A 72,089-nucleotide genomic window follows, 5' to 3' on the forward strand; every position below is an offset into this window, starting at 1 on the left:
AAAAGGTCTCAAAAGAAATCTCTCTCTGTATGTGAAATCTCTCCAAGTATGTCAAATCTCTCCTAAATCTCTCCAAGAATGTGGAATCTCTCCCAAATCTCTTTCTCTATATGTGAAATCTCTCCAAGAATGTAAAATCTCTCCCAAATCTCTCCAAGTATGTCAAATCTCTCCAAGAATGTGGAATCTCTCCCAAATCTCTCTCCGTATGTGAAATCTCTCCCAAATCTCTCCAAGTATGTCAAATCCCTCCCAAATCTCTCCAAGAATGTGGAATCTCTCCCAAATCTCTCTTCGTATGTGAAATCTCTCCAAGAATGTGAAATCTCTCCCAAATCCCTCCAAGAATGTGAAATCTCTCCCAAATCTCTCTCAAAACCTCTTTTGATTTATTTTAATCATTTGGGGAATCCCGACACTTGACTTGGTCATTCAAGAGTACTTTCCCCACCATTTGACCAACCACACTCTTAGTCAAAGGCTGAAAACTCACCCTCTCTCCTCATTCTCACTTATTTATCTTATTTCCACCAAAGATCAAACACATCTTTTCTCTCAAATTCTCTCACACAATTTCGAGATTTCCAAGGCAATTTTCAAGCTTTCCTTCTACATTTGGTAAGTATCATCACCCTTCATATGGTTATTACATTCCTTTTACTCAAATCATTGATTCCTTACACAAATTCCATCACATTAGTGTTAGATTCTCGAATCTTCAAGCAATCCTCCAAGTGTTCTTGAGTTGAACACTTCTCTTCTTCAACATTCACCCACTGAAATCATATAAGGTGAGTTCATACCCCTATCTTTTCATGTTTTCTTAAGTTTTAAGGGGGGGGGGAATACAAGTTAAAACACCAAGAACACAACTAAACTTTTCCAACAGCTTTCATCAAGAAAGTTTAACTCCATTCATGGACTGTTTTGGTCAACTTAAACATTTTATTTTTCAAAACTGTATTAGATGCAAATAGTTCAAGTTTATACCTTTAAAATGACTACTTGCACATCTCCATATGATTTTTATGGTGATTTTTACAAAACAACCTATCATTCCAAGAACAAATCTGGACCAGTCTGTGAATATGGACATTTTAACCCAAGTTAAAGACTTCCAAAAATCATAATAAAAATTATGGATAAACTAGACACATTTTATGAACTCTCAGAATTTACGGATTCAGTTTTCGATTTTGTATGATTTTTCTAAAACAGTGCAGAAATATTTATATAAAAAAAAAAAACTAGTTAACAGCTTATAACTTTCATAACACTTTGTATTATGTTGAGCAAAGTGTATAACAATAAGTACTAAACATTGAATGTATTTACTTGTTAGTTTATCGTTATAAACTGAAATTTAGTCATTCATGATAGAGATTCTTCATTCATTTAAAACACATTAATAAGCTATAGTAAGCATAGTATATGGATTTTTACTACATGAGAAAGGTTTTACTCTCAAAACGAATGAGTTTTTCATATACTACCTAATAGTAATAGTTTATGGACTCATAGCATTAATGTATTTTCATAAAATGAGTTCTTTACATTACAAACGTTTTGGATAAACTATAATATGTATAGTTTATGTATCATTACTTTTTAAACTTATTTACCAAAAGTTTTCAGCTTAGTTCACGTAAATTTGTTAATGAATAAATTTGTGAGACATTCCATTCGTGTTACCTTCATGGTAACAAAGTCAAAATTCATGTAAATTATAACCAGAGTCTCTTGTAGGGAGAGCGTGATAGTTGTGTATAGATCTATATTGGGTCTGACAAACCCGCACCTGAGCTGCTTGCAACAACTAGACCGGCAGGTCTGAGGTGACAAGTGTCATTTAACGTGCGACGCCTGAAGAACGGCGTATTACGAGGCCATCTGAGTCTAACATGGTTATAATAACTCACATGTGGTATTAACAAATCATAAGATTTACGGGTTCTACTTTTATATTAGCGAATTATGTCGATTTAACTCACATGAATTACCTTAAATATGGAAAAATACTTGTACACTTTCATATCAAAAAGGGTTTTATGCCGATTTAAAATCACTTTCATATCTTTAAGTATGGAAAATACTTGTTTACTTTCGGTCCTGGTATTTAGGACTACCTAACTCTTATAAGGAAAATATTGGATTTTCTTTGGAAACATATTTATGTTAAAACTACATTCATCTAGAGTTGTCAGGCTTCGACTATAATTGCTAAGTGTATATGTTAGAGTTATATAAGAATCTATTTATAATCGACTTAGAATTGGTGGGCCCGCCTTTCTTCCTGTTCCTTGTTTGGTTGTGGATCTAGGGCAGACCCATTATATTCGATGATTTATTTAATTTAAATCTTATATAACTTATATACACTGAGTGATTATAGAAGGAATCTACGGGTCTTTCTAGGATGCATTATCGCATAACATAGAAGCATTCATTTCATACATAATGAAGAAAATATTGGATTTTCTGGAAACATACTTTGTTGCTTTTACAAGGAAAACGGTTTCTTTCTCAAACAAAACTCTTATGAACTCACCAACTTAATTGTTGACACTTTTTCAAAACTACTTGTATTCTCAGGAAATCAGTGAAACAGGAAAACTAACAACATTTTGAGGATGGGACGATAAATCGTCAAACAGTTCATTTTGTCATCATAATGTAATGGATTTTGAAACGTGTAAACTTACTATGATGTAACTTTTTCAATTATATTTATGATGGTTGTATTTACTTTGAGCATTATTATACTCGTTGTTGTGATACTATACATGAAGTCCTCCACCCCCGGACGTTTCCGCCATCCTTGGTTTGGGGGTGTGACAATTGATGTCATGGGTCTTGCAATTCATACTAGTTTATATCGACCTACTTCGCTGCTCATAAATTAAGTTTGATTGTATTGGTTGCAAATAAGTTTTAATCCGGTACGAATCCATGTTACACAGGAAGTGAAGTAAGTGAAAGAAAGATATTGTTAAGGTTTCTTGAAAACACACTTATTTTAAAAGAAACAAATTCACAATGCAAGTTAAGTCAAACTCATATATTTCAAAGGTAAACCCAGCAATGAACAAGTAATAGGTAATGGTAGTTCACACGTGACCTCAAAATGCCACATAGACATGACTTGGCTTGAAAACCGGTTAAAACAAGTCACACATGACCTCAAAAAAGAGACCATTTAAAACAAAACCTGATAGTTGGTTGGGTTAAAATGAATTTTATTCTCTTATCATGTGAAAAAAAGGGAAAACCTTGAAAAAAACCCAACGTATTTTCTTTAAATGCTTAGAAAAACCATTATATTATTTTTTAGTAAACTAAAGCCCTTATGTTTTCTAAAATTCTTATTTAAGGTTTTCTGAACACAGAAAAATCTAATTTATTTTCATGAAAGAATTAAAAAACCATTATATTATTTTTTTTAGTGCATTTAGACCCTCATATTTTGTTAAAAAATTTTAATATAATGATTTGTAACAATAGAATCGTTAAGAATCGATTACCTAATATTTTTGGCTATCTAGGACTTACGGAACTTAATGTCTTAAATGATACAATTTAAAAAATATAAGGGTTTCAACCTAAAAAAAATAATATAATGATTTTTTTAAGACTTTCATTAAAATATGTTAGGTTTTTATAAGATAAAAAATAATAATAATAATAATAATAATAATAATAATAATAATAATGTCCCTTGTTTGGCTTGATCAAAATGCGTACGTTACAACCCCGAATGCAAAATCAAAGTGGATGAAGTTAGGGTTCGTTTCTTTATGCGGGAAAATCGGGATGCATATTTGGCTCCAGATTTAGACGACAGTAACGAAATCCATGGAATGATTAAAGAAGACAGGTATAAATTTGAGCCTGTAATTTCCTGTAGGATGGGCGTCCGGTGGTATTTGGGTTGTCCTCAGGTCTATCGCCGGCGGAGGACAAACCACCATGGACGGCGTTGGCGTAGCCTTAACAACGGCTATAGCAATTGATAAAGATAAGAATAGCCAACATGCAGTTAAATGGGCTCTTGAGAACGTCGTCGACAATATTTCATGCGTTGTGCTTCTTCATGTTCTCACCCAAACCACTTTACCTGGTTAGTATCTCGAATCACTTTTTATCATTATTATCATGAATCTTGTCGATCCTTTGTGTCAATGTGTGATCAGGGTTTTCTAATTAGTTGATCGCGAACATCTGATTAGATGCTATACGAATTAATCGAGCTTCCATCTTTTCTAGGGTTAATGTTAAATGTATCTGTTATTGTACAAATCTACAAAATTAGCGTTAGTTGACATCAGATATAATTTTGAATTGTGTTTCAGATGAAGCCGGAATTGGCAAGGATGGTAGGCCCCCAACAGAAGCTGAAATGCAACAGTTTTTCCAACCTTTTTCTTCACTTTGTGCTCTCAAAGGGGTAATTTCCATAATTACTTCACCATTTATTCTGTCTTAGACCATGGTTCTTGGTTTTGTATTCTCTACCATTCAAGCTTTTGAGCAAAAGTTTGTGTAGTTTTAAAGCTGTTCATCAAAAAAGAAGTCTATTTTTTTTCTTCAAAGATCCGATGCTAACTCATGTGATACTCAAAAGTAGGAAGGGGACTCATTTTTCATAGGAATAAATGTGAAAAGTCAACCACACAAACTTGCAGACTTGCAGTGTATGAACTAAATGTAAACTGGTCCTTTTGAGCATAGAGCTAAATATATAATTGATCGACTTATCAGTTGTCATTGATTCTATGATTTCAGGTTAGAACAAAGGAGGTTGTCTTAAAGGATTCAGACGCTTCCAATGCACTTATTCTATACGTCACCAGGAATGCCATAACTCATCTTGTGGTTGGTTATCGATCCCGTTTAACCAGGTCTCCATTTGTGCTGAGGTTATAATTTCTGTTTTTTTCTTTTTGTGTTTTATTGTTCTCATGGATTGTTTTATTCAAATGCACAGGGCATTCAAAAGCAGTTCAGATGTGGCATCCAGCCTACAAAGATCATTACCTGATACTTGTAATCTTTATGCGGTTTCTAAATCAAAAAATCAAAAACTCAAATCTGCCATTCAGAGTCCTGCCCCTAACACCTTGTCTGCATCAACAAATGGAACACAAAGCTCCTCAGAAGAAGTGGATTTGTAAGTCAAGAGTATGTGCATCCCCCTAGACAACATATGGCTAAATTAGATGGAACTGGACAAACTTTCTAAACTATTTTCCATGATGAGGATGAGGGCATTCACGTCGTTTGCATAAACGATACATGAGAGTGCACCCATGTCCCTTTTTGGGTGAGACAAAAAATTGCAATTTTTTGTCCCATCAATCATTATCTCACATGTAGTTTCTTTTTAAGGTCTGACATGTAGTTTCTTTTTAAGGTTATTGTCTGAAAAGTCCGTATATTTTAGGCTCATTTACGATAAAGTTTATATTTTTCTTTAACAAAAAGTAACAAGAAACCGACAAAATATTTACCGATTTGGGATTTTAGCCGGTAAAAGGCAAACAACCCGTTATTTTTTTTAATAAAATATTATGGCTTTCTTAAGAAAATGATCAAAATTTAAGTGTTTTTCTAAATAATTTTTTTAATATATATATTTTTAATTTGATTTAATTATATTCCTATAATGTTATTATATTATATCTGAGAAATAATTTTATTGTAATCTTATGGTATTTTTTGTAATCCAAATCAAGACACAGAGTATTATCTTATTTTATTTTCTCTATCTTACAAATCTATTATTGTATTTTAATCTTGTTGTAGTTTTTGTCTCTCACATAGCATGTTCTCTTCATGTAAGATTAATGTGTGTGTCTATATATATATATATATATATATATATATATATATATATATATATATATATATATATATATATATATATATATATATATAAGTTATTGTGCGAAATAAAAAAAACGTGAGAACTTGCAAGCTATGCATCAATAGCTGAAAACTATACGTCAGCAGTCATATGGACTGCAGACGTAGATATGCATGCATGCATATATTATGAATTAACAGTCATATGGACTGTGGACGCAAATATGCATGCATCAACAATGCATATATATGAACATTTTTAAAAAAAAAATCGTCAAATCTTTTTTTTAGCATAGATATGGCTTAGACACTATACATTTCGTTAATATTTTTGGTTTTGATTTTGGAAAATGATGTTTGGATCAGTAGTTCTCAAGTTCGCACAAATATTTAGGTTCTCAGAAGAACTTGCGTTTATATATATATATATATATATATATATATATATATATATATATATATATATGATCTAGTGAAACCGATCGACAATCATCTCCGTTGTTATGTTCATAATTGGACAAATATTTTCACTACATTTTCTATCACCCGCTCTAGCATCTACACATAACATAGATAATCGATGAAGATTATTGAGTGTTATCAGATCAAAGGAGAGGTTCGATTGCAGATATCGAAGACCTTGATTTACTCGAACATCATAAAGGTAAAATCTCGTTCTTCAATGCCATCTGCACATTTTTTTGCTCATCGGAAATGTTAATCATAAGTTGTAGAACATCCTTGAGGCTTATTAAGTGCTATGAGATCAAATAGAGTTCGATTGGAACGCTAGAGCACTTGATTTACTCGAATATTAGAAAGGTAAAAACCTGATTCCTAGTTTTCTAAATGATTATCCACACACCATAATAGAGATTAATATCAGTGAATATTGTTTATGATTTATTCCATATTCATAAATGAACATATGTTCATTTATGAACATACATTCATGAACATTTTGGTATCCACATCTCATTTTGTGTTTTGTTCCTCGATTACTTGTTCCTTGATTATTTGCACTTACTAGTTTGTTATGGAAATGTGCAAATATGAGAAAATTAGGATTAGTGCTTGTGATTATGATTAGATTAGCATAGTTACATAAACAATATTTAGTTAGTTTCGTTTATGATCGTTCATGATATGATGAAACAGTATTCATAGTTACTAATTAGACAATTTATGACATGATTAACATACTTACATAACATATTGTAAGCCTTGAATATGGAATTAATTTATGATATGTTTCCTCCTCTAACTTACAAATATATACATTTAGTATAAGTATATTGTGGTTTTATTTAGAAATTGAAATAAAAATGTTGTATCAATGAGTAAATAGATCTAATGTGTAAAAAATCAAAAGTAGTAGTGGCCACCTTCTTTCTTTTTCGTGCATATAGTATTTAGTGTCCTGCAGTTAGAGTAAGTTACAATAAAATACCGTTAAACCTTGTGTCTTAGTTTCTGTGAATGCACATTTACAGATTATATATGTGAAATTAGTGAATCTAATCAAACCAAAAGTTGTTAAAAAAAATCTTACTAGAGCAAAACAATATCAAATAAGTTGAAGGTCCATAAAGACATTATTGAATATTGATTATATAAAAGTTAGGGCCAACCCAAAACAACTTTTTTTTGTTATTCAAAGTTTGAAATGTTGAACAAAAAGTTGTGAGGGGTATGTGTTTTGTTTCATTACTTGTAAAGTTAGAGGATAAAAAATTATCATAAATTGATTCCATATTCAAGGGTTACTTTAAGTTATGTAACAATGCTAATTAGATCATAAATGGTCAAATTAGTAATTATAAATGTTGTTTAATCAGATCATAAACGATACCAATTGAATATTCTTTATGTAACTATATATTAATCTAATTTAAATCAGTGGATAGTTGAATTAATATAAAAAACACTAATCATAGTTTTCTCATATATATATATATATATATATATATATATATATATATATATATATATATATATATATATATATATATATATATATATATATATATATATATATATATATATGAATGAAAGACCGGTAACTACAAATAATCAAGAAACAAGTAGTCAAAGAACAAAATACAAAATGAGAAGTGAATATCAAAATGTTCATGTATGAACGTATGTTCATAAATGAACATATGCTAATTTGTGAATATATAATCAATTATAAACGATATCTACCGATACTAATCTCTATTACGGTGTGGATAATCATTTAGAAAACTAGGTTAGGGTTTTCACCATTATGATATTCGAGTAAATCAAGTGCTCTGACCTCCGTAATCGAACTCTTCATTTGGATCTAATAATAACAGTTAATAAGCTTCGTGGATGTTCTGCAACTTCTGATTAGCATTTTCGATGAGCGATATGGTGTGTAGATGCAATTGCAGAACAAGTTTTTACCTTTATGATGTTCGAGTATATCAAGGTATGCGTCGATTATCTAGAACTTATCTCCGATGAGCGACATAGTTTACCATATGTGTACGGGTGATAGAATAGTGGAATGAAAATATTGGTATAATTATCAACATAACGAGGGATATGATTGTTGATCGATTTTACTAGATCAAATACCAATAATACTCTTACTCACTTGCGTATGTGTTTAAATTTATTAAAAAAAACAAATATATTAGGTTATATCAACTATCGGATGGATTGATCTAATGGCCGAAGCTATATTATGTTTCTTGGTTTTGTGGATATTACTTAGGGAAATCTTCAGAAAAGTCATAATATTTTACCATAATTTACGACAAAGCATGAATTACCGGTAAATGACGATTACCGGTTTCATTACTTATCTGGTTTCATTAAAGTTCCGTTATTTTACCCTAATTTACGAATAAGTCCCAAACTAATGATGATTTGACGATTTTCTCCATTTAAAATACATTTTACCGGTTTTCATTACCGACTTGAACACCTAGTCATTATATTAGCTGATAAGATAGATAAAATAAGTTATATAATGCTACATTTACTGTAAAATTTGATATCCTTCTCATAAACTCATCTATGATTGTATTTATGTCAACAATGAAACCAGTAAAATATATGCTTTTAGGAAAAAAAAAAGGCAGGAAATAAGTTGATGTATGATGAGATGGATATATTGGGTTAAATAAGATTAGATAGATAATTTGAAATTTTTTATAAACATCAAAAATGATAGTTGTTGCTAGTTTATGTAATTATCTTAGTCTTCATTGGATGCATTTTATATTCCAAAAAATATACAATTCATCAAGATATCAAGTTTATGATAAACATAACATTATATATATATCAACTTATTTAATATTTAATGACTAGCCGTCCAGGTCAACAATGAAACCGGCAAAATATATATTACAGGGAGAAAATGATCAAATGATCACTAAGTATTAGTTTGAGACTTATTAATAAGTTAGGGTAAAATAATGAGACTTTAATGGAACCAATATAAATTATGAAATCGGAAAAAAAAAAGGTCAAATTGTCATTTTTACCGGTAATTCATGTTTTTTTGTAAATAAATTTTAGTTTAGACTTTTTTGTAACATATGGTAAAATATTATGACTTTTCTGAAGATTTCCTTATTAATTAAAGAGAAACATTTATATTTAAGATTAAGATATTACCATGAGATAGGGCGATCATGGTAATATAATACGGGGTTGTTTGGCAAAAAAATTTATTGTTTATTAGCTTATAAGCTAATAAGTATGAGGTAACTTATGAAAAAATGACTTATTGGAGGTTTGCCACCGGAATAAGTTATTTTTTATCCAAACATTTTTTTAACTTATAGCTGTGTGGAAACTCTAATAAGCTAATAAGTTGTTTTAAGAACTTAGCCACATATTATCATACTAGAGAATACAATAATATTATGAGTAAGAGAATAAATAAGCTTTGGTTATAAGATAATATCCTCGTAGACATTGAAAATAGTTACAATTAGATAATACCTATGGAGAAATTACAATATGATAATTGCTTATGGAGAAAGTACAACAAGATCATACCTATCGAGAAAGTACACTATAATAAGTCCCTCTGAGAAAATATAGAAAATAAAGTAAGATTAGTAAGATGATATAAAATTAAAATAAAATTATAGAAATTGTATTTTGATCATATTTTAGAAAGAGCCATCGTATTTTGTTTTTACTGTTAGATGACTTTTTTACCTGTTAAAATCTCAAATATGTGAACATTTGTCGGTTTCTTGTCCTATTTTGTTTAAAAAAAAGTGTGCATGAACCCAATATACAAGGACTTTTTTGTTTACCAACAACCTTCTCTTAGTGACAACAATTTATGCGGACAGTATGTAAGGAAATTTATTCTTAATGCAAACACAAAGTCTTAATAAATGAACCGCAAAGGAGGCAACTCTATACATTCACATGGTCGCTTTTATTTAAGTATTTCACTTCTTTTTCATTTTCATCGGTTACAATTTCAATCTATAATAGTTTTCAAATAGTGTCATTTTGTACTTGGCATCATTTTTAGACACAAGGGTAAAACCTCATTAAGTAAAAACCGGTCTTTGTTGATACAACGCGTTCTCCAAACATAAATCATTTATCTATACAACACTAAATTGAAAATAAAAAGAAGAGGAACAACAATGTCTGAGTCTAAGTGGATTTTGTCAGATGGAGCAAATCCAAATCCAATTCTATAAATGGAACCATTGGCTTTGGGAGAACACCATTTGCAAGAAGCATTGCAAGACGAGTGGGTCATGATGATTTTACAGCCATGGCTCCTAGAGACAGTTTGTTAGCAAGTAGGACTACTGTGCCAACAGACCTCCATGATTTCATTGCCAAATCGTCTTGCAAGATTTTAGACAAATCGTGCACATCAAATGTCTACATCTCTTCTCAAAATACAGTGAGTTCACTTGTTAAACAATTATATCAGTGAATCAAATGCAATGTTTTATATTTATTTATTTATACACATTACAAAATAGTTGGTAAATGCAGGATGCTCTAGACGATGAAACCTTGAGGGTAAAACTTGAACTGAAGAAATCGATGGATATGTATCACTCGCTTTGCAAAGAAGCAACAAATGCTAAACAAAAGGTAGGTTTAATTAGAGGTTTGAATGCAAAAAAGAATAACCTACTTTCATTTATTGGTTTATACATTGCAGGTTTTTGTTAACTTCTTCATGTTTCCTTTCAGGAAACCGAGATTTATCAACAGATGCCACCCGAGGCAGCAGAAGCTGCAAGAGCTATGTTGGAGGTGGAGAAACAGAAGAGCAAATCCGCCATTGACGCAGCACAAAAAGCTCAACTTCTAGCAGAACTCGAAGCCCATAAAAGAAGAAAGGCAGAACTCAAAGCCGAACACGAAGCATCAGAAAGAAAAAAACTCATTATCACTTCAACCAAATCCAACACTCAGTACAGAAAATACACAATTGAAGACATAGAAATCGCCACAGACTACTTCTCAAATACCCTAAAAATCGGTGAAGGAGGATATGGACCTGTTTTCAGAGGCAATGTCGATCACATCTTCGTCGCCATTAAAGTCTTACGTCCAGACATCTCACAAGGAGAAACTCAATTCCAAAAAGAAGTCGAGGTCTTAACCTGTATACGACACCCTCACATGGTTCTCCTCATGGGCGCATGCCCTGAATACGGCTGTCTCATCTACGAATACATGGAAAACGGAAGCTTAGAAGACCGACTCTTCAGAAAAAACAACACCCCAGTCCTCCCATGGACTCTCCGTTTCAAAATCTGCTTCGAAATCGCCGCCGCCCTTCACTTCCTCCACCAAACCCGACCCCAGCCGCTAGTCCACCGTGACCTAAAACCCGGAAACATTCTATTAGATCGGAACTTTGTGAGTAAAATCAGCGATGTAGGGTTAGCGAGACTGGTTCCGCCGGAAGTGGCGGACGATGGTGCCCAGTACCACCACATGACGGCGGCGGCGGGGACGTTTTGTTATATTGATCCGGAGTATCAACAGACGGGGATATTGGGGACGAAGTCGGATATTTATTCGTTTGGGGTGATTTTGTTACAGGTGATTACTGCGAAGAGTCCGATGGGGTTGACTCACCAGGTTTCGAAGGCGATTAAAGAAGGGAAGTTTGTAGATGTTGTTGATCCGGCGGTGGCTGATTGGCCGGTTGAGGAGACGATGTGTTTAGCGAAACTTGGTTTGCAGTGTTGTGATATGAGGAAGAAGGGTAGGCCGGATCTCGGGTCGGTTATTTTGCCTCAACTTAAACGGCTTGGGGACTTTGGTAATTCTTCATAAAAAAGAGGACATTGTTTGTATATAGTTAGCTAAACTATAAAATAATAAAATGAAAAAATCTGTAAAATTAAATAAAAAAAACTAGCGCTTTCCTATAAAATTACTTTGTAGATGTATCCGAGAGAGCATTTTCCTATAAAATTACATAGTCAAAACTATTTGTTACTAATTGCAATTCCAACACTTTCTATAAAGTATTCTAAATTTTTTACCAAACATTCTTCTATTTGCTCTCACAAATGTACTACGACTTTGAGATGCATCTCTTGGGCTAGTGTTACTTGAGTTAATAATCTGCATTTTTACTTTTTTAGGCTCTCATCAAGGATTGTAGATGAATAATCTGTAACACAAGACTTTGATGAAACCAATTTGCCATTTAACAAAAAAAAACTTGCATCTGGGTATACGGATTGGAAGAGAGGGCATAGATCCTTAACTGTCGTCTGGATTAAACATTTGAGAGAAGACCTACAACCAAAAAATCAAAATTAAAACAGTCAAAACTTAATGGGATTTTTCAGTTCTAAAACTTAACTATTTCTTGGTCAAAATCATTGATGCCAAGCCACAAAATCCTTAAAAAAACCCATGGGATTGCCTAGAAAAAAATCTAAACAAAATTAATGACTTTTAAGAACATTGTAAAAATTGATCAAGTTAATCAAACGTATTAGGTATTGTTTGTTTTTTCTGAGGCAAAATGTCTGCAGTCTGCGGACAACATCTGTAGACCTCTGTAGTAGAAGAGGTGGATCAACCGTCTGCAGTCAGAAATTTTTATTTAGATTTTTATTATTATTATTATTATTATTATTATTATTATTATTATTATTATTATTATTATTATATAAACAACTCCAAAGACCATTATTGTAATAAATTTTTATTTATAAATTTGTCAAAAATATCATGTTTGTGTCGTCGAACTTTTTTTTGTAAGTACTGTAATTTTTTTTTTCAAATTGTGTTATCACTTATAAAGTTGGAATAAGTATAAATTCAAAAAAACAAAAATATAAAAAATAAAGATATATGTGCTTTTTTAGGCTAGAAGATGCCTGAAGATATTAGAAGACTCTGGTCTATATCTACGCCAAGAAGAAGGCGCACTGACATTTTTAGGTCTGCAGTCTTAGAAAAAACAAACAGTTTGCGGAGGCTAATGTCTGCACGTGGCCTGCGTCGCACAGACAAAATATGCTAAGAAGATCTGCGGAAAAAAACAAACACCACCTTAAAAAATATGGAACATAATCAAAGAACATGACATAAAGCGATCAAACTTAAAACCAAAAACATTTGTAAGGAGGAAGTCTAATCCATATTAAGTCCATATAGCAAAAAAAAAAAAAATCCATTTTGACACAACATTGATATTAAGAATGAAATGAACTTATATAAAACGCCACCAAACATAGATACATACATTAAAAAGAAACATTAAGACCTTGGATGCAAGAAAATAACTATGTAAATTAATTTCTATTAAGTAAATAGAAACAATAAAAAATATTCACATCTATCTTTGTTTCAAAATGTATACCTGACTTTTCAAGCTTAATGACTTACCTATAGTTGCAAATTTTGTTATTTCTTAGTTATTTATCCAACTTTTTGCCATCCTTGAGAGTCTTCTTTCGCTTGCCCAAGATATCTAAATCATATTTTAAAATAGCTCTATGCTTAAAATATGGAAAAAAAACTTTAGTCTTCACATCATCTTTAACAAAAAGAAAAATAAAATTAAGAGTTTGTTTCCGCAAAATTTTTTGTTGGACTGAGATTTTCTGCAAACAAAGATATTATGATTTTAAAATGTAAAGAAGAGTTTTTTTTTTTTCCCTAAAAAATAGGGGATGTCACAATTTCTCAACTAAACACTCTATAACCTAAAGTCTACACGGTGCATGCTTACAAATAACCACAAACCTCCACTTTATATATCAGTGAAATGAATATGCTTTTCATACAAGAAAATATTTTAACCTAATAAATCACTTACCATTATAGATCATTACTTGCTCGAACAAATTTTCGAGAATTAAGAGCACCACCGATTCTTCTAAGGGTTTTCATTGTTTCATCAGCTCTCAAATTCAGTTCTATGTGTCTATATTTATAGGGGAATGATTTAAACCCTAATAGATAATTACTTGGTAACTAAGTAATCATCCTTATCTTTGGTAATTATCTGAATATCCGATTTTTACACTTAGGTCCGTCTAGATCTACAAGTTTCATTTTATTAATTAACTACTTAGGTCCCGTTTGATAGTTACTGACTGAGAAAGTACTGACTCGGAAAGATCTGTCTGAGTAAGGAATTCTGATTGAGTAAGAAATCATGTTGTTTGATTCTACATCTGACTGAATGATGAAAATGACCATTTTACCCTGTTACTTGATTGTACATCTCTTTAATATATAACAACAATATTCTTCTTCTTATTCACAAGATAATTAGTGCATCTCATTAATATAAGGTAATGAAGAAGAGCAGAAGAATTCTATGTCAAGTGAGAATATAAGCATAAAAAAACTAGTAAAACCAAATGCAAATATATATCAAGAAACAAACACCTTTATTATCTATGTCAAGTATCAAATTACAGTGAGAAATTTACAGTAGGGAAAAGAAAAGACGATATACAAAGAAGAATTATGCTATACCTGTATAGAACAAAATGAAAGGTTGCACCATTATCCTTGCTATACATGTATAGAACAAAATGAAAGGTTGCACCATTATCCTTCAACTATCGCTCCATGAGATGATCTGGTTTAATCATGGGTCATCCACCATATCATTGGTTTTTGACAAAAATGACAGAATTGGTGTTCCTAATAGACAATTATCTATCAATCACAAATGCCTCAACATATAGCATACAGGAGGATCTTGTATACCTATTAATAAAATCTAAATATTGGTTCACACATTTTATCAAACATATAACATGCATCAGGAGCTCCAAAAGCTTAAAAGTTTTTCAACAATAAAAACATGTTTTCTTTGATATTTAATACAAATTGCAGCAAATATCGCAGGTTTCTCTCCCTCCTTGAAATTGAGCACAAGTCTAAAACAAAAGAAATATGATGAAATCGAGCACAGGGCCTAAATTCTTGGAGAATTTTTCAGAATTCAATGAAGAACCATACATGTTCAACAGAAAAATCATAAATCAAAACCTATATATTATCAAAAAATCGGACCTGATGAGAAGAGGAAAAAAGGAAGAAGCTTACCTGATGAGAAGGGGAAGGAGACTTCAAAAAATCGGAACAGATGAGAAAAGGATCGTCGACGATTGCTTGTTACGGGAGAAGAAAATTGGCGCTGAAGTAGGAGAAGAAACGATGGAGTCGCTGATTTCTTCCTTCGGTAGCGCAAGGGTACAATTGGAAACCCTTCTCCCTTTCTTCCTCCTTTCTCAGTCAGTTGGTTTTTTCCATCTTACCCGATCAGATTAAGCTTTCCGAGTCAGATGCCCCAAATTTAGTTTATCAAACATCTTTATCTGACCGAGTCAGCAAAAAATGTCTGACCTGACTCGGTCAGATGCGTATCAAACAGGCCCTTAATTAATCAACAAGCTAGATCCATTTAATTATTCTTTAACCAATGTTACTTATATTTGTTATTGTGTGTAACCCCAAAAGACACCGATATTAATAGTAATATTACCAATTAGTTGTAACTGTAGACATTATCTTCCAACAAGTATTTGTCCTTATCAATTTCTCCTAGTCGCAATTCTCTTATTGTTCATGAACTTGGAACTTCTTATCGTCGAATGAACACAAACCAAATATAATGGTTAATTCATAAAATAAAATTTTAAAATGGATAAACCGACAAATTTCAGCCTATGAGGTCTTTATAGAATTCAAATCTTTATTTGTTACTTTACAAAAATAATTCATAAAACAAATATCTCAAATGTTAAATGAAAAAATCTATACTAAATTTTAAAGTACAATGATCTTTTATGAAATTTAACTTTTTATAGTAAACAAATATAGATATAACCGAAGATGTGCATAAAGAGAATATTTTGGGAAGGTTCTGGGTCACGGGTTTGATACCTTTGTTAATAAACCGGTCTAACGTCTAAACCCATAGACTAAAAACGCAAACACGACTCCGGTTTTTGAAGAGCCTCTGTTCCTCCTCCTACAAACAAACCCTCGGAGGCTCAGATTCTCACAATTATCGAAACCCTAAACCTAATTCCGCCATGTCTTACCAGCCAAGTCCTTCAAATCACGATGGAAACGACGACCACCGTAACCGGCGACTATACAACCCTTACCAAGACCTTAAAGTTCCTGCACAAACCCTATACAAACTCCCAACGTCCCCCGAATACCTCTTCCAAGAAGAATCCATCGCTCAACGCCGTAGTTGGAGTGAAAATCTCACATACTACACCGGTATCGGTTACCTCGGCGGCGCCGTACTCGGTGCCGGAAAAGGTTTAGTCGAGGGAGTCAAGGCTTCTGAAGCCGGAGATACCATGAAGCTTAGAGTTAATCGGATCCTTAACGCCTCGGGTCACTCTGGTCGACAGATCGGGAATAGGGCGGGTGTGATCGGGTTGTTGTATGCCGGTTTGGAGAGCGGTATGGTTCATATTCGGGATACAGATGATATTATCAACAGCGTGGTGGCGGGGTTGGGTACCGGAGCGCTTTATAAGGCGGCGGCAGGTCCTAGATCCGCCGCAGTTGCTGGCGCTATTGGTGGAATAACGGTAGGGCTGGCAGTGACAGGGAAGCAGGTTTTGAAGCGATACGTACCCATCTAAACCCTAAATGGGATCCATTTCTATTACAGTTTTGATCTCGAGGTCAGACGCTTAAAAGCTGATTGACGATTTTTCGCATGTAAGCAAATGCATAATTCATTTTGTGTACTTAATCTTCGTTATATGGTGTTCTTTCAATTAATGATTTTTAGTGACAAATAATACATGCCGTTGATGATATGGAAAATTGGCAAATTGCATTACAGGTTTCTGCCATCATCCTCATGTGTGAATGTTTGTGTGTTTTTCATTAGACCTGTAATTACATACTAGTTTTAGGATAAACATGGTTATGATTATTCATTTTCTTATAAACTGTTATCATGTCTCTCTCATACTACAGCCAATATACATGTGAAGAAACTAAGATCATTATTTTTCCCTGTTTTAGATGAAAGTTAGGAGATTTTCTGCATTAATTGATTAATAGTCCACTGTATTAGTTGATGTTTCATCAGGGATGGGTGGCTTGCTGGTTGAATGAGTTCATTTTGTATCTGTTATATGTTTGGTGTTCATATTCAGATTTCAGGTTATAAAATTTGTGATGTCTTGATATCAACTGCTATGTGTTATTATTATTATCACGATGAAAGATTATGTAGATAGTTTTGTTATGTAAGAGACCTTTTTCTCCCTCTTTTCTTTTTCCTAATTTTCTTTTTCTATGTTTTATAATCACTCCTGCCCCTCTAACATTCACTTTCAGGGTTCAAGCATAACCCCTTCCACCTTCATAGATTTTTTGCAGGTTTTTCTTTGACTTATTTTCCAAGAAATAGTCCTTTCAGTATTCTTTACCTATATCTTCAGCAAAGAATTCCTCTTCTTCATATTTTGATCTTTAGACTAATAAAACAAGATTTCGGGCAAGAAGTCTGGATCTATTTATCTACACTAATATAACTCCATTGATAAAGCTTATGCTTTTGAGGAGCTTTGCCTGAAAACTACTTGATATATTTTTTGTTGGATCCCCGTTGCAATATATTTATGTTTTTCGTTTTACATTCTTGCGTGGTTTGTTCCTTGCCACATATGAAATGACATTTCTATCCTTTATTTATTTATTTTAATTACTTTTAATTCTAAAATTCAAATAACCCCCTCCCGGGGTGTTGCAATTAAGACACCTTATAGATATCTTTATCAAAAGTCAGCCAATAGGTAACTATTTTTAATCATCTTTTTCAAAGAACAATGTAATTTTAACCAATAAAAATACCTTAAAAATTATAAAGGGTCTTTAAATGGTAAAATGAGGTGTCTTTTAGCAACCTTTTAAAAAAAATTCCTTCCATCATTCATCCCTCCTTCAATCTGTTCTATGGCATTGAGTTTGAACTAGACCCACCTCCGTTACACCCTTGGCTATCACCTCCAGCGTTGAACCAAACTCTTTGTCAAATCACAATACGAAAAGAACCGACTATCAAAATAAAAATTGAACTTTAATCATCTTTTTTTTTTTTTTCCTTCTCTTAACAATATAATAAAGGAGTTAGTATGTTTTCGGAAGCTGTAACTAATAAAAAAAGATTGTCATTTGGCCTCCATGGTCGGTCTGGATTTTTTTTAGCAAAACAGGTGCAATTGAAACCAACGAACGAATAAACCTTGAAGCTGAATTTGGGAACCGCCTTGTGTAGTGAACGATTGGTTCAGTGTCGGTTCGTTGCGACCGGTTTGCTCATTCCTAGTTGCAAAGACTAACCGCATAGAAAATTATGGAAAATGACTTACAAGGGTAATTACCTTTTCGTTTTGTTTATGTTTAGACTACTTCATTTTTTTTGAAGCCGTAGTTAACAAAAAAAATTGCCACATGCTATAATAGGTTATAATGTTAATATGTGAATACATTTAACGAGTTAAATTGTCAAATGTATATAAAAAAAGTTGTTTAAATGTGAATATATATATATATATATATATATATATATATATATATATATATATATATATATATATATATATATATATATATATATATATATATATATATATATATATATACTAGGTGTAAGACCCAAGTTTTATATGAGTTCATTTTAAAGAAAAAAAAATATGAAATTCTATACATTTGAGAAGTTTGAATTTATAAGAAAAAAATAGAAAAATATTAAATTATTAAAATTAAATTGTTTGTTTTTATTTTAAATCAAACAAATAATTAAGATAAATATCAAGAAAACTAATGAAACTTTAATTTAGAAAATTTAAAACTAGAAGGAAGTTAAATAATGAAATTTATATGTATTTATTATTATACTTATTGCAATTATTACATTTAAATATTATGTGAAAATTAATAAAATGAGAAAAACCACAAAATGCCATGCGGAAAAAAATTAATTGAAAATAACCAGAAAATAACATGTGGCCAAATCAATGAGAGTGTGACATGTAGCAAAAGTTCTTTATTTATTAGGGATAATATATATATATATATATATATATATATATATATATATATATATATATATATATATATATATATATATATATATATATATATATATATATTTCTTAAGATTTTTAAAAACTTTTTACAACATTTTTATGATATTTTTTCTATAGGTTTTTCAAATACAATGTTTTAAATTTTGTTTATAATTTTTCTAAAACTTATTTTCATATAATTTAAATACAAGTGCTTTTAAACTAAATATTTTAAAAATGTTTTAAAATTTTCTTACATTTTCATACAAATTTTTTAATAACTTTTATATAGTTATTTATAAACTTTCTTTTATAATATTTTTAAAGTGTCTCACAGATTTTGTATGATAATTAAATAATTTTCTATAACATTTTAAAATACTTTTGTTAAATAGTAGTTTAAAACGTTGTATTAAAAAAATTAAAAGTTTATAAACTTATAATTTAAAAGTATTAAAAGGTTGTAATAATTTTAGAAACATTTACATTATATAGATTTTTTTTCTAATTTTCTAACTAATATTTTTTTTTCGTTTTTTGATAGACTCTCCATATTATTGTTACATATTTAATTTATTTAATTTTATTGTTACATAGTATTTACTTTAAAAATGTTGTATATGTTTAAAAATAAATGAAAAAAATTATAAAAGGCTATATAAAATATTTCAAAAACAAAAATATATTTATTAATTAAAAAACAAAGTTTAGACTTCATCAATATTTAATTAATATTTAAAAAATTACGAAGATTTTTAAAACAACGTTTGAAAAAAAAATCACTATTAAAAATAAAGAAAATGATTTATTAGGGCAATTAATTTTAGTTTTGTTCACATAGACAATTTACTTTTTTTTTATACATATTTAACTATTTGCCTTGTAATAACATAAGCCTTTAATGTTTCTGATAGCCGGCCTTAAATTTGCAAACTATAACTTGCAAATTATAAAGACCAATCATGAAATTTTACCTTTTAGTTGAAAAACAAAATTATATTGGTAATTAAATTTAAAAGTGCCATGTTTTGATAAATTTGTTTTCCGAATAGAATGGTTTGTTTTCAAATACGATTTTGTATTATAGTTTTTAATTTTATTTGGATTTTATAAAGTGATATACAATATATATATATATATATATATATATATATATATATATATATATATATATATATATATATATATATATATATATATATATATATATATATATATATATATATATATATATATATATAGAGAGAGAGAGAGAGAGAGAGAGAGAGAGAGAGAGAGAGAGAGAGAGAGAGATGTTTATTTGGGACCATGCTAATTTTATGAGACATGAATACGCGATTCTAGCATGTAATCTTGGAGATCAAAAAAATAATTTTTTTTTATAAAATGCATAATAAAAGGAAAATCCAAAAATTCTTTTTTTATTATTATTTTCGTTATTTAATATATCCACAAAAAATCACCGTTTTTTTCTTTTGAAATATAAGTGAAATATTCTAATAGAATATTACAATATAAATAATCAAATCAAAATTTTAAAATGTTAGAATATTCTAATATTCTATTTGAATTGTTAGATTTGTTGGATTTTCTAATATTCTATTAGAAATTTTTGAATATTTATAGTTTAATATTATAGTAGAATATTCTAATATTCTAAAAATTTGATTTGAATATTTTCAGTATAATATTCTATTAGAATATTTAACGTATATTTTGAAAAAAAAACAATATTTTTTTGGATAAAATAAATGACGAAAATAATATTAAAATTTTTTTTTGAAAATTTTCATTTATTTTGCATTTTAAAAATTTTTTTATCTTCAAAATGAATGGCTAGGATTGTGTCATGTGTCTCACAAAATATGATGGTTCAAATATTTCCAACAAGTATTGTGTGCCTCTAACAAACAATCCGAATTAAAAAAAAATGAATAATAAATCATAAAAAGGTATAATAATAATCTTAATTATGATAAATATTGTAAATAATTAAAATCATTAATAATCTTTAAATATGGAAATTAAAACCACATACCATACATAAACAAACACATAACAGGCCCCACCCACACTCGTATAACGGGCCCTGCCCACTGAGTATAACGGGCCCCCCACCCAAACTCACATATAGGGCCCCGCCCAAACTCGCATAACAGGCCCCACCTAACATATCAATCATATAAGCATATACACATACAAGAGTCACACATACATCTAGTATCCTAGCATAACTGATCATGGGCTGACATTGGTGCCTTTGACCCGCTAAACATGGTGAGGAAACTCACCTCGCGCTGCTGAATCTCACAGAAAGTACTATGGCTGTTGTCCTGCTAAAAAACCGCACGCTATCACAAAATAACATCCAATTAATAATTGGATCTCGACTCACACTAAGAGTCTAAACTAGGGTAAAAGACCTTTTTACCCTGCCCTAACTTGGCCCAAGGCCAAGGCCCAATCTAAATGTCCAAAAAAACCCAAATTCCAAAATAATCATCCAAGGCCCAAATATGGCCCAATTTTCCAAATTTGGCCAAAACCCTATATGGTCCTTTAACTAAGATCCAATTAAATATCCATAGCCCAAAATAACATTTTGGATGGCCCAATAATGTAATGACCGCAGATTCGGGCTAGTCAATTTAGAGATAATAAACGTCAAAAATGACATTTTGATAGAAGATTATTTATATTAAATAATATTAACCAAGTTATAGTATATATCACAAGGTTTCCGTACATATAAAGAATGCCAAAATCTAAGTTATAACGAAGAAGTTATGACCCATCAAAGTTTTACGGCAAAACCGGCAAGCCACCGCGTAACGTAAAAAGTGAACTATGATAAATTAATATTTAGCCTTAGCGAATCAAACGAAAGTCGTAGTATACATTAAAACGAGAACATGCATAAAAAGAACATCCAAATCAGACTGCGTATGAGGAACTTATGATTTTTCTAAGATTTAGCATAGCAATGCACAGCCTGAAATTCGCATTTTAGATCGAGTAGTTTTTAGCCAAAACAATCTAAATGAGAATTGAAGATATCATTAATAGGAGTTCAATGATAACAAGACAGTCGAAAACGGAGTCCGTATGTAAAAGTTATGAATTTTACACGATCGTTAACAGTGTAATCTTCTCATATTGTTAAATTTAAAATCGGTCGAGAAATAGCTGATGGAGTCAAAAGGAGAGTTGTAGATCTTGTCAATACCTACACATGGATATAGATAACTTCAAAAACGATGCTCGTATGCGAAAGTTATGGAGTTTAGAAGTCGGAAGGGTGCTGCTGAAAAGTGGGTGACGTGGTGCGATCTGAGCCATTGCTTTCTCCCCACGCATTGCCACCAGATGGTGACATGTGGCACCAACTCGACGAGTTGGAGGCCAAAACTCGACGAGTTTGACCCAATTCCAGCCTATAAATACCATGCGAGAGCGCCTTCATTTTTCACACCAAAACCCCTTCACTTCTTTCTCTAAGCCTCCCAAAACCCTCCCAAAGCCCTAGTAACCTCAAGGTGCTAGAGGAAAGCCCCAGAGCGCCCAAAGGCTCCGAGAAAAAGAGTTTTTTGGCTCAGAAGTTTTGCCCTGCAGTGCCGGGTTCCTCGCTAAACCCCTTGTAAGTTGAGTTATGCTTACCGTATTTTAAGTATAACTTATGTTTAAGTTCATTATCGTTATTATGAACCTATAAACAAGATTTATCAGTGATTCCAAGTCGTTATACTAATTGATCTACTTACAAGGATTATGTCTAGGCTGTAATTTAGTGAGGTGTTTAAAGTGGGATTTCCAAATAGTATACTTCGTATACTAAACGGACCTGACCTCCGATATGATCCTACTTGGTTGTTCCTTACTTCATAGATCATGAAAGTAGACTTTGATTTAATGATGAATCTAGACTAATATTAGTTGTAATAAATATTAGACTAAGACTTAGCGATAATAATGCTAGATTACGTCAAAGGAAAAGACAATTGCTAGAAGCAAAGCGCTGCTCGAATTTCGAATCGTCACCTTAACAAGTGAGTGCATAGTTACTTTCATCTTACACATAGATGTGAAGTATTTAATATAAATTACGTGCTATGTATGCATATTATTTGTGTTCTTGATATCTATGCGGGATGAACGATTTATACATGTTTTAAATGATTTAAATTGTATATGTATATTATATCTGCAAATATGTTGGGTAAAAATGGGTAGATGAATGATGAGAGATGAAGGATGATATAGATGAACATCGGCAAATATGGACTTAGTGCCTGATAGATAAACCCTGGTAGCTATAGACTTAGTGTCAAACAGATAAACCCCGACAACTATGAACTTGGTGCCTTACGAATGAACATTGACAGCTATTGACTTAGTGCCTTACAAATGAACGTTGGTAGCTATGGATTTAGTACCCTATAGATGAACATTGGAAGCTATGGACTTAGTGCGTAATAGATAATATCGACAACTATGGACTTAGTGCCTATTAGATGAACCTTGGTAGCGATGGACTTCGTGCCTATTCCTTAGGACAATCTTAGGAGTGAATGAATGAAAGAATATATGATTTTTAGGATAGATCCTTAAGAATAAAGAAGACAATGGGGATGGGTAACTAGGTTGATTGTTGGATGATTAAACATAATAATTTTATTATTGTGGGTTGAAAACCCTATGTACTCACCAGGTTTCCCAACCTGACCCACTCAGTTTATTTGTATCATAGGTGTCGATAAGAAGCTACATTACATAGAGAGATTGAAGGAGATGTAGATCACTAGTGTAAATGAATATAAGGTCTGTTTATGCTTATGTTTATGTATTGACGATGACATCCCCAAGTTTTAATATAAACAAAAATACATTTGTTCGGAAATGCTTTGATAATATATTTACCATGTTTTCTAGGAACAAATTCCGCAATATTATTCTTTAAAAAGAGATACTCTGATTTTCAAATAAGCATAAATAAAATTTTTAAAATGACCGTGAATTGTGGATGTCACAAATAATGCCCTAATCATCTATATTCCAATCATGGCCCTACACCGTGAGCCCAAACCTTCCGATGCCCAACTGCTGAGTACGCAGGTTGTACTCAGCTCGTACGTTAAGCGTACTCTCATGGAGGCTTGTACGCGCGACATACCAACTTGTACGCCCAGTGTACTCCTCAGCTTTGCCAACCTTCCTTATTAAGAACTTATTCGGTTAAGACTTCGACCCAAAACCTAGATTTGACTTCCCTAAGGTGGTTTATCATGTAAAGTTACTAACTCTATGTTCGATTAGGTGTCTAAGTTCATAACTATAATTGGTATGTAGTTGACCCGATAGTATCATGGTCCTTTTGGGTTGCCTTCACCATAACAATATGATATGATGAGTTTTTGGAGAAAGAGGTTAATTAATGATTAATTAATATATTATAAGAATAATATATTAATTTAGAAATCATATTATTTAATTAGTATTGATCAGAAATTAATTTAGTGATCAAAAGAGAACGATTAAAAGAATGGGGACTGATTATGTAAATCAGTAATAGTTGTAGTTTGGGCTAATGGATCCTATTGGTATAGCATGGATGAAAATCTATGGGGAGCCCATAGGGTTTTCGTCCAAATCTTGCCATATGGGGGTGCATATGTTGCTTAGGGCCTAAGCAAGGAAAATTAGGGTTTCCAGTTGTAAAACCCTAGTAGCTCAGCTATATAAGGAACCCCTAGGTTATAGTTTCCGACGATGCATTCTTAGAGAACCCTTTGGCTGAAAATTGTGAAGCTCCACAACCTTTATCATTCTTCCTCATTGCTAGTGGTGTTTGCGACTCCATTAGAGGTGCAATAGTTGAGGCACTAAGCTCTTGAAGGTTAAGATCAAGCAATCAACAAGAAAGGTATTCTTTTAAATCTTGTCTATTCATTGGATATGAAAATATATATGCTAGATTAGGGTTTTTCTTTGGAAAATTATTATGCATGTATAACTTGAGAAAAACCTAGATCCAAAGCAATTAGGGTTGCATATGCACCATAAGAATGATGTAATGCTCAAAAACCATCGGTGGTATCAGAGCTTAGGGTGTTTTTATGTTATATTTGATGTTATTGTGTTTTTCAAAGCTAGATCAAAAATCGATTTTTGGCTTCTGACTGTAGAACTCGACTAGTCCTAAGATTGACTCGACGAGTTGGACCTACTCGACGAGTCCATGCCCTGACTCGACAAGTTGGTTCGTCAGATGGCAGATTTTTCGGATTTCAAGCCTAAATTAGATAAGGATTATTACCTTAAATTGTTTTAACAATTAAAATTAGAATTTTCTGTCATGGTAATGAAGATCCTCGTCTAATCGGAAGATAATGGTGAAATTTTAAGATAATGTTTAAATTATGTGATTAGTTTAATTATTTAAAATTTGATCTAGAAATTTTGAAAAGTTTCAATACTTTCCCTCAAGTTTTGAAATTTAAAATTAGATTAAAAGTTTTAATTTTTGAAATATTAAATTCTAAAACAATAATGTTTTAAAAGTTTAAAATACAACCCTTAGCGGTATGCAACCCAAAGTTTGAATATGAGATCGAGTGATTTCTAGCCAAAACAATCTAAACGAGAATCGAAGATCTCGTCGATAATAATGCAACGGTAAAAAGACAGACGAAAAAGGACGTCAGATGAAGAAGTTATGAATTTCTAACGTAGTTTTCCTGTCCCAGCATACTAAAAATAATATAATAAAAGTTAAATTCAAAAATAGTCGGCGGAGTCTAAACGAGAGTTATAGAGCATAATCTCACCTACGCGTGCATATAAAGAACGTCGAAAACGGAGTTCGTATGCGAAAGATATGAATTTCTAAAGTTCGGGGAACGAACTTCCACCTATGTCAGAGCTCATGACGTGAACACAGTGTTCACAACGTGAGCAGGTGATGGACGCCTTCCACGGCAAGTGGCCTGATGATGAACACAATGACATATCGAGCTCATGGCGTGAGCCCTTGTGGCTCACAACGTGAGCATATGATTTTAGCCTCCTATAAATAGAAAGTGAGGCCAACCGAGTTTTGTTGCTCAATTTCTTTCCTCTCACCCATATTACCTCGTTTTACGTGCAAGTTATACCCCTGAAGCCCCGGTAGCAATCTGACCCCCGAACCAAGTCCTGAAGGTCCGAAGATCCCGAGAAGAAAAGAGTTTCCGAGCCGAAGCTCTGCCTGCGAGAAGCCCTGTGTGTGAAGATATCATGGATGCACCGAAGAATACTGCTTTTAGAGTCGTAGTGCTGTCCGATAATCTTCTTATCAAGTGAGTGCATAGTCCCTTTTATATACATGATTTTAATACAAGTATTGTTGTAGGTATTAAGTATATGTTTTGAGTGAGGGTATATTCCTTTTTCTTATAACACATAAGTATGAAGTATCTCATATGGAATGTGTGCTATGTATATATATATATATATATATATATATATATATATATATATATATATGATCTGTTTATCTGGAATGAGTATTGAATGTATATCTTATCAAGTTTATAAGTTGAATCTGAATGAATATGTATGTTTCTATCTACAAAAATGTTGGGTAGAATTGGGTAGATAGTTGACGTGTGATAAACTGATGAGAGGCCTCGATGTTATTGTGATCCAGTTATCTAGCGGAGTTTAGATGACGACCACAGACTTTTCTAGACAGTCTAGTGGAACGCTGGCAGGCTCGCCACCTGTAGGTGTTAATGAACTTGGGTGTTCATTTGATGTACTCCGTCCCCCACATGGTTGCCTTGTTTGACATATATTGCTGAGGAAACCCCAAAGCATGTGATGTCGCCCCGATGAAAATCCTTAGACTAGGTCCCTTGTGATAGTTGTTTTAGGGACGTAAAGTGAGGATAAAGGGAATGAGTAATTGGGTTATTTTTGGTTGATGAAATTAATATAAATATTTATTGTGGGTTGAAATCCCTATATGCTCACCAGGCTCCCAAGCCTAACCCACTCAGTTTTCTTTGTATTACAGGTAGTGGCGCAAGAGCATAAGTTGGATGACTTATCAAGACATTTTGATTATAGGCCTGTAGTGTATATAACTGTTGTAAGGCTTATAATGTGCCGTTTATGCTTTTGTCTGTATCGGAACATGACATCCTGAGTTTTGTTATAATGAAAATACATTTCTTTAAGAAATTCTTTGGTAAATCTTATTTTATCATATTTCGTTTTGGGAACAAATTTCACAGCTCTTTTAATCAAAGGATTACTCTGAAACTATTTTAAAAGCATAAATTAAACCGATCTTTTCTGGCCGTGAATTTGGGGATGTCATACTATAAGGGGTGTTTAAGGAAGCGGCTTGTATAATGACCGCCATTCGGTATTCACTCTTACCCACCGTACTCTTTACTAGTGGAGGGTCGTTAGACGAACAGGTAGGATAGGACATTAATTCCTCATTAATAAGTATAATGAAAGTTATAAAGTAACTAAATGTTTTTATAAATTCCCAATATTAGTTACTTTAGGAAAATATGAAAAGGATGCTAGCCCATGAAATTGCACTTTGCACCTTGCCAAGTAGTTAATGGAGCGTGTGTGGTTAAGCGGCACACTGACTTGGACTAACAAGGGTGACAAATGGTAGCTCGAGAATTATAATAGATCAATGGAGCGTGTGTGGTTAACCGACACACTGATTAGATGGCAAATGACTCAAGAGTGCCAAGCTAATTTGCATGGTTATTCACACCTTTTTTGTGATCCTCGGTATCCCAGTCACAAACTTGAAGGGCATAATCGAGATTAAACATGCCATTGAAAAGTTCAATGAATCTCAAAAGAATCTAGGAATTTCATTTCATTTAAAACCTAATTTTTCATTTCGTTTTTCGTGGTGGAATTGGTAAATCGTCATTTACCTACCTTCAAATAATTTGTAATTGGATTACGACATCCCTCTTCTGAATTGTAAATTATTGTGTTGGGTCCTAGCCTTAATATTGCATTTGGGTGTTATATTAAGGATTCTTTATCTAATCAAAACTTTGTCTCTTTTCTTTTTCATATGTATGGCTCAAACAATGCTTATGGCTCAAACTCCAACTCCACTAGCTCCTTTTCTCTTTTGAACATTTGTGTTAGGGTCACCTTCGATGGATCCATTTTCAATGATTGGATTCACAACATCCATATGGCCTTGCGATACGAGCAAAAAGAATACGTCCTCGACAAAGAGCTCAAAGAGATAGATGAAACCAATGAATCTGCTGAAGAAATAGCTGAGTATAGGGCTCATGAAAAAGACGCGACAAAGGTGTCGTGCATAATGGTAGCCACTATGACTCCTGAGCTACACCGGTTCTACGAGGACTACTGGCCTTATGACATGTGCCAACATTTGATGGAAAAGTACCATCAAAGCGCGCATTAGGAAAGGTATGAGATTGTTGCCTCACTAATAACTACCAAGATGAATGATGGAGAATCCATCACGAGCCACTTGCAAAGGATGCACAGGTATGTGGATCGGTTGCTCAAGTTGAATGTCAAATTTGACGAAGAGTTGGAGATTAATATCATTATCCACTCTTTACCTCCTTGTTATGATCAGTTCATGATGAATTATCATATGAACAAGGAGGAAGTCACCTTGAGCAAACTTCAAGGTTTTTTGAGAACTGCTGAAAGTGGACTCAAAGGCAAAGCTGTCGAGTCCGCCCTACTGCTGCTGCCCCCGTCCTCGCTATAGGACATGGAAAAGGGAAGAAGAGGAAAGCTCCCTATAGGAGCCACAAGGGAAAGTCCCATGATGGGTCCTCCGGATCCAAAGGTAAAACCAGCTTTGCTACTCCCTCATCCGATCCTAAAGAAACAACATGCTTCCACTGTAATGGCAAGGGGTATTGTAAACGAAGTTGCCTGAAATACTTGCACGACATCAAGGATGGGAAGATAAAGCCTTGCTTCGTAGGTATTTATACTATTCAATCTAATAACTCATCACATGCTAGTTCTTGGGTCCTTGATACAGGATGTAGTTTTCACATTTGTTCTGATTTGCAGGGGCTAAAAAGAAGTAGGGACGTGGAGCATGGGAAGATGAACCTGATAACGGGGAATAGGAAATCATCGTCTGTCACCAAGATCGGGATTTACTCTTTAGTGCTTAGTAGCGGGTTAGGATTAGAGTTGAATGATTGTTCCTACTCGTCATAAATGACGAGGAATATTATTCCTTTTTATGGTTTGTACATACAAGGTTTTAGATTTTCATTTAATAATGAAATTGGTTCTATTAATGCTTTCTATAATGGCACTTTATATTTTAAAGCATTGCCTTGTAATGATGTATATGAAACTGTGATGGTTGTAGACAACTGAGGAAATAATGTGTTGCACATCGATTCGTCTAATGGTTTAGACAAGGCATGCTTGTGGCATTGTCGTCTTGGACATGTCAACAAGAAGCGCATAGCCCAACTCCAAAAGGATGGAGTCTTGGAGTCGTTTGAACTAAAGTCGAATGACACGTTCGAATCTTGTTTGCTTGGAAAGATGACTAAATCACGTTTCCCTGGTACCTGTGAAAGAGTTTAGGGATTGTTGGATCTCAAACACACAAATGTGTGTAGGCCCTTCAGATCCACCACAAGGGATGCTAATCGCTTCTATGTGACTTTCACCGACGATTATAACAAATATGGATATATCTACTTAATCAAGCATAAGTTGGAAACCTTTGAAAAGTTCAAAGAGTATAAGCAAGAAGTGGAGAATCAATTGGGCAGGAAGATAGAATTGCCCAAATTCAATAGGGGTAGTGAGTATCTTAGTATCGAGTTCCACGACTATCTTAAGGAATGTGGAATTGTTTCACAATTGACACCACCTAAGACACCGCAACTCAATGGTGTGGCTGAGAGGCGCAATCAAACCTTGTTGGACATGGTTCGTTCCATGATGAGTCGAACTTCATTACCTATCTCATTTTGGGGGTATGCCTTAGAGACTGCTGCCCATATCCTTAATCTAGTCCCAACTAAGAAGTTTGCCAAACCACCTCACGAGATGTGGACATGGAAGGCTCCCTCGTTAGCACATATCAAAGTTTGGGGTTGCGAGGCTTTCGTAAGATGAAAGACTCATGAAAAGCTTGAACCTCGTAGTGAGCGATGTATTTTCATCGGCTACCCACAAAAATCTTTTGGATATCTTTTCTACAGACCTAGTGACATCGTGGTCTTTGTAGCAAGGATAGGGGTTTTCCGCAAGAGAGAACTCTTATGCCAAGAGGACAGTGGGAGGCAAATTGATCTTGAAGAGCTTCAAGAAGCAAGCGGTGAAGGAACCTCTAACACTAGCGGTCAACCTAAGGAAGAGATTCTTATTGAACCAATTGACGAGTCATTACCTGTAAGTCGTTCCTCTCGATTTAGGATGGTACCGGAGATTTATGGTTTTCATATTACTACGGAAGGTGATAGGTTTATTAGTGATAGTACACTGGTAAATTTGGATGAGCCTACTAACTACAAGGAAGCCATGGCGGGACCAAAGTCTGCAAAGTGGAAAGAGGAAATGGACAGCGAGATTCAGTCCATGTATGGCAATCAAGTTTGGAACTTGGTTGACAACGTACCGGGTCGTAAGACGGTCGGGTGCAAGTGGATCTTCAAGATGAAGACCGACATGGATGGTAAAGTGCATACGTTCAAGGCACAACTGGTTGCTAAGGGCTTCACTCAAACCCCGGGGGTTGACTGTGTTGAGACCTTCTCACCAGTGGCCAAGATCAAGTATATTAGGGTTATGTTAGCTATCGCTGCATTTCATGATTATGAAATTTAGCAGATGGATGTCAAACCGCTTTCCTTAATGGGAAGGTGGCTGAAGATGTTTACATGTGTCAGCCAGAGGGTTTTGTGGATGCTAAATACCCCAATAGAGTATGCAAGCTTGAGAAATCCATTTATGGATTGAACCAAGCGTCTCGTAGATAGAATCTTTGTTTCGATGAGAAAGTCAAAGAGTTTGGATTTTCGAGAAGCGAGGATGAATCATGTATGTATGTCAAGGAAAATGGGAGCATAATTAGCTTTCTAGTTTTTTATGTTGATGACATACTGCTCATAGAAAACGACATCCCGACCTTACAGGAGGTTAATTCTTGGCTTGGGAAGTGTTTTGCTATGAAGGATCTAGGAGAAGTTGCTTACATTATGGGAATAAGGATATTGAGAAACATAAGTAGGACACTAAAAGGACTTAGTCAAAGTACTTACTTGGACAAGGTGCTGAAACGTTTTAGCATGGAGAATTCCATGAAGGGGGAATTACCAATCCAAAGCAATACCAAGCTAAGTAAGACTCAGAGTCCGAGTACCGATGTTGAGATAACGGAAATGAGTCGAGTGCCATATGCTTCCGCCGTTGGATCAATCATGTACGCTATGACATGTACTCCCCTTGATGTGGCTTTTGTGTTGAGCATTGTTAGCCGATATCAAGGGAACCTGGGTAGAGCTCATTGGACTGCAGTAAAGAACATTATTAAGTACTTGCGAAGGACTAAGGACTGGGTTCTTACACTTGGTGGGAGTGATGAACTGAGAGTGACAAGGTATAGTGACGCCAGGTTTTAGACCGACAAAGATAAATTCTGCTCTCAGTCGGGCTGGGTATTTACCCTAAATGGAAGACAATGGCGGATCCACAAGGTAGATACCCCTAAAAAAAAATTTAATAGTGTTAATTTTTTCGGAAAAATTCGTTTTATGTTGCGGTTTTATATCTGAAAAAAATTGGGCTACCCTAAAAAATTTTAGGTTATTTCTAAATGGACCAAAATATAAACTAGCCCAAATAGTCCAAAAATTTTAAGCCCACAACAATTAATTTATTGAAACAGATAGGTATTAAGCCCAATAATCTAATGAAAACAAAAAAAGGAAAAAAACGTAATAACGTGATTTGGTAATTGGATTTGGATTGCCACTCCTTGTGTCGACAACTTCTAAAATTCTACTCAATTGCCGACTTCAAAAACCAAATTGTTTTCTACCCTTGCGCTTGCGGCCTTGCTATGCGATCGTGGAGTTGGAGATCAAGACATCAAGTGATTCAGTAATTGGAGTCGGACATCAGTCATCACAAAATCACAATGAAACAGGTTAGTTTAACCAAAATACTCATCCTTATTTAGGTTTATTCAAATTCTAATTTTTTGTTGTTATGTTTGAAAAGTTAGAAATTAACAATTAACTTTGTTAAATTATGACCTTAGGGTTAATATTTAATGATTATTTATTGTTTAAACTTGAAATCAAGTTATAATTGATATATTTTTATTGTAGATTGCTATTTGTTCATTTATTGTTGAAACTTGGAATCAAGATTATAGTTGATATATCTTGATAATTGATGATTTGACTGTAGGTTGCTAGGTTGTTATTTGTTGACTATTGTTGAAACATGTAATCAAGTTTGTAGTTCATATATTTTGATTGTAGGTTGCTATTAAAAGTTTTTTCAAAAGACATTTAGATGTTGGAGACAACAATGGTGAAGGAACTTCCAAAAAAAATAAGCCTAATGAAAGTAATGAAGCTCCACAAACTAATCAACCAATGCCAAAACCACAAGAAACACAATCTAATGAACCTACTCAAGTTCCACAAACTAATCAACCAATACCAAAACCAAAAGTGATACAACCTTTTGATTTGAATGACCTTCCTTCGGACCCGGGAGATAGGCCAAAAATTACATCTTATAATCCTAATCAAAGAGATGAAATAAGGAGGGCATTTTGTAAGTTTGGTGAATTTGTTTGTAGAAGTTGTTGCGGTACTTAAATATGTCAAAGTGGATGGGTCTACTTTATCTAACCGTAATCAAGCAAAGGGTATTTTGTCATATTTCAAGACACTTGACTTCGTGTTTCTTTTAAAATTGATGTTGAAAATTCTATGCCTCACGGATAGCTTGTCAAAGCATCTTCAAAAAAAAGATCCAAATATTTTGGAAGCGGCTTCGTTAGTAAAAGGGACAAAGAAAGCATTGCTAGTTTTTAGAAAAGATGGGTTTCCACAAATTTGGAAGAAGGTATGTGCTTTTTGTGAAAAACACAGTATTGGAGTTGTGGACATGTCGGAATATTATGTTACCCCACGCAAGCGTAGGACCAATAAGACTAATCAACATCATTTTGAAGTTGTGATTTTTAACACAATTTTAGATATGCAAATTCAAGAATTTGGGGATAGATTTAGTGAAGTTGGCACAGAGTTGATGGATAACATGGCGGCATTGAGTCCTTGTGACTCATTTTCTAGTTTTGATAAAGCAAAGTTGTTAAAGTTAAGCGAGATATACAAAAACGATTTTGACAATTCAGAAAGGACGCAACTTAATGGACAACTTGATATCTATTATCACTCTTTGGTCCATGATGAGAGATTTTTCAACTTGAAGGGAATTGCCAACCTCTCTTGTTTGTTGGTGGAAAGCGGGAAGCACCTCTCTTTTCCTTTGGTTTATAGATTATTAAAACTAGCATTGGTTTTGCCCGTCGCAACTGCAATCGTTGAACGGTGTTTTTCTGCAATGAAGTTCTTGAAGACCGAATTGCGTAATAGAATAGGTGACGATTTTTTGAATGGTGCTTTGATTTGTAGTGTAGAAAAAGAAGCACTAGAGAATGTTAAGACTGAAAATGTAATTACTCGTTTTCGTAAAATGAAAGATCGAAGAGGTGAACTTTAAAATGTAATTTTGTTATGGAAGTTGAACTTTATATTTAATAAAATTGCGTTTTTTTTCTTATTGTATATTAAACAAAAAAAAATTGGGGATACGCCTTTAGTTTGACCCTGGCTCCGCCACTAATAAAAGAGCAGTTACTTGGAAAAGTTCCAAGCAAGAGACCGTGATTGATTCAACGTGCGAATCAGAGTACATAGTAGCGAGCGAAGCTTCGAATGAGGCAATATGGTTGAATAACTTTATTGGAGACCATGGAACCAAGGGATCATGGTAGATCCAGACACATCGACAGAAAATACCACTTCATGAGACACTGGGTAGAAGAGGGACTCCTCGTAGTCAAGAGGGTATCGTCAGAGGAGAACCCAACAGATCCATTCATAAAGGGTCTGAGCAGGGTTAAGCATTTACAACATGCGATGAGCATTAGTCTGAAGGAAGATATTAGTTTTAGTGATTAGATAGATGTTTAGAAACACGTAATAGATAAATGTAATTGACATTTGATGATTAAGTAATGGAGATTTATTTATGAGTAAAATTTACTATCTTGTGTGTGACAACCCGAAGTTTATTTTATTGCTATAACCCGTTCCGTCAATAAAACTCATCTTTATCGAATTGTTTCGCTTATATTTTGAATTAAGTCATTAAATTTGAGACGTTTATTATGACTTAATAGGTGTCCAAACACATTATAAGCTCATGAAAACGCTGAAATGTTGTACAAAAATCATAACAACCACTGTTTGGAGCTACATAACTCAGCCAAAACCAAACCAAATAACATGTTTCTTGTTTGTAAAACGTATAAAATACAGAGGACTACAATCTGGGAAAAAAATCGCCTCACTCCGAGCTTGTATGAGGATTTTATGACGGTTCAAAGTTGGACAAAAAATCAAAAAAATGCTGAAATGTTGTACAAAAATCATTACAGCCACTGTTTGGAGCTACATAACTCACCCAAAACCAAACCAAATAACCTGTTTCTTGATTGTAAAACGTATAAAAGACAGAGGACTACAATCTGGGGAAAAAATCGCCTCCTTCCGAGCTCGTATGAAGATTTTATGACGGTTCAAAGTTGGACAAAAAATCAAAAAAATGTTGTAATACATCGTAACAGCCACTGTTTAGGGCTGTGTAACTCAACTATATCTTAATCTATTAAGCTATTTTTGAGCCTAAAACATTACCAATACAAAGAACTACAATCTAGAAAAACTATCTACTCATTCCGAGATCATATGAAGATTTTATGGTTGTTCAAATAACAAAAACAATCTAAAAAAAACTAAAATTAAAGAAAACTAATTGCTTTTGTACATGAAACTCAAGCACAAACTAGAAACATATGCAAATCGCATGTAGTAGTCAAAATTGACATTCAAAGAACACAAAAATTGCATTCAAACATCAAGAATTGATTTTATCAAAGCAAGATTAATTGCCATACCTTTAATTGGAGGAGGTTGGTGATAAAATCGACAAAGAAGTGAAGTCGTCTTTCTTCCAATCGAGCAACAATGAAAATCGACAACAAATTGAAGTCGTGAATTATGATCCGCTCGATGTACGACTATTTGTAGGGCAAACGATACGAGGACGTGGTGCGAATGAGCGATTGCATGAGAAATCAAGTAAAAAAATTGGATCAATGTTCTCAATGGGGTTTGAATTGGGGTAAACTGAAATCTCCGCTTTTATTTTCTCCAATTCTCGATTGATGCCAATTTTTTATTTTCTCCCCCTTTCCTTCTTAAAAATAGAGAATTATTTTGATGGAAAAGGAATTGATTTATTTCTCAATTTCCTATTTTTTGTACTAACCAAACAAGGGAAAAGGAATCAATTCCTTTTCCCTAGGTTTATTTCTCTGTACCAAACACCACCTAAGAGAATTTGGTGAAATTTGAGCTTGAAAGTGAGTTTATTAGTGTTTTGTGGTGAAGAAGTAAAAGAGGAACACTTGAAGGTGTAGCTTGAGCTTGTAGATCCATAGTTACCTTCACATTTGCAAGAATTTTGAGGTATGGTCTTTTGTGCTAGATCTAGTTCATCGTGTTATTTATGCATTTTTTTAGAATTTTGAGTTAAATTTGAGCTTTTGATCTACTTTAGAAGCAATGGATGTTAGATCTTAGCTCCATGGAGGTTCTTTGTTCATAAAAATGCAAACTTTGTGTAAGATATTGGTCCATGCAAGTGTTAAGAGCCTTATTAAGCTTCTTTTTGTGTGTTGAGTCCCATTAAGGCATGTATGAGAGGAAATTTGGCAACTTTATTATTTAAGACCTTGTCTAGGGATTAGATTTGTGTTTCGACAAATTGACTTAACCCAATAAGAGTTTAATGTTGATTTTTGGCCTCTGATGAGTACGTTGGGCGTACGTGGGAGCACGCTCAACGTAATGTTGGATTCTTGCATAAACAGCTTGTACATTATGCTTTATGTGTCACACCCAAAAACCAAGAACGACGGAAACGTTCTGGGGCGGAGGACGTCATGTAAAGTATCATAACAATGCAAAGTAGTAAACAAGCAACAACATCATCCATTGCATTAATAGAATAATTTTAATTACAAGTGTGCTCTTTCATTGTATAAAACAACATAATGAATATTCAAAATAAAAGACGAGTCTTGACTGCTCTGTCTTCACAAAACCTGGTCGTTGTACCTGTCTATTTGTGACCTGAGAATACAAGTTATTTTGAAAGTGAGTATCAACAATAAAGCTGGTGAATTCATAAGTATTAATGTGTCTTTGATTTGTAAAACAGTAAAGAAAGACTTGTAAATGTTTGAAGAAAAGTTTGTATAAGTATGAAAGTGTTTGTAAGTAATTGTAAACGTTTGAAAACCCTAGAAAATCTCATATTTCCTACTAGTATAAAAAGTAGTCTTCTACCAAGACCCGACTGTTTTGAAAGAAACCTTCTACCAAGACCTGACTGTTTTGTAAGTAGCTATCTACCAAGACCCGGCTGTTTTGAAAGAAGCCTTCTACCAGGACCTGACTATTTTGTATGTAGCCTTCTACCAAGACCTGACTCTTGTGTGATTCCTTGTACTTAGGATAGTAAGTAGTATCTCCTAACTATACCTATTATAGTTACTAGTAATGTACGTGTATAAACAAAGTATGCCTTTGCTACCCAAAGGTATTGAACTGACTAATGGAACTTTTAAGTCTATATATGTATACATGATATATAACTAGTATTTAGACGACATTTGGACGAATAACCAATACCCTAAGGCCACATCCAAATGAGGAAAAGGAAATAAAGTGAGCTAGCCGTCCTAAGTCCTTTAAACATTACTTATATAACCATACATATATGGGCATGCATTTGACAATATAAAAGTATAAAAGAAGTTTTGTAAAACCTTTGAAAGATTTAATAACTAAGAAATGATGACTTGATGTCAGTTTATAAAACAATTTGAAAACAGTTTGTTTGATAAGAACAGTTTTAAGCATAAGAAAACCTTTGTTTGAAACACAATTGTAACAGAGTTTGAAAGGAAACATACAGTATGTAAGACAGTTTGATAAATAGTTTTAAACATGTAAAAACATTTGAGAAAGCCATTTGAAGAAATCTGTTTGGTAAAACAACTAAAAGTGTAGTAAATCCATTTGTATGCTGGTTATTAATCACATGTGATTGATGTACTAACTAGCATGATTCAACTTGTATTCCCCCCATAAAAGCATTTAGAAACATTGGTATGAACTCACCTGCAGTGAGTGGATCAAATGGAAGTGTCGGACAAGTGTTTGGTGTCAAGTGAAGACTTAAACACACACAATGATCCTAATAACATATAAAGACATATGTATGTATATATATATATATATATATATATAATCAATGATTATAACACTAATTAGACAAGTATAAACATTCTAAGTCATGGAAAACACTTTGGTCAAAGTGTTAGGAGGCCATTGGGTTACAACCAAGGATTATAAGGCTTTGTAAGTGAGTTTATGGTCCATAGACCATACTTGTTGGAGTTTACGGCCCAGGGGAGTTTACTCCTGGCCGTAAACTCTCAAATGGGTCACCGAATGAGGCTTAAAGGTAAGGTGTCTTATGTGGTTAAGTGTTCCAAGGCTTAAACAAGAGGCTAGGTGAGTTTAAGGTCCAAGAATGGCCCTTATATGTGTTTACGGCCTGGGGACCACTTCCCCATGAGTTTACGGCCGTAAACTCATGGTATGAAGTACCATTTTGTTTCTTGAAGTCCCTAGATCAATGGTGTATGGTTCTATACTAAGTTCCAAGGCTTGGTAAGGTGTTAGGGTGCATTTTGCCCCACTAAAAGGGGTTTACGGCCCAAGAACATGCCTTGGCCGTAAACTCCTTGGATCATGTGTTTCTTGATGATTTATAGGCTCTAAACATGTTAAACCTAGTGTACAACGAGTTAGAACAAGAGTACTTACGATCTAGGAGCTTGAATGGTCGTTTTTGGCCACGAACACTAGTGTGTGTTCTTGGTGAAACATGAAGATCTACACAAATGGAATGATTTCACGGATGAAATCATGTAAGATCACTAGTTTATGTAAGATATCAACTAGTTAGGACAAGGAACTTATGAGATTTGAAGATCGGGGACGAAGATCGGGATGATACTTGAGAGGATTTCAGCCAAGGGAAGTAAAGGAATGAACTAATGACCACCTTTTCATCATATAAGATGGAGTTTACGGCCCACATGGAGTTTACGGCCGTAAACTCCCATGTGGTGGCCGTGAACTCCTTGTAAAGGTGTTTTAGGTCGTTTCTTTGAGCTATAACTTCAACAGATAAACCTCGACACTTATCCCTTAAGTGTACAAGGCTCAGGACGCTCAAATAAACTCTTAATTGTGCTAAAAGATAATAGCAATGAGTTTGACTTTTAATGAAGTGTTTGACTGTACGGGATAGAAATTTTCGGGTTGTAACATCATGGCTGAGTATGCGGGGCATATGTGTCTGGGCGTACTCCCTAGGATGGCTATTTTGGGCCTTTTAGAATTTGGGCCTTGTTGGGCCATTGGACTTCTGACTTTGGGCCATGGATAAACTGTGGGAATTCTTGGTTTTGGTCCCGTGACAGTTTTTGGTCCCAATTAGGAAGTTAGGCCATATTGGGCATTGGGTTGCCATTTAGGAAATTGGGGTTTTTGAGAAAATTGGTTGGTCCAAGGTTTTGGGCCAAGTAAGGAAAGGGGAAAAATGGTCTTTTACCCTAGTTATAGGTTAAGTGGCTTTGATTCTTGTTTATGGGTCGAGATCCAATTATTAACTGGATAATGATTTGATGGTGCTAGCGCGCAGGGATTTCTAGATCAGCAGATTAAGAATTTATTGAGAGATTCAACGACTTGAGGTGAGTCTCCTCACTATACTCGTGGGTCAAAGGCACCAATGCCAGCCCACTAGGTTCTGTTATGTTAGATGTCTTTGTGACTCTTGCATGGTATGTTGGGCTAGGCTCATTTGTATGATGGGCTATGCCCATTGTATGATCGGGTTAGGCCCATTTATATGTTGGGCTAGGTCCATGGATCAAGAAGGCTAGTCCCATCGTATCTTATGTAGGGTGCTAACTGTCTTTGTGACTTTTTTTTTATTTGTATGATTGGGCTAGGCCTATTAGTTTGGTAGGGCTAGGCCTATTATGGTGGGTTTGGCCCAATATGCGGGCTTGACCCAATGTAAGGACTAGGCCCAATGGTATGTATGGTATGTGGTATTTTGGGGAAATCACTAAGTTTTGTGCTTACGATTTTTATGGTTATGGTTTTAGGTACTTCTGGTTCGAAAAGGAAGGGTCTGACATGATCAGAGTGCATTCCCCCATGTTTTCCGCATTGTGATGATTTTGGGATTGTACTCTGATGACTATTTATTATGAAATACTCTTGGATGTTTGAATAAAAGATAATAGTGTTTTTGATTGAATTGAAAATGAAAATTTTATTCTGGAATTTTGGGACATTACAATACTCAAGGACTAAAATGCTATATTTATTCATACATAAGGCTAAAATTGAAATTACCTCAACATCGGGATGTTAAAGTTACCATCATTGTGTTTTGAAACCAAAATTTTGAATCAAACCCAACATCTCTCTCTCTCTCTCTCTCACCCTCTCTCTTTGTCTCCCTATACACACCTTGGTTTTGACATACTCTCATTTTAACATCCACCCCTTCTCTAAACCTACGTCTCCCATTATCTATAGAAACCTAATATTAGCCACCACCACCATCACCACTTTCAACATTACTCCTAAACCTATCTCTGTATTCTTCATGTGCTTCTCTTAAAAAAACCTAGATCTAAACGCCAATGTACCCCATCATCACTGTTGATTCCCTCAAACATAGTTCCGCACATTGATCTAAATATCATCATCGCCACCACCACCACACCATGCACTGATGATGCTTCCCTCACCACCGCAATTATCATCACTTCCATTACTAACATAACCATCACCACTTCATCCCTTACCAAAACAGTTGTCACCAATACCTCTTTCATCATCATAGCGACCATCATTGCTTGATTCATTCAAGATATGTCACCATTACATCCTTCACTAGAACAATTGTCACCATTTTGGTTTGATTTGTTCCAAATATGTTCTATACCTCTTATTTTGGTTTAATTTATTTATTTAAGTAGATTTTTATTTCTATCAAGCAGCTTTAATATCAATCCACATATTATAACCTAACTCATCTTCTCCACTGTTAGTCCTAGGCTATAATATTAGTTTTAAGACTTGGAATGAAATATAAGTCTTTAAGGAGTCGTTGGTTTCTAATTTTGTAATCTAATACAATCGACCATTTTCCTAAAATATCGACGGTTGAAACATCCCCATATATTATGTGGCCATAAACATTTTTGTCTAACTTGTGGAACTTTATGGTTGCTAGCACAATTGTCAAGACACCATACCTTGGAACTTTGAGTGATCTACGATTATGTGATTTCTAACACCTTATCCCCAGCCTCGACCTCCATTATCCATCTTCTTCTTGAAGTGTTTTACAAGTCTCCCTTGTTGGTCCGCTTTGATTGAGATGCTCACTCGATATGTGTGGGAAATAAAGAAGGTCCTCAATGTTATTGCACCATAACCTTGAAGTTTTTCTTTATGATTCTTGAAACGATCCACAACCTCATCGACCATCATGTTTTCAAGTCCCCAAATTGCTCGATTGATATCATGATTTGCAATAATCTCATTTAGACAACTGAAAGGAACTTCTTCACCACCATAATGTCCTCAATCTTCTCACCTAAAGATCAAATGTTGGTCACAATAGTATTCAACATCATGGAAAACCCTCCACCGATTCACCATATTTCATTCGAATCACCTTGAAAGTCCTTTATGAAGGATTCTAATTCAGTATCCTTTTCTGAATTTGATTTATGTGTATCATTTGAGGCATTTCATGTGATTCCTTAGTCCTATCCTTCTTGGCTAACACAAGAAGCATGTCCCTCGAAATTTCTTAGTAAATGGTCGTAAGAGGTATCCGACTTTTCCCTTCCCTCACTTCTACATTTTTAGTTGCATCACACACTCATTATGCTTACAAACTCACCATTATATTTAGAGCACACACTAATATCTTTGGGAGCATTAGATAGGGTAGAGTAACTGTGACATCCCCAAAATCACGGCCAGAAAAGACCGATTTAATTTATGCTTTTAAAATAATTTTCAAAGTAATCCTTTGATTTAAAAGAGTTGCGGAATTTGTTCCCAAAACAAAATATGATATATAAAATTTATCAAAGCATTCCTTAAAGAAATGTATTTTCATTATGCTTACAAATTCACCATTATATTTAGAGCACACACCAATATCTTTGAGAGCATTAGATAGGGTAGAGTAACTGTGACATCCTCAAAATCATGGCCAGAAAAGACCGATATAATTTATGCTTTTAAAATAATTTTCAGAGTAATCCTTTGATTTAAAAGAGTTGCGGAATTCATTCCCAAAATAAAATATGATAAATAAAATTTATCAAAGCATTCCTTAAAGAAATGTATTTTCATTGTATATCAAAACTCGGGATGTCATGTTCCGATACAGACACAAAAGCATAAACGGCATATTATAAGCCTTACACCAGTTATACACAACTACTGGCCTATAAACAAAATATCTTCACAAGTTGTCTAACTTATGCTCTCGCGCCACTACCTGTAATACAAATAAAACTGGGTGGGTCAGGCTTGGGAGCCTGGTGAGCATATAGGGTTTTCAACCCATAATAAATAATTATATTTAATTTCACCAACCAACAATAACCCGATTACCCATTCCCGTTATCCTCACTTTACGTCCCTATGACAACAACTATTACAAGGGACCTAATCTAGGATTTTCATCGGGACGGACATTACTGCAAAGGGGTTTCCTCGACAATAGATGTCCTAAAGGCAAACATGAGGGGGATAGAGTACATCGATGAACACATCGTTTACAACACCTACAGGTTATGAACCTGCCAGCGTTCCATTGGACAGTCTAGAAAGAGTCTGTGGTCGTCATCCATACTCCGCTAGATGACTAGATTAACAACATCAACAACGAGGCCTCTCATCATTTTATTTCATCACACATCCACTATCTACCCATGTTCTACCCAACATATTTGTAGATATATATATATATATATATATATATATATATATATATATATATATATATATATATATATATAACACATGTATAAAACATCAAATCAATACTCATTTCAAATAACACATAACATATATGCACACAACACATATTTTATATAGAATACTTCGTATTTATGTGTTAGAAGAAAGTAACTACACACTCACTTGATAAGACGATTATCAGACAACACCTCGTCTCTTAAAATAATCTTTTCCGATAAAACCGGGTCGTTTTCTCCAAAACCGGGCTTTACGCGGGCAGAGTTTTGGCTCGGAAACTTTACTTCTCGGGATCCTCGGGGCTTCGGGACTTGCTTCGGGTCTCGGGAATGATACCAGGGCTTCGGGGGTAAAGCTTGCACGTAAAACGAGGTAAAACGAGTGAGAGAGAAAGAAGTGAGCAACCAAATTCGGCTGGGGGTCGAGTTCTATTTATAGGGCTGAACCCTCGCGTTACACTAGGCGTAACTTGCAAGTACACAGGGCGTAATGCCTCTTTCATGCGTACGCTGGGCGTATCAAGCCTTACGCTGGTCGTAGTTCGGATAAGACTGCTACGTGGCGAGCTTCGCGTGGTGCTACGCGGCTCTCTCTCAGACCACACAAGGCTGAAGTACGCTGGGCGTACTCAAAGGTTACGCGGGGCGTACCCTTCGGATTAGATGGGTGAGTCACGGATTCAGATATTATCCAAATAAATAATTTTATTTATATATTTTAATTATTTAACAACTTCAAAAATTCATATCTTCCTCATACGAGCTCCGTTTTTGACGTTATTTATATCCACGCGTAGGTGAGACTATGCTCTACAACTTTCGTTTAGACTCCATCGGCTAATTTTGATTTTATTTGTATAATATTATTTTTAGTAGGCCGGGACAGAAAAATTCCGTTATAAAATCATAACTTCTTCATCCGACGTCCGTTTTCGTTTGTCTTTTTACCGTTGGACTACTAACAATAAGATCTTCGATTCTTGTTTAGATTGTTTCGGACAAATATCACTCAATCTCAATTTTGAGATTTGAGCTATATACCGCTAAGTCGAAACTTAGAAAAAATCATAACTTCCTCATACGAAGTTAGATTTGGACGTTCTTTTTATGCACGCTCTCGGTTTAATGTATTCTACGAATTTCGTTTATATCAATAAGGCTAGATATCGCTCTATCTTAAATTCATATTTTACGTCATACAGTGGCGTGCCAGTTCTGTCGCGAAACTTCGACAGGTCATAACTTCTTCGTTATAACTTAGATTTCGGCATTCTTTATATATATCTGGAACCCTTGTCACGACCACAACAACTTCCTTCATAGATATTGGGCTTTTCTAATATTTTATTATTACACTTATTTTTATTCTTAATTCATTTAAATCACACAATTAAGCAATAAACACATAATACTCAAATAATACACCTTTATTATTTCAAGACGGGTTACAAATGTTAACCTAGACTATTACATCAAAATTAATGCCCAACCCAGAAACACGGGCGTTACAGTAACACAACCATTCTTTTCGGTCCTTTAGACTCCTATATCTTCGAGTTGAGAATATAACGAGGCTAGTGTGGTCATTCTTGACATATACTCATGCATGCTCTACACTTGACTCTCATACCACTCATTGGAAATAAAAGGATTGATCAAGTAAGTGTGTATGCATGCTGCTATGATTTTGGTTAATTTGGGCAAAACTAACTTGTGAGAAACATAGGCAAAAAATAAGGGCAATAACAACTATCCAAAAAACTGACTTTTTAGTTAATATAACTGATATGAAAAATGCAAAACGATAGAGAGGAAAAAGCTAACTTTCATTGCTTCTATTATGCTGAAGATGGCATATTACACATTATATTTTATTGGCAAAGTAATCATATAAAATATGGTTAACTGTATCATTAGTACAAAATTGGTTCGTTGATTTTTAAGAATGTTGAAAAAAATGAACTTTTACCAAGGAGTTGGAAAATTGTCCCTCCGGATGAAGGATCACTCCCGTTGTAAAAAAAATAGAGCATTTTAGGGAAAATGACTTAGGAGGGTAACTATCTCTTATCCGTTTTCACATATTGGCAACTTTTTTTTTGTACATAACAAAGCAACTAACTTGTTTTAACGGTTTAAATTATAACAATATTGCTGGCTAACCTCCATTTTAACCGGTAACTCAAATTAACTCATTTAAAAGAAGCGGAAAAGAAATTACGTGGCATATTATGTGTCTATTACACCCTTTTTCTGGATTCGACTTCATTTAATCAGATGAATCGACCTCATTTAATTAGGGTTCTTAACACAAGAACTCCTAAATCCTTGCCCAAATCATTCCCGATTACTTAATTTTTCTCAAAGTTCACTCGATCGAAGCAGTAGGAACTGAAGTTGGGACTTGAAATCGTCGACTGTAGACACTACAATGGAATCACTTAACGATACGTATCTCATTGTAGATTTTCAATACAACGGAATGTTTGCAACAAACCCGTTAGTGTACTTAGACCCTATGAGAATGTCAGTTCGTGATGTGGATTTTGGTGGCATGAACTATAGAGAATTTGTGTTATGGGTTTCAAAGCTGGCAAGACGAAGCTATGATAACTTGCATTATTGTAGTACTCATGAAATATTGGCAGAGGGTATTAGAAGAATCGACAATGATGTTGATTATTTTGAGTTTATTGAAGATGGTTACATGGATAAGAACAAGCTAAGGACGAATGTGTACATTGACCACCAAAATGAACCTATTCTTGACCGGGCCGATAAGGAGATGTTAACAGGTGATGAGGTGTCTGAGGTGATAGAAGATGATGATACAGAGTCACAATTTTCAGATATAATGGAATGTGATCATGAACATGATGAAGAGGTGCATACGTTTGACAAAACAGTTGATGATGAATTTTTGAACAAGTTGTGTGGTAAACTCATTCGTAATAGTAATCAAGAAAAAGTAAATAATGATGATGATAATGGAGTCAATGATGAAGATGATGAGGTTGTGTTCCCTGTCTTTGATGAGAAGCAAGAATGGGATAAAATGGTCCCAGTTTTAGGTATGAAGTTTTGTTACCCTCTTGAATTGAAGCTATGACTAACCAACTATGCCGTCAGGAATGGGTATGATTTATGGTTTGAATAAAAATGATCATCAAAAGCTTTTGGAAAAATGTTGTAAACATAAGAAGAATAAGAAGAATAAGAGTTGTCCCTTTAGGTTGTGGGCAACCTAGATGAAGAATGAGAGGTCTTTTTCAGATTAAGTCCTTAATTAATAGGAATAATTGTGCAAGAGTATTCAAATTTGGGTCCATTGTAAGCTACAAATGGATTGGAACTCATTTCATGAATGAGATATTACATAAACCAAAGATGAGCATTAGGAAATTGAAAACTAAGGTCAGTAAAAGGTTTAACCTAATAGCAAGTGTTGGACAATGCAGAAATGCTAGGAAATATGCATTTCAGTAGATAGAAGGTACTTTAATAGAGCATTATGCCAAGACATGGAGTTATGGAGAGAAGAGCTAAAAAGGAAAAATCTTGGATCAATAATTAAGATGGAGGTGGATGTGATGCCTGATGGAGAAACATACTTCTCAAAGTTTTATGTGTGTTTAAAGGGTTTGAAGGATGGATGGATAGAGGGTTGTAGGAGGGTAGTTGGAGTAGATGGTTGTTTCTTAAAGGGAATATGCAGAGGTCAGTTGCTTGAAGCCATTGGGAGGGATGCAAACAACCACATATATCCTGTTGCATGGGCTATGGTTGCAGTAGAAAATAAAGAAACATGGAAGTGGTTTCTTGATCTTCTAATTGATGACATTGGAATGGGAGTTGGGCATGGACTAACCATAATATCAGACCAACACAAAGTAATGTTCAAACTTCAATTTATTGTTATTTTCCAACTTAATATGTTTTAGCTTATGCTTTGTATGTATTTATTATAGGGATTAGTTGAAGCTGTGAAGGAAAGGGTTCCAGCTGCAGAGCATAGGCAATGTGCTAGGCACAAATGTGCTAATTTCCTAAAAAGATTTAAGGGGAAAATATTTAGGAAGCTGTTTTGGAAAGCAGCTGGATCTACAATTCCACAAAAATTTGAGTACCATAAGAATGAAATCAATAAGCTGGAACCACTAGCTTATGAACATTTGATGGAAAGGGACCCTAAAACATGGTGTAAAGCATTTTTCCAGGTTGATAGGAGTTGTGATGCATACGAAAATGGTGTTTCTGAAAGTTTTAACTCAGTAATTGAAGTTGCTAGGAAGAAACCACTCATTACCATGTTAGAAGAAATCCGGATTTATGTAATGGAAAGGTTGTGTATATACAAGGCCAAGGGTCAATCTTGGGATTTAAACATATGCCCTTCCATAAGGTTGAAGTTGAACAAGCTCAAGGAACAACAAAGGAAAATTCTTATTGCTTATATGTTTGACATTTTTAATATTTTCTAATTTCTATATGATTATGGATAGGTTTTGGCAAGTGGTACCTTCTGGGTATATTCAATTTCAGGTGAGGGTGGGGACTGATAGGTATGTTGTAGACCTTCATACCAGGCAATGTGGATGCAGGGAATGGCAGTTAGCAGGGTATCCTTGTGTGCATGTATATGTTGCCATTTCAAGACTCAATAGGGACCCTGAGGACTATGTGTTAGAATGGTTTACTACATCAATGTATGCAAGTTGTTATAGGTATAACAAGGGCCACTGAACTGTAGTGTTATGTGGCCTGAAGTGGATTACACCAAACCATTGCCCCCTAAAAAAAGAAGGCTACCAGGAAGACCAACAATGAAAAGGAAAAGGGATCAGGTTGAGAGAGAAGCTAAGGAAACAAGGCATATAATCTCAAAAAAGGGAATGATCATGAGAAGTCCATTTGTAGGGAAACATGACATAACAGATCAACATGTCCTCAAAGACCAAATGATGTACCATCTACTTCAGGTCCTAAAAAAAAGAAACCTAAGAAACAAGGTATGATGCTAACTTATCTAATATATTACACTTGTGTGCCATTTCTGAATTTTTTCCCTCTTACAAGTAATGTTGATGTTTAAGTAGACCTTGAAGCTGAATTGGAAGTGGAACATGCAGTTATGTTTGAAAGTGAAAGTGATAGTGACTTTGAAAGTGAAAGTGATGTGGAAGCTAACATTGAAGTTCCTGAAGTTGATGTTCCTGAAGGTGATGTGGTACCTGAAATGGAGGTTAACATTGTAGTTTCGGATGTTGATGTGGAGGCTAACATTGAAGTTCATGAAGTTGATGTGGAAGCTAACATTGAAGTACCCGAAATGGATGCTAACATGGAAGTTCCTTTGTAACAACGTAAATTTTCAAACAAAAATTTCCTTTTTAATTATAATAATAACACATATCACATTTCTTAAAACACCAATTATCCATAAACAATATAGTTTTCAAAAGTATTTATCACAATCCAGGATCCATAAAACATATAACTCCGGCTCGGTGGGTGTGTGTACAATCACGCCGGTGCCTTCCCACGATCCTCCGAAGTACCTGAAACACATAAACACATAACACGGTAAGCACGAATGCTTAGTGAGTTCCTCAAAATACCATGTAAAAATATTTAGCCACTCGAGGCTATAGCTCTGGAAGACCCTCTTGGTCAATGTGTCTCAGTGGGACCCTCCAGTCCCACAGCTCGTTGGACCCTCTGGTTCGGTCTGATTAAGAACCCTCTAGACTCATAGTTCGTTGGACCCTCTGGTCCGGTCTAAGCAACAAATAATGTAGCATACAATACATATCACACAAACATGCATAACTCAAGCAAGCACATAAGACCCTCTGGTCACACATAACTACCACTCTAGGTAAAGTATAATGAGAAGACTCACCTCGAAGTAAGCAAGCTAGTACTCCTCGTACACAAATCACCGAATCAGCCTCCGCCTAATACATATGGTGAGTATCTCTAATTAGACTAATTATTCTAATAAACTTCTATTAACCCCTCTCTAACTCTTGGTAAGGGTAAAAGACTATTCTACCCCTTCATGGTCTCCATTACTCATAATTGGTCTAAGCTCTAAAAGTCAACGAAAGTCAACTTGAGTCAACAACCCATGTTGACTCAACTCGTCGAGTGCACCAGGAGGACTCGTCGAGTTCCCTCGATCCCTCAGAGGCCTTATGAAAACCAACTCTACTCGCCGAGTAGTCCCGCCTACTCGTCCAAAATGCCCAAGAATGCTCAAAAAGGACTCTCTCTCTCTACACAACGAAAGGAAGGTTAGGGTTTCTCTCTGGGGAAGGTAGCCACAAAGGGAGGCCATAAGGGCCATTAAATAGGCCACAAGCCCAAGAAATTAGGGTTTCCTTCAACAGCGCTGGCTCGACAAGTCGGCTCACAAAGTCGTCGAGTCCATTCATTAATCCACGTCACCAGTTGCGAATCTACTCGACAAGTTGAGGCACCAACTCGTTGAGTCACTCCACATGTCTCAAAATAAAATACATAAAATATTATACCTTCAAATTCGGATGTTACATCCTTTAGTTCAATATCACTTTGAAGAAGAGATTTAAGATGAAGTGGAACATGAAATTAAAGTTAACATTCAAGAACAAGTTCAAGATAATGTGGAATAGGAAATTCAAGACAATGTAGAAATTCAAGTTAGGAAGAGGACAAGAAAAAGTTCAGAAAGAATTACAAAGATTATGCTAGGGAAGAACATAGGGAGGAAAGAGGGAAGCAGTAATGAACACCCACTGCAGATTTGAATTAAATGTCTTGTTTGTATTTTTGCACAACTTTTGGTATGCATGTTTTGGCACATTAGGACAAACTTGACACATGTTTTGGAATATTTTGGTAGTTTAACATCTTGGGTCTTGTATGTTTGGGAATCTTTTGTATTGTAAGGTACTTTAACATCTAATTTAAGTACATGTTTATTTAGATGTTTTATTCATTACATGTTTACTATCTTTAATGGTAATGTGATTTGGTGATGTTTATAATGCCATTTGTGTTCCATGTCTTTAACATCTTTTCCCCAAGTTCATTTACATGTTTGTATACAATTTGATCATAATACATCAAGTATTAAACATCAAAGTTTAGTTATGATACATCAAAATTATGCTACATTAACTCAAACACATGCTTTAGTCATAACTTTCATTGCATACAAAACTTCATGAAGTACATGATTTAGTCAGAATGCATCAAACAGGATACAAAGAACACATCAAACTAAAAAAACTACATCTTTAACATACAAGAAAAATAACACAAACAATGCAATTTTATGAGTAAACAACTTCCACTTGACTTTGTCGAGTTCTTGTCTAAAAACCAAATCACAGTTCTTCTATTCTTCCAACTTCTTCCTGCATCTACTAATTTCGTTTTCCAAATTTCCAAGCTTCAATGTTAGGTTGTAGATTTGTCCCAAATCACTCTTCTTCTCTACTTCGTACGCATCCTCTTCCAGCCATTCCCAGAAATTACATTTTGGAGTTCTCGCACTCTTAAGGAAAGGATAAAAAAAGTTAAATTGAAGAGAAAATGAAGAAGATTCAGTTAGGGATGATTAAGAAAAACATATTTATCAGAGAATTTTGACAAACTAGAAATTTTTTTCCTGGATTGTCGGGTGTTCTTGAAATCTTCACATGCGATGGCATATCGCATTTACATGGATGGTCAGCTTGCAATTCGACATTGCGCTTGGAAGAGGCAGATGAAGCAGAAGAAGAAGCCATTGTCGATCTAGGGTTTTAACCATATAACACCCTTCATATAATGAGGTGATGTGTAATATGTCACATAGATGCCACGTATAATCTTCTATATGCCACGTAATTTATTTTCCCCTTCTTTTAAATGAGTTAATTTGAGTTACCGGTTAAAATGGAGGTTAGCCGGTAATATTGGTATAATTTAAATAGTTAAAACAAATTAGTTGCTTTATTATGTAAAAAAATGTTGCAAATATGTAAACACAGATAAAAATAGTTATCTCCTAAGTCATTTTCCCAACTCTTGAAAAGAGGAGGGTTGGTGTTTAAAAAAAATGTGCTGCCATACTTGAAAAAAGGGTTTGATAGAAATAAAAGGTCATCGCATTACTGAGGGGGTGTTTGGCTTAACTTTTCAAACCCCAAAAGTCCTTTTTGGAAAAGTTACAAAAAGTCAGGATTTCCTGACTTTTCCAAAAATTTCCTTTTCCTTATGTAAAAAAAAAACAGCTTCTAAAACTAGTTTGCCAAACATCTTTTGCTTTTTTTTCTTTTCCAAAAAAGAAACACCCTGATTACACATACTGTTCGCCATTTCCATAGCGAGCCCCAAGGAACAAACTCTTTCTTTGCTGTCGTGATCGTTAAAGATCCCCAAGGGTTCCAAACACCTACAGCTTCTGCCTTCTTAAAGTAGTACATCGGCCCACTCGACATCGTTTTTTCTTTATCCATCTATTTCTTTAATTGTTTCCACTGGTTCATGAATCCGAGTTTAGAAGTTTCTAAACAAGATCATTATATCCTGTTCTAAGAGCATTAATTATTCACGTATACTGCAATCAAATATGCCGATTGCCAGATTGGTAAATGGTAACCGCTACAGGGTCAATGAGGCTGTGCCAAATAATCATAAGAGGATGCACCCAAAATACGGATATACTGATAGATGCAGCACTACTTATAAGTTCCTTGTGGGCTTGTGGCAGAAACTTTGTCACAGGATGCCGATGAAGCTTGTGAAGAGGTAAAAGAGAGTATGGCATCGGTGTGGATTCCTTTTGGTCGATAAAAGGTAATGTTGTGTTCTCTGGTTAATTAATCAAACCAGTTCTTGCATATATATTATGGAAATTAATTATGTCTTTTACTAAAGATTAGGGGCAAATGTTCATTGGATTCCCTTTAGTCAATAAATGTTAATATTGTTTTGTTGTATCTTGGGTATTACCTCTTATATTATGGAGATTTTGTCTTTGAGTCAAGATTAGGGGAAAATGTGTCTTGGATTCCCTTTCATCATAAATGGTAGTATTGTATTTTTGGTGGGTCAAACCGCTTCTTGCTCTTATATTATTCTAGTTATGTCTTTGAGTCAAGATTAGAGGCAAATGTTTCTGGGATTCCCTTTAGTAGATAAATGCTAATGTTGTTGTGCTATCTTGTCTGTGTGTCAAACTGGTTGTTGCTCTTATCTTATGAAAATTATATATATTCAGGTCAAGATTAGTGGCAACTGTGCCTTGTATTCCTTTAACTGATAAATGCTTTAATTCTTATTCTATTCATATTGTAAACATTCTAACAAAGTATAAGTAGCTCACATTTTAACCCTATGTATAACATGTATGAGATGTTTGATGTATGTGCTCAAACTTGAGGAGTGCCAAATATATCCGACAATTGTTATATTTTAAGTTGTTGTGTTTGCTATTTATCTCATAATTAGAGTTATGGTTATCGCTTGTAAAATATACTAGGAGAATCTAATTGTTCAATAGCTTATACCTTTGAGAATATCTACATAATTTGATTAACATGTAAACTTGTGCTCTAGGAGTAAGACATAAATAACTCAAGTTCCTACTAGGCGCCTTGTTTGGCTACTTTTTCATCTTTCACCATGATTAAACATGAGAACAAATCTTAATAGTGAAATAAAATAGATATTCTTATTAGTGAAGTGGAAATTATACTTCACAATTAATATGAACGAAGTAAAACCGTTACACTAATATGATGTTATAAAGTATCTTCATACATTACAATTAGTTTCATGCCATATCCATTTTCAGTTAATATATTTGTGTATTTGGAAACCATTAATTGATAATAATTTGAGTTTCACACACACCATTTTTGAATGGTTAGACCAAAAACATTAAAATCGTCAAACACAAGAGCAACCTGACATGGTTGTTGGTGAAAAATTGGTTAAAAGTAGTCATAGAATTTGAGGATATGATTATATGAAGAAAAATCTTCAACTTGCGATGTATTGAACATATATTGTGATTGGTGTACTTATTTATATTCATGGGGGGATTATTAGTAGTAGGAAAAAAGGAAATGTAGCATCTTGTTTTTCACTCGATCCAACGGCTGAAATGGTTCGGAACCTTCTAGATACACAATCAATAGCTACCGTGGATTTGATTACTAATCCAACGGCTGGAAACAACTCTCATAACCTAGGGTTGGATCTGTGAACCTAATTGGTTGCTATATATAAGGCACTTTACCCTTTTCAGTCTATTCACAGATGATCTATCAAGCAAATGGCGAAAGAAAGGCAGAAGTGGACCCTGGAGGAAGAAGAAGCGTTGTATTATGGAGTTAGAAAACATGGGCAAGGGAAATGGAAAGTTATTCTTACAGATCCCCAATTTGCTTCTGCTTTGGCAAATCGATCAAACATAGATCTGAAGGTATTTTCCTTTTTCCTCTTTCATCATTTTTTTTTGTATATTGTTCTAGATTTTTCACTAGCTTTGTGTTTATCTTTCATCATAATTATAATTTTGTTGAAATTTCATGCTTAGTTTTCCACTTGATGTGAATCGATAATCGATTCTATTACCATTTACATCTGCAGGATAAATGGCGCAACGTTAGTGTTAACAGAGACAAAGTTAGAACTCCAATGTTAGAAGGAGTTACTACTACTACTACTAATAATCCACCCTTGAATCCTCCCGAAGTTAGAACTCCTTTGTTAGAAGGAGTTACTACTACTACTACTACTACTAATCAACCCTTGAATCCTCTCAAAGTTAGAACTCCTTTGTTAGAAGGAGTTACAACTACTACTAATAATAATCCACCCTTGAATCCTCTCAAAGTTAGAACTCCTTTGTTAGAAGGAGTTACTAATAATAATAATAATAATAACCCACCTTTGAATCCTCTCAAAGTTAGAACTCCTTTGTTAGAAGGAGTTACTACTACTACTACTAATCAACCCTTGAATCCTCTCAAAATTAGAACTCCTTTGTTAGAAGGAGTTACTACTACTACTACTACTAATCAACCCTTGAATCCTCCGAAAGTTAGAACTCCTTTGTTAGAAGGAGTTACTACTACTACTACTACTAATCAACCCTTGAATCCTCTGAAAGTTAGAACTCCTTTGTTAGAAGGAGTTACAACTACTATTACTACTAATCCACCCATGAATTATCCCAAACCTTTATCTGTTGTTCATCTAGTTGACTATGGTGGCATGTCTGTGCCTTCCAGCAGCACCATGCATGAAACAACACCCCAAATGTATGTTTTCTTCATGCTTCTTTCTTTTTTGTTTCTCTCTTTTCCAAATTCAAAATCAATTATAGATGAAAACCTTATAATAATGAACTTTATTGTGCTACTTTTTTATTTAGTTATGAAAAGTTGATTCTCGAGGCTCTGTCATCCATTGGAGATCCGAATGGGTCTGACACCAATGCAATTCTTAGCTTCATTGAGGTTAGATTATGTATATATTTTTAGTTTGTATTAGATATTTAGATTAAACTTTATGTAGAATCTCATGATTTCCAATAAACTTTATGCAGAAAAATTTTCCAGTGCCTGAAAATTTCGAAAGATCAGTGACTTCAATGCTCAGAAGGCTTGTATTGACAGGAAAACTTGAGATGGTGAGAAACTCTTGTACAAGTTTAGTCTTATTAGTTATTTCATCTCACAATCACTATAAAACTGAAGTATAAAGTTTAAATAAACACAGGTGGATAACAACTTCAAGTATAAGGGTGCATCTTATGGTGCTAAAACATTCAAAAGAGATGATAGTAAGAACGATAAAGTTGATGATGAGAAACAAGAGGCACCAGATGCTCCTGATTCACCTATTGCTACTGAGACATTAGAAGATGCTGCATTTTATGCTGCACGTCTTGTTTCTCGTGCTGAAAACGTGGAGCAACAGGCAATTGAAGCGGTTCAAAAGTCAGATAGGATTGAAAAGATGGTTGAAGAAAGCATGGCAATGCTACAGCTGGCTGAAGATCTTCATGAAATGTGTAAGTTATCTTACATTACCTTTATTGTTAACTCAAGAATTTTTTTTTGAAACATGACATGTTGATAGTTATTTGATGGATCACACAGGCTTGAAAGATGGATTTGTTCTGCTGGCTCTTTGAATGTCGACAATTCAATGCTAGAGAAGGTTTTAGTTGTTAGGTTCAGAGGGTGTGTTTGTGTATGGGATATTTGGTTTTTATGTTTGTGGTTATGCTGTGTAGTGTTGTTTTATTTTTCATAGGTGGATGTGTTATGCTTATTAGCTCTGTTATGCATGATGTAATCTTTTGCTGGATTTTCTCTAGTTGAATGGTGTGAAAATTGGTGTTTATGTGTGCAAATGTCTAGTTTGACTAACCAAACATACAAATAATACCAATAACTGTTGAGTTTTGGACTTCATTATCTGCCCTTTGTGCCCACCTTACAAGGATGATGTGACAAGGTAGCTTTATCAATTTAAATAACTTTGCAAATTGGGCATGTAGTTGAGCTTTATTTAATTTGGAAAACATTCATTGGTAATTGTTTGAGTGAGTTCAAGTATTAACATGAAAGATGCATCTCTAAGTTTGGGACACACTATCTTTTGAATTTTTAGACCAAAAACAATCGAAATTGTCAACACAATTGGAGCTATTCACATGGTTGTGAAATTGGTAAAACTAGTCTCTGAATTTGAGGATATGATGGTGATCAATAGCCATATTAGGAAGTTGTGATTTTTATCTTATGAGTTTCATGTTTTTTGGGGTACTGATATGGTTTAAGTTTATTGCCATTTGCATCTTCAAACCTCAGTGAAAGTGGTAATGTGTGTAGAAGCAGAGAGAAGTAATACTCTGAAACTTTATTTGATGTTCCTCTCCTTGAATATGGTGGTAGGGCTAAGCCTTCCAGAGGCTCGGTTATTTAGAATAACAATCCTAAAGTATGTTTCTTTCTTTGTGTTTCCATTAGTTGCAACAGCTAGTTGAGATAAGTAAATATACTCTAGATGCTTGCTCTGTCTCTATCATGTTACTGGTAATGGTTAAACAAGTCATATGACTTCAAATTGTTTTACTTAATGTTGATGGGCTGTTTCTGTTGAGAGGTTAGTAGTTTGAGAAAATGAGAGCTAATGGAAGGTTAGTAGGCTACAAAAAAAACTAAACAAAGTAGTTTGAACAATTAGGGTGGAGGCTTCCCTCCTAGCTCATTCAACGCAATGTCACATTAGCTCAACATCAACTTTTCTCTCTTATTTTTCTTCCATCTTTTGACTCAAAATACATGGAAACCCATATTTCTCAACCCATTCAAATTTTAATTTTAAAATAAACACAAACTAATAAAAATCATACAAAATTAATTTACAAAAATATATAAAATTAATTTACAAACGAATTTAAAAATATACAGAATTACTTTAGTACAAGTCTTAAAGCAACAGATACAAATGGTCATTGCATGAGAGAGTAAATGGTTAAGTGGGTTAGATAAACCGCAAACCAGGCATTTTGGCCAACCCACTGCAGCCCGTTCTTGAAGGGATCAAATGATGGAGGTACCGGCAGTACCTCCTTCCCCAAAAACAACGATACCCCCCTCCCTTAGTGATTCTAATTGGAAAAATCTTTATACTCGTTTTCATATGTTGGCGGTTATAACAATGTTGTAACAGCCCGGAATTTCAGGTATTGTTATAATTATGTTTTTGGGTGTTTTAAGAGGGGACTCGGCGAGTTGGAGCCTAGACTCGCCGAGTAGGATCGCGGATCTGGTCGCGGGTTCGCGACTGGACTCGACGAGTCCGGATATGGACTCGACAAGTCTGCGCTGTTTAGCGAAAACCCTAACCGTTCAGGTTTGGGACGTATATGAGGGACCTTATGGCCGTCATTGTTCACCCTAGCCTTCTGAGAGAAACCCTATTTCGATTGTGAGCATCTGGAGCAAGGTTGAAGACCATTGTTGATTTTGGAAGTGTTGTTTTGCAAGGAAGAAGAGGCTTGGTTAAGGGAACAACAAGAGAAGCCACGTTCTGAGGATTTGGGGACACAGAGAGCACGTTATTCAGGTAATATTTCGAGTGCATTCTCTTATGTTGATGTGTATATGGATTTAGGGTTTATGGAACCCTTTTGTGGCTAGATTGAATGTTACCTTAGTCCCCCAAACGATTGGAACCCTGTATTGGGACCTTTGGAGGTCCAGAATGTCCCATGCCTGAGCATTTTGGGAATCAATGGAGGTTTTGGATTGGAATCCTTATGCCTTAGGTCAAAATGTAAATTATGAGTCATGGGGTGTATTATGAGCACCGAAATGAGGACATTACGTGATGAATCAGTCTAGGAAGGCCAGACCTATGAATGGTCGGAGCAGTTCTGACCTTAGAAAGCAGTTTGAGCGGTTGCATGGCATGGACTCGTTGAGTCCGATGAACAGACTCGGCGAGTAGCTTGAAGATTAACTGGGACTCGTCGAGTTGTTCTTCAGACTCGGCGAGTTGAGTCGGGGTGGCCCCGTGATTCTTCCAGGAGGAACTCGTCAAGTCAAGGAGGATACTCGACGAGTAGAAAGGGAATCTTAGAGAATTGGTGAGGACGTCTAGACTCGCCGAGTCGCCCTAGCACTCGCCGAGTCCGGTCAAGTTGACCGTTGACCGTTGACCGTTGACCAGAGTTGACCTATGTCTGACTTCTTAGGGATAGTCAAACTTAGAAGATAAAAGTGTTAATAAGAGATATATGATGTTATAGGGAGATTGTAGCTCGGCGGATCGAGCACGAGTGATTTCGGGATTTGCTAGCTTTCGATATTCACGAGGTGAGTCTTCTCACTATACTGTACCCGGAAGGGTTTGACTGTATGACCGGAAGGTCAGATATGATCTGTGATATATATGCTATATGTGGTAAGTTATTTGTTATACGTGCTATGTATGTTATGGGCCGGAAGGCGATTATGTTACGGGCCGGAAGGCATTATGTTATGGGCCGGAAGGCGATTATGTTATGGGCCGGAAGGCGTTGTGTTATGGACCGGAAGGTCGGCGTGGGTAGGACCGGAAGGTTTACCCAGCAGGGACGGAAGCCCCCTGAGACACATGGACCGGAAGGTCAGGGCCTGGAAAGGCGTATGTGCGTAAGTTGTATATTGGGGAACTCACTAAGCATTTATGCTTACAGTTGTTATGTATGTGTTTCAGGTACTAGCGAGGACCGTGGGAAGGCGCCGGCGTTATCTGTACACACTGAAGGATGTTTTGTGATCTTGGGATTTAGATGATTTGTATTTTGACATGACACTTGAAATGTTTATGCCTTGTTTTGAATGAAAATATTATATTTTGAAATGAAAATTTTGTTTGAAAATTTACGGTGTTACAAATGTAAAGTTTTCTATAACCATATTTATATGAATTGATGAAATTTGGTGTTTATAAAAATAGTCATTCACTAAAATGACCAAAAATGAAAGATATGTATTATAACATGACCATGTTTCACATTTCTAGCAAAAAAGTTAAAAACACCACCAATTCCCGATAAAAGCATCGTGAATTAGCGAAGTATTATTCCTTGAGAATTATGATCTCGTGATTTATTCACAAAATACATTTAATTCATGAAATACTTTAAGTCAAATCATATGTTGCCTTATCTTTATGGTTTGTGAATTTCAGTGTATGGATATTCACCAAATGTATTAAAGTGACAGACTCTTTATATTCTGACTTTGGAGCCTGCACATCCGCTCCACTCATCGGTTATCTATACTCCTCTTTTTTTCTCTCTCTTATCTCTCTATACTCACTCTCTTTCTCTTTTTTTTTCTCTCTCTGTATATATACTCATTTTCTTTCTTTCTACTTTTCCATCTCTATACTCCTCATTCTCTCTTTGGGTTGTACTCATTCTCGTTCTTTTACTGTCTCTATACTCACTCTCTTTCTCTATTTATACTTGTTCTCCTTTTCTATCTCTTTGTACCCATTCTCTATCTCTCTCGATACTCGTTCTCCTTCTCTATCCACTCTCTATATCTCAGTTATACTCACTCATCATTTCATATATCAATACTCCACTATGTATCTCATTTACATTGTCTCGTTTACTCATATAGAAATAAATTTTTATAATTCTCAATTACTATACTCAATAATTCATATAATGTTACATAACTATATTTCTCAATTACAAAAATTGTTCTACTCATAAAATATCAATTAACAATAGTTCAGATACTATAGCTACTTTTCACATACATAATAATTATCGCATATCTAGATATCAATCATCTAGAGAAGGATAATGTTACTCACCTGGAATATACTAGATGTATGAGGTTCTAGCTCTTAAGGTCTCGTGACAACCCTCGTCCCATGTGTTGTCAAAATAATACATAATTCTTGAATATCATAGCTCATGATATATCTCTTTTATGTGTTTACAATAATATTCCCATCTAATACATAATACTTAATTATGTAGTTATACTCAGTAAGCTTACAATTGTGTTCATAATAAGCACCGTAATTGTAACATCCAAAAATTCAAGCCAATTTAAACTTTAAAAAAAATTTCAAGTTCATTAACTATTACAAACTTGTTTTCAAAATGTGTCATATCAGAGTATCCCATAAACAAAATCATAAAAAGTGAGGAGCTGTACGATCACGCCTTTGCCTTGCCACGATCCACTGGTGTATCTGAAACAATAAACTGAAACTGTAATCCCGAAAGCTTAGTGAGTTACCCTTAAAATACCGATACACATACAGTCCACATAACGATATCAGCAATATCATAACATAACAAACTGAATAGAACAACACGTTATGGGTCCATAACTTTACAGACTAGAATAGCCCTGGGCCCACAATGTGAGTTTGGAATGCCTACCGAGCCCTCAGCTAACATCTGGATTGCCACCGAGCCATCAGTACGAGTCTGGAATGCCTACCGGGCCCTCAGCTCGTATCTGGACTGCTCCCGAGTCCTCAGTATGAGTCTGGATTGCCTATCGGGCCCTCAGCTCATATCTGGAATACTCTGGGGTTTGTTGGCTACCGTACGGAGCAGTACAACCTCAACCCATCCCACATAACATGTTGACACGTAATAGATAAATGCACATACATGTAATCAAGCAGTATCACAGGTATTCCTACCGACCTACCAAACTAGCATAACAACTAGCATACATTACTAACTCAAACTCAACGTATTAGTAACTACTAAGATATTGAATCCAATGGGCCGGCCTTGGTGCCTTAGACCCTTTAGTATAGTGAGGATAACTCACCTGACACTGCTAAAGTCCCGCGGATGAAACTCCAGTGCTGGTTGACATATTCCCGAACTGCCAACATCAAAAAATACCCAATTAATAATTGGGTTCCAAGCCCAAGGTCCAACTCACACTCCAAAGGCCCAAAAGTCCAATTATGGCTCAAAGTCCCAACATATGGCCCAATTTTCCGAATTGGGCCCAATCCTTTACATGGTCATAATCAAGGCGCAACTACTTAGTCCAGTCCAAACATTTGGCATTTCCAATGGCCCAATATCATATAATCATCGAGGCCCAAACTATGGTCCATCCACGACCCAATTTTATAATTTGGGCCCACACCCTCATACGGGCCTTACCGTAAGCCCATTAACATATTCTAGTCCATAAGATTATTCTTGGATGGCCCATCAATAGTCTAATCGACAAAACCCAATATGAAGGCCCAACTCAAGGCCCAAGTGAAATTAGGGTTTCACATAAAATGACAATTAGGGTTAAGTGTTTCTCACTTAACACATTAAGGAATTAATCCATTAAGTTCCTCACTTTACTAAATAAGTCTTATGATATGATTGGGCTTAATACCTAATTCCATTCCATTGGCCTAAATGTGGGTCTTGATAAGTCCAAGCCCATAATCCCTAAATTAGGGTTTTTCACATGAAATGATGATTAGGGTTAAGTGTTCCTACTTAACCCATTAAGGACTTAATCTACTAAGGACTTAATCCATTAAGTCCAATATTACTTTTAGGTTAATTTTGCCAATGATTATTATTTAATATTTCAAGTTATTAAATAATCTCATGTGTGTCCCGATAAATTCTCAAAATTAGGGTTTTATGCCATTAGGGTTTTCCAAACCCTAATTAAGGTTTCCTACCCAATCTTGGCCCATTAATCAATTGGTTTGGCTTTTAGGTCACTTTGGGCCTCATTGGGACCACTAGGGTTTCTTTGGGCCCATTAGGGTTTCATTGATCCCACATTGTCCAAACATCCCCCAAACGAGGACCAAACGCAATCAAAGCACACCGCCACCCGACACGGTGGCCGGTGGTGGCAACCACCACCCTATGGTGGTGGTTTGAGATTTTTATTATTATTTTGGCACCATTACAATGTACAACTCGATAATACACACACACACACACACTAATAATAACACACATGCACACACACAACCACCCTTGTGGTGGCCGGTGGTGGTGGTGGCGGTTCTTGGTTTTTCCAGCCAAATAAACTACACACACTACATCATAAACAAACACCCATACATTTCTTGCTTGCAATTGGATTCAGCCACCCTCCTGGTGGCGTTTGGCGGCGACAGCAGCTGACTCACGATGGCAGCCACCACCGTAAGGTGGTGGCAATGGTCTCTTTTGGTTTCCAAACATGTAGCTACACACACCAGCCACCAAAATGCACACATGAACTCTTCTTGACCGAAGACGAGCCCAACAACCCCATCTGGTGGTGCAAAATGGCGATGGCGGCGTGAAATGATAACTACAGCGGCGGCCATGGGGGTTCTTCGCGGTTTCGGCCTTTATTCCTTCGACTGAACTCGATAGGTGGTGGCAGAAGTCATAGAAGAAAACCGTTGTAGTGGGAAAGGGAGGCTACGCCTCCACCGAAGTACTACTCGACAGCTGCAGCGTCACATGGTGGTGACTGATCTCGACAAGGCGGCTAGAGAAAGAGAAGGAGAAGGAGAACGACAAAGGTGGCAGTGGCGCAATTGAGCGGGGCCCGTTCACAGTGTCTTGACCGCAACAATGGTCCCGACGGTCTAGGTTGATTGGAACAGGAAGAAGTTGATGGGAGGGGAGGCTAGACGAAGGAGGTGGCAGTTGAATGGTTAGAGCCATTAGGGTTAGGGTTCGGAACTCTTTATACCCGATACATCCAAACTTGAGTCCATAATGACACTCTTAGTCCCTCCTTATCCCATTTCTTTCAATCAAATCCAGAATTTACCATTTAAACCCCTCCTTTTTGAAAATCCTTTCATATTAGATCCATAATTTACTTTTTAACCCTGATCTCATAATTTCTTTCATGTTCAGTCCAAAAGATGCCAAATAGCCATCCTCTTACAAAACCTTTCCAAAATAAGTCCCTTTCTTACACTTCAATCCCCGAAACCAACATCCCGGTAATTATTATTTGTTTTTGGGCTATAATAATCTAAAATAATAATAAAATTACCTCTCGAGGTTTCGGGTTTATTCTTTAATTATTCTATTTTAAACGGGATGTTACAGTAATATGAACTCGAATAACTGACTCGGGTTCTAATAATCCTTCACAATTACGCTACATGAGCACATTAACGTAATAATGAGGAAAGATGATAGCTTAAGTCGTTAATAACTTAACTCCTGTTATCCTTGTATCCCAACATTAACTTCCACGTGCTCTCTTTATAATTCATCATGAGAATTATAAAGAGACAACTTGGGAAGCTGGCGGGGCAGCAACTAAGGAATTCATGCGGGAAGCTTCTACAGTGTGAGGTGAGTTTTCTCACCATACCAATGGGTTTAAGGCACCAAGGTCGGTCCATTTATTTAGTTGTGATGATTATTGGGAATGTGCTATCAATATATTATGTATTATGTATGTGACCATGTGGGGGTTCCCATTGCAATTAGTTATATGTGGTATGCTAGTTAATTGTGTGGTATTTGATATGCAAGTTGTCTTTGTGATGCTTGCGTGGAAGACCCCGGGAGGTTCCCGTGGCAGTGGATTGTGACCATGTGGGGGTTCCCATGGCACATGTTATAAGACCCTGGAAGGTTTCCATGACATCCCAATACGTTTATTTCGTATGATTTGTATTTGGTAGTAGAGACCCCGGGGGGTTCCCGTAGCAGTGATTGTGACCATGTGGGGGTTCCCATGACACATGGTATAAGACCTTGGAGGGTTTCCATTGCAACCCATATGTTTGTATGCATGACTTATGTGATATATGTAGCTTTTATAGCTACTATGGTATGTGTTATGTGGATTGTGTGTGGGGTATGCTCTGGAGGACTCACTAAGCTTTGTGCTTACGGTTTACAGTTTTGGTTTCATGTATCATCGATTTGGAAAGGAAGAGTGCAGATTGATCACAGTGCACACACCTATGATTTCCGCAATGAATGATTTTGGGATGAACTATGATAAATGTTTTACTTAATGATGATTTGAATGTTTGAAATAAATGATATCAATGTCTTAGCTATATTAAAAATGAAATTTTTACCCTTGATTTTTGGGTCGTTACACTAGGGTTTTCCCTAAACCCTAAATTCTTCCGAAGGCCATAACTTTTTCATTACAAATCCGATTTCGACGAACCTTATATCCATGAAAAGGTAACGAGAAGCTCTACGCTTTAATCATCTCATAATCACCTTAAAATTTCCCAAATAAAAATCTAATTTCCATCAAATCCCAAATCGACACTTTACTGAAATACCCTTTGGCTCTAAAACACAAACCGAACCCCTAGATCATCTAAATTTACATCACCCACATCCAAAAAGTCCAAATCTTATTTCGTCAATGGTCCTAAGCCAGATAATTCTCGATATTTGGTCACCACCCCGAAATAGGAAATAATTCGGAATAGGGTGTTACATTGCCCCTGGTAGGTTTTATAGGTTATAACAAAACATGTATAATGCAGAAAATCACTTAACAATTAAGAAGGGTACATGCAAGTATGCAACCTATAAGGATCTATGTCTTTACAAAATAAGGCGACATACTTTGAATGTTATGAACCCTAAAAGATACCTATTGAAATCAAAATTCAAGAGTAGGGTTATATACCTTTTGATTTATTATAACAAATAAATCAATGATCCTTCCTTTACACTTTAAAATGCCTAGCACCAAAAGTTTAGTGCCTCTAATGGTTTGTGCCCAAAACCTAGCAACTAGAAGACAAGAGGAGAGAGGAGAGGAGTAGGAGAAAATCAGCTATTCTCTTGGCGTAGTGGTGGACGAAAATAAGGCACCCAAGGGGTCATATTTATAGCTGATAGGAAAACCCTAGAAACCCTAATTTGAAATAAAATAATATTTTTCAAATCTGGTATTATCTAGCTTCCTAATTATCCAAAAGGAATATTTTGGATCCTCTTTTGATCCTTTCATAATGGTCCATACCTATGGAAGGTTTTGGAATTTCCTCTTGTTCAACTATTTAACAATTGAAGCTTAGTTCTTGTACTAACAATTAATCTAATTAACCCTAAATTAATTCTAGTTAATTTTTTATTAGTTCTTAGTTAATTAATAATATTTCCAATTAATAAATTAATCACATAATTTATTAACAAATCATTTATTACAATTTATTAATCATATAATAAATCAATAAATCAACCTCTCTCTCCAAAGGTCTTTCTATTCAGTTACTAGTTATGAGGGCAAGCCTAAAAAGGACTTTGCTTCTAATTGAAGTGTATTCCAATTTAGTTATGATCTTAGACACCTTAATCCAATAGTCTTCCACTTGGGTAAGTCTATAAGACTATAACTACAATTGCAAGTATAACCTTGCATCAAACAACAAAGTGTGTTTTCCGAAGCAATTTCCAAACTCTAATTCAGCTCAAACGTTGGCTCTAAGATAAATGATAAGCTATTCCTTCGTTCTACAAGATATCGTGTGGACACGAGGCATGGAATTCATTCAATCTCATTGTCCAAAATTATATTTCTCGATTTTCGATGATGTCATTAGACTACCAATTGAACACATTAATTCCTGGCTGGGCCCAATAGTATAATGTCAACACCAAATCATTGAGGGGCCCAAAGATATCACTTTTACCGTTAGGGAAAAATGAACGAATAACCTTTGACTACATAACTATGACTTTTACTCACCAAATCATACATGATACTTTGTTTTATAACATCATGTCACTGATGTGTTTTTGCAATACTAATGTACAACCGATTTGTAAATCATAACTTATATTTTTTTTTGAATAATAAAAGATATTATCATCTTAGAATTACTCATGATTGAATCTATGAAGTAATCTATAAGCGTGAGTTTATCCAATACTCAAAATCTCTCTTTTCAAAGTACTCATGAATATTGCAGCAATCCCATGCAATGTCTAATCTCTATAAACAATCTATAATCGATCATGAAAGTGTTAAATCACTACTTACTTCTAAAAGTATGAGCAACTGTGGAATTTTGTATAACCAAATTACTCAAGAAGTAAAACATGCAAAGTGAAATACAAGAATAAATAATTGAGGAAGGCAATACGATACTCATAAATAATTCTCTATTATTCATTCACCAAAATCAATTACATTTATTTTGATACAAAGTTTCAAACTATCAACTAACTACTAAAACTAATATCATCTCTTAAGCCAATGCTCCTGTCATGCTGGTTGTGGTTGACCCTTCTTAGAACCCTAGTCAAAGGATCTGCGGGATTATCTTCTGATGATATTTGTCTCACAAGGAGATTACCTTATTCTTATGTTTGATGTAGTGGTACTTTCTGTCGATATTCTTAGACCTACCATGTTCTTTCGGTTATTTAGTCAAAGAAACTGCACCTTCATTATCACTGGAAAAGTTCTATTGGATCTTGAATGGTCAGGACTACTTCGAGATCTCCGATAAAGTTCTTCAACCAAGCCGCTTCGTTCGATGCCTCACTCACTGCGATGCACTCTGACTCACAAGTAGAATCAACCACCATTTACTGCTTGGAACTCTTCCAATTCGCCACTCCACCATTCAATCAGAAAATCCTGCCAGATTGAGAACAAAAGTTGTCACGATCTGTTTGAAAGTTGGCATCACTATAACTACTCATTCTCAACGTATCATTACCACCAAGAACTAGAGACATGTCTTTTGTTCTTCGCAAATACTTGAAAATATTCTTGATTACTATCCAATGGGCTCTGCCAGGATTTCCCTTAAAGTGAGTAATCATGCTCAGAAAATAATTAAGCCATGTCAGGGCGAGTACATGTCATAACATACATGATTGATCCTATGGCCGAAGCATATGGGACTCGACTCATGTCATCTATTTCTTCCTCTGTACTAGGAGTTTGAGTCTTACTTAATCTGACCAATATGACCAATATGACGATTCTCTTACAGTGAGTGGGCAAATCCTCTTTATTGAAGTTTTCCTTTTTGAAACGCTTCAATATTTTGTCCAAGTATATACTCTAGCTAAGACCAATATGACGATTCTTTCTATCCCTAAAAATTCTTATTCCAAGGATATAGTTCGCTTCCCTTAGATCCTTCATAGAGAAACACTTCCCAATCCAAGATTTCACTTCTTGCAAGGTTGGAACGTCGTTTCCTATAAGGATTATGTCATCAACATACACCAGGAAAGTTACTATACTCCCACTAGATTTGACATATACACAAGACACATCCTCACTCCTAGAGAATCCAAACTCTTTGACTTTCTCATTGAAGAAAAGATTCCAGCTGCGAGTTTCTTGCTTTAATCCATAAATGGATTTATCAAACTTACACACTCTATTAGGATACTTGGCATGTACAAAACCTTCTGACTAACTCATGTAGACGTCCTCGGTTAACTTCCTATTTAAGAAATCGGTTTTAACATCCTCATAATCATAAAAGGCATCTATGGCAAGCATAATTCCGATGGAGTTGATCTTAGCTATTGGTGAGAAGGTCTCATCATAGTTTACCCCTTGGGATTAAGTAAATCCCTTCACACCCAGTCAAGCCTTGAATGTATGTACCTTTCCATCCATTTCAGTCTTCTTCTTGAAGATCCATTTGCAACCTACTATCTTCCAACTAGGTTCATGATCTACCAAGTTCCATACTTGGTTGTCGTACATGGACTGGATCTCGTTATCCATCGCCACATTCCATTTTTCATCCTCAGGGTCTGCCACCGCTTCCTTGTAGCTAGCAGGTTCATCCAAATTCACTAGTGTTCTATCACTGATGAACGTGTATCCATCTGTAGTTATATGAAAACCATAAAACTCAGGTGACATGATAACCCTACTGGACTGACAAAGAGGTAATGTATTGTCAATGGGCTCAACGGGAGCCTCATCCTCTGGTTGAGAGCTAGTATCAACTAATTTTCCTTTATTGGAAGACTCTGTAATTTCTTCCACATCAATAGCACTCCTACTGTCCTCTTTGAATATGAGATCTCTCTCGCAAAAGATTCCTCTTCGAGCTACAAAGACCACGTTGTTACTAGTTCTATAGAACAAGTATCCAAAAGACCTATGTGGGTAGCCAATGAAAATACACTTCTCGACTTTAGGTTTAAGTTTTTAATGATTATCTCGTCTTACGAGAGCCTTAGAGCCCCATACCTTGATATGTGTGAGCTAGGGTGCATTCACTGTCCACATCTCATGAGGTGTTTTGGCAACCTTCTTAGTGGGAACAAGATTTAGGATATGTGGAACAATCTCTAAGGCATACCCTCAGAAAGATATTTGAAGCAAATTTCGACTCATCATGGAACGAACCATATCAAGTAAGGTTTTATTACACCTCTCAGCCACACCATTAAGTTGCGGTGTTCTAGGAGGAGTCAATTTTGAAACGATTCTACATTTCTTTAGATAGTCGTGGAACTTGATACGAAGGTGCTCTCCACCTCTTTCAAATCAAAGCATATTTATATTCCTAACCAAATTGATTCTTGACCTCGTGCTTAAACTCTTTGAACCTTTCAAAGGTTTCCGATTTATGTTTGATTAAGTAGATATGCCCATATCTGCTATAATCATCCATAAATGTAACGTAGTATCGATTGGCATCCTTTGTAGCAGATCTGAAGGGCCCCCACACATCTGTATGGATAAGGTCCAACAATTCTTCATCTCTTTCACATATTTTAGTGAAAGGTGATTTTGTCATCTTGCCTAAAAGACAAGACTCACATTCATTATCTGACCTTAATTCAAAAGATTTCAACACTCCATCCTTTTGGAGTTGGGTGATACATTTCTTGTTAATGTGCCCAAGACAAAAATGCCACAAACATGCTTTATCTACTCCACCAGACGAATCAATATGGGATACACTATTTCCTAAGTTATCAACAAACAACACAGTTTCATACACACCATTTCAAGGTAAAATTTTGATCATAAAAACACCATTTTTATAAACCATAATTGAACCATTGTCATTATCAAATGAATATCGAAAACCTTGTCTAAACAATGCATGAAATGAAATAACATTTATTGTTATTTCTAACGAATAAAAACAATTAATCAAATCAACTCTAACCCCACTATCACGAACAAGCCCATACGTCCCAATCTTGGTAACAAGTGAAGAATGTATATTACCCATGATCAAGTTCAACCGTCCATGCTCCACTTCCTCACTTTCTTTTAGCCCCTACATATCAGAACAAATATGAAAACCACATCCTTTATCAAGGAACCAAGAATGAGAAAGTTGTGTGTTATTGGTTTGAATAGTTTATGTACATGTTGAGAAGCCATATGGCTTGATCTTACCCTCTTTCAACTCTTGAAGGTACTTTAGGAAGCTTCTTCTCCAATGCCCTTTGTCACCACAATGAAAGCAAGTGGCCTACTTTGGACCACTAACAATAGGAACATCAAAGTTGGGATTTGTCTTTGAACCATTTCCAGACGCTCCCGCATGGGACTTACCCTTCCTCTTCTTTCCTTCATTCCGCCCAATGGTCAGGACAGGAGCACTTATCGTAGAAGGGACATGATTTTTCTTCATCCCCGATTTAGCAGTCTGCAACAAGTTATGGTGTTGGATCGATGTGATCTCCGTGTTGTTCAAATGATAAGTTAGGATGAATTGATCATAACTAGGAGGAAAATATTTAAGGACCATATCAATGGCCAACTCTTGGTCAAACGAAACATCAAGCTTTTCCGACCGCTCCACATATCTCTGCATCCTTTGCACGTGAGCGCAAACAGAGTCTCCTTCCTTCAACTTGCAGGCCATGACAGACTTGACCACTTCATAGCGTTCTTATATCGCTTCATTGCGAAACTTTTCCGAAAGATCAAGGCTCATTTCATATGGCTAGCGTAACATCCAGACCCCTAGGTATAAATTTAAACGTTTATTATATTCATATTGATAGGGAACCTCGACGAGTTTGAGGCCCCAACTCGTCGAGTATAGACTAAGATTGGACGCGTGATTTTAGAACCAACTCGACGAGTTGAAGGACTCAACTTGACGAGTTGGAGCTGAGTGTGAAAATCCTAATTTTTTGAGCTTGCACCCTATTTAAAGGACCATAAGTCCTTTACCCCCACCTCTCTCATCACCTTATCACCCAGAGACAAAGCCTAATCGATCTATCTTCCATTTTGAGAGAGTTTAAGGCTAAGAGTGTGTGCTTTGGTGCATTACTTGAAGAAACTTGAAGAGTAAAGGGCTTGGAGCAAGAAGGAGTCTTTAGATCCAGTATCCATTCAGTTGTAGCATTCATTTGAAGGTAAAAAGCTATTACCTTGATCACTTGTTTGTTAGATCTCTCCATTAGAGAGTTTATGGCCATTTCTAGCTTCTTCTTGAGTCATTATTGGTTTTGAGCATGCTTTGAAGCTAATACTTTAGATCTGGACACTACTAGGCCCTTTAGACCTAAGGACTCAAGCTTTATCAAGCTTTGGCCAATCTTCATGCCTTAAACCCCTTGTTGAGCCTTGTTTTGGCAAAGTTAGCCCCTAAATTCCATACATGGATGTAAAGCTTGCAGGTTTACATGGTATCTCAGCCCTAGAAGGCTAGATCTAGAGTTTGGGGACTTAGTCTCGTTTAAAAGCATCTGAATGAGAGAAAGGGCTGAAGGAACTCGACGAGTTGGTTAGGGTTTTCCCTGATATTCTGGACACTATACAAAATTGACGAGTTTGTGAGACAACTCAGCGAGTTGACTCAAATTTTCCTGATTTTTTGAGAACAGAAGGAATTCGACGAGTCACATAGATGCACTTGACGAGTTGGGTCAACATGGACTGTTGACTTCCGTTGACTTTTTTTAGTGTATGGTCAAGTTGTGAACTTTGGAGACCATGGAGGGGTAAAATGGTCTTTCACCCTTTGCAAGATTTAGTAGAGGAGTTAGCTTAACACCTTTGGATTTGTTAATATAAATTGCTAATTAGAGATGATTGTGATATATGTAGGCGGAGTCTAGACCGATAGTTGAGTGCGAGACATTCTTGCTTTACTTTCGGGGTGAGTCTTCTCACTATACTTAACTAAGTGGTAATCAATGTGCGACCGGAGGGTCTTATTTATGTTATCGACTAGAGGTTCTTATGTGCTTATATTGAGATATGTGATATTATGCATTCTGTCTTTGTGATTTATTTTGTATATTATTATGTGCATTTATTGAGATAGGACCAGAGGGTCCAAACCGAATCATGAGACTAGAGGTTCTTCACTGAGGCATATGATTGGAGGGTCCAACCCGATCCATGATACCGGAGGGTCTTCACTGAGACACATAACCGGAGGGTCCTTATCGAGATATAGCCATAAGAGGCTAATTATTTGTGTGTGCTATTTTGGGGAACTCACCAAGCTTTGTGCTTATAGTGTTGTGTGAAATGTGTTTCAGGTACATCTTAGGATCGCGGGAAGGCGCCAGCATGATTTTACACACCAACTAGTTAATTTGTGTTTTGAGGATTCTGGGATATTTGACAAACAATTTTATGTGTTGTGCTTGAAACAACTTATAAATTGAGTATGAGAAATGTTAAACTGTGTTTTTTGTGGATTTAAAAATGATTTTTTTTTGAAAATTTGGAGTGTTACAGCTAGTATTCCTCATAGAACTTCTGGAGTTATGGCGTCCTGGTAGTAACCATGATGTAAACGAATTTAGTGGCATCATCATGATGTTTGTTATAGATAGCGATTTCATCAGGAGTAGCACGTGTTTCGTCTATTTCAACAAGAGGCTTATCGAGAACATACTCTTTGTTCTCGTATCCCATATTCATTTTTAGATTTCTCATCCAATCCATGTAGTTTGGACCGGTTAGCTTCTCTTTTGACAGAATTGACAATAGAGTGAAGTTGGAGTTTTGAGTGGAGGTTTGAGCAACAGGAGCATCACTGTTTCCTGACATCTATAATAAGAGTGATAGTTTTAGTTAGTTCATATAAATATTTAATATTTTAACCTAATTTAACATTCAAGGCTAGGATCCAAAATACAATTCGAAATTAAGAAGAGGGATGTCTGTCACACCCCCGAACCGGGATGACGAAAACGTCCGAGGGCGGATGACTTCATGTATAGTATCATAACAATTGAATATGAATGAAACAGAGCAACCAAACATCATACATTACAATATACTAACATTCATTGTTTTACAAATTGTACTTGTTTATCAATTACACAAAAATAACATAAATAATGATTGCTCAAAAGGCAGTAAAGTAATCCAGATGCGAGGCTCGAGTACCTGTTCACTGAGTCCCTGAGAATACAAGTCGTTTTGAAAAGCATCAACATAGAATGTTGGTGAGTTCATAAGCATGTTTGTAGGAAACACTTTGTAATATCTTTTCTTATAATAAGTGTAAAACTTCAGAAAATCCAATATTTTCTATAAAAAGTAGTTTGTGAGTTGCGTTCCAAAACCGTGTATAATTGCATGCACCTCCTTTATTATCCTTTGTTTTTATTTGAAAAGAGTGTATTCCCAGAAAATCCTATATTTTTTGTATAT

At 35.2% G+C, this 72,089-nt stretch overlaps 3 protein-coding genes and 1 pseudogene across 4 annotated transcripts; all 4 read left to right on the forward strand.

Annotated features, from left to right (window-relative positions):
- The first annotated feature begins 3,746 nt into the window (after window positions 1–3,746).
- On the forward strand, window positions 3,747–12,349 carry LOC145102879 (U-box domain-containing protein 34-like). 2 transcript variants are annotated; one of them, XM_079040381.1, is made up of 7 exons: window positions 3,747–4,117; window positions 4,350–4,444; window positions 4,783–4,898; window positions 4,985–5,167; window positions 10,543–10,783; window positions 10,879–10,980; window positions 11,083–12,349. In XM_079040381.1, exons 1-7 carry the CDS (start codon window positions 3,967–3,969, stop codon window positions 12,178–12,180), a joined length of 1,986 nt encoding a protein of 661 aa, XP_078896507.1. In that variant the 5' UTR covers window positions 3,747–3,966; the 3' UTR covers window positions 12,181–12,349. The 2 variants fall into 2 exon arrangements, with proteins under 2 accessions (XP_078896507.1, XP_078896508.1); XM_079040382.1 differs by adding an exon at window positions 4,625–4,691 and having other exon boundaries at window positions 4,101–4,117; window positions 4,783–5,167.
- A 3,934-nt stretch (window positions 12,350–16,283) lies between these two features.
- LOC145102881 (mitochondrial import inner membrane translocase subunit TIM23-2 pseudogene) lies at window positions 16,284–17,197 on the forward strand (annotated as a pseudogene).
- A 16,222-nt stretch (window positions 17,198–33,419) lies between these two features.
- LOC145098975 (uncharacterized) lies at window positions 33,420–34,229 on the forward strand. The gene has a single exon (XM_079036565.1). The coding sequence runs from the start codon at window positions 33,420–33,422 to the stop codon at window positions 34,227–34,229; it is 810 nt and encodes a 269-aa protein (XP_078892691.1).
- A 19,032-nt stretch (window positions 34,230–53,261) lies between these two features.
- Window positions 53,262–55,326, forward strand: LOC145100424 (uncharacterized). The gene is made up of 6 exons (XM_079037704.1): window positions 53,262–53,419; window positions 53,587–54,260; window positions 54,374–54,458; window positions 54,548–54,631; window positions 54,721–55,015; window positions 55,104–55,326. The coding sequence occupies exons 1-6, from the start codon at window positions 53,270–53,272 to the stop codon at window positions 55,136–55,138; spliced, it is 1,323 nt and encodes a 440-aa protein (XP_078893830.1). The 5' UTR covers window positions 53,262–53,269; the 3' UTR covers window positions 55,139–55,326.
- The last annotated feature ends 16,763 nt before the right edge of the window (window positions 55,327–72,089 follow it).

Source organism: Lactuca serriola, chromosome 4, assembly GCF_051521515.1.
Source record: "Lactuca serriola cultivar US96UC23 chromosome 4, Lser_US96UC23_V15, whole genome shotgun sequence".
Lineage (NCBI taxonomy): Eukaryota > Viridiplantae > Streptophyta > Magnoliopsida > Asterales > Asteraceae > Lactuca > Lactuca serriola.

Excerpts from the sequence above, each read along its gene's own strand:
- LOC145102879 (XM_079040381.1), top strand. The coding sequence starts at position 3,967 with ATGGACGGCGTTGGCGTAGCCTTAACAACGGCTATAGCAATTGATAAA. Across the intron at positions 5,168-10,542 it reads TCCTCAGAAGAAGTGGATTT|ATGGAGCAAATCCAAATCCA; the intron begins GTAAGTCAAGAG and ends GGATTTTGTCAG. Across the intron at positions 10,784-10,878 it reads ACATCTCTTCTCAAAATACA|GATGCTCTAGACGATGAAAC; the intron begins GTGAGTTCACTT and ends TGGTAAATGCAG.
- LOC145098975 (XM_079036565.1), top strand. The coding sequence starts at position 33,420 with ATGTTGAAAATTCTATGCCTCACGGATAGCTTGTCAAAGCATCTTCAA.
- LOC145100424 (XM_079037704.1), top strand. The coding sequence starts at position 53,270 with ATGGCGAAAGAAAGGCAGAAGTGGACCCTGGAGGAAGAAGAAGCGTTG. Across the intron at positions 54,261-54,373 it reads CATGAAACAACACCCCAAAT|TTATGAAAAGTTGATTCTCG; the intron begins GTATGTTTTCTT and ends TTTTTTATTTAG. Across the intron at positions 55,016-55,103 it reads TGAAGATCTTCATGAAATGT|GCTTGAAAGATGGATTTGTT; the intron begins GTAAGTTATCTT and ends TGGATCACACAG.